The sequence below is a fragment of the Phacochoerus africanus genome, chromosome 2, assembly GCF_016906955.1.
Source record: "Phacochoerus africanus isolate WHEZ1 chromosome 2, ROS_Pafr_v1, whole genome shotgun sequence".
Lineage (NCBI taxonomy): Eukaryota > Metazoa > Chordata > Mammalia > Artiodactyla > Suidae > Phacochoerus > Phacochoerus africanus.
The window spans coordinates 92,091,788-92,163,876 of NC_062545.1; the positions used below are offsets into that span (position 1 = coordinate 92,091,788).

The 72,089-nt window shown below is 42.2% G+C and overlaps 1 protein-coding gene across 1 annotated transcript; it reads left to right on the forward strand.

Moving 5' to 3' along the window:
• Positions 1-491: 491 nt before the first annotated feature.
• SLC17A5 (solute carrier family 17 member 5) lies at positions 492-58,253 on the forward strand. The gene is made up of 11 exons (XM_047763819.1): positions 492-696; positions 10,787-10,983; positions 13,121-13,354; positions 16,234-16,321; positions 19,817-19,903; positions 22,027-22,145; positions 30,104-30,262; positions 34,610-34,742; positions 36,562-36,709; positions 52,536-52,626; positions 56,975-58,253. Exons 1-11 carry the CDS (start codon positions 603-605, stop codon positions 57,110-57,112), a joined length of 1,488 nt encoding a protein of 495 aa, XP_047619775.1. The 5' UTR covers positions 492-602; the 3' UTR covers positions 57,113-58,253.
• Positions 58,254-72,089: the final 13,836 nt, after the last annotated feature.

A 72,089-nucleotide genomic window follows, 5' to 3' on the forward strand; every position in this document is an offset into this window, starting at 1 on the left:
TACAAAATGGGCAACTGCATAGGATTCAACAATGTTTCTCGTCACTGTTTTTCCTCCTCAAAAGCGATCCTCGGGGCAACATGCTACCAGGGTTGCTAATATTCATGGCAATTCACTACTTTAACTGAACACAAACACACCACCCACCCCAGTTTGGTCCAAGCCCTCCCCTTAACAATGCGAGATTTAAGCCCCCGCCACCCGCCTCCGGGTTCCCAGCCACCCCTGCTCCCAGAGGGGCAGCCCCAAGCTTCACAAGGCAGCGCACAGGAGGTGAGCACCATCCTTGAGGGCGCCAGCGACCCGGCCAGCCTAGACCTTGCGGCCAGCGGATGAAAAGGGAGAGCCTGCACCTCGCAAGCTGACGCCCGGCCAGCAGAGCAGCCTGAGCGAAGATGGCGGCGGGGGCGGGGCCTGCGTGCTGCCATGGGCGGGGCCTGTGACAGGACGAGACCGAAGGGCGGGGCCTGTGACTGGACGGGGCTGGTGGGCAGGGCAGGCGAGGGGCGGTGCCAGCGGCCCTGCGCTGCCGGGGGGTTTTGGCAGTACCACCGAAGCTCTCTTCCGCGGGGTGGTTTGCACAGCAGCTCCGCGGAGGCGTCATGAAGTCCCCGGTCCCCGACACGACCCCGAGCGACTGTGAGGAGGGCTCGGACTGCACGCCGCTCCTGCAGCACGCCCCGCGGGCGGAAACCGGTGAGCAGCGGCTCGACCGAGGAAGCTCGGGCGGGCGGTGGTCCCAAGATGGGGGTGTCCAGAGATGCTTAGGCCACAGGGGACTGAGGACCAGGAGCCCACTCAGGGCCGCACGCAGCCCTCCCAGCTCGGGTGCTCAGAAGCCGCTCTGGGGCCCAGGGCGCGGATGGGACTGTGAGGCCAAGCCGGGCCGGGCGGAAGCCCCCGGGCCTCGGCAGGTGCGGCCCCGGGGCCTCGGCAGGTGCAGCCGGCGGACCTAAGGCGGGGCCTAAGGCAGCTGGACGCTGCGGGCTCTGGGCTCCCGGCGATTTTTGGTAGTATTGGGCAGGGAACCCCATGGAAGACGAACTGGGGAAGAATCTGGAAATTAATGGTCAGAGGGCGAAGCGGAGGATCCTGGGGAAGAGTGAACTGGAGGAAACCTGCAATTGAAGGGTAGAGGGTGGGATCGAGCCGCGGCTCTTCCTCCCTGTCGCTGCCAGGTTGCCACAGCTGCTCCTCGGCATGTGATCTGGTAGCGAGCTCCCTAGGCGTGGAAGGGAGACGAAAACGGGCTGAGGCAACATTTGTGAGTAAATAGAGGGAAATTATTGGATAACCGGTGAGCGAATATCTTGAAATTATGCAGTAAGAGAAAAAATGTATTGCATACCTTTTTTTCCCCTCTATAGCTAAGTCGTAGCAGTCTATGATTTAAGTTAGGAGACAGGTTATCCTCAAGATAGGCAAGCTCTCCATAAAGCTCTAAAGTAATTTGCCCAAATCTTGCAACAAATGGAAAAGGAGGAACAAACACATCTTCCCAGAATTTAGGGAAATTAAAATAGATTGCTATTTGATACTTTTTTTAAAGAAATTAAAACTAAAAAATAAATCAGTTTGCAGACATTCTATACCTTCAAGAGGAAACAGAGGAACATGAAAAAGAAACATGAGAAACAGAGTTGACTTAGAAATTTGACCTTTCTCCACCAAGACCTGTATAGTCTGTGCATCTTTTAAATTTGTTTTTAACGTTACCAGATGGTGGCGGTAGAGGTCGCAACACTGTAGCTCCATCTGGCAGCTGGGAGCCTATTTTCCTGGAAGCTTAATGTAAATACTGTATCATAGTGATGTTTTACCTGGAAGTCGGACTTAGTTCCATAAACTGATCATTTTCTGTGCGCTATGAGATTTATATAATTCTCTTCTGTACAGTAATCTAGTGTAGAAATACAGAAACAAATACTGTAATATAGATATTCTCTGGAGACTACTATATTCTGTGGCAATTGGGAAAAAATGTATAATCAAATTTTAGCTCAAATGTTAAACATCATTAATTATCAGGAAAATGCATATTAAAACCATAGTGAGCCATTATACAACTACTAGAATGGCTAAAGTTAAAATACCTCAAGATACCAAATATTGGCAAACATATGGAATAACGAATTCTGATATTTTGTTAGTAAGAATGAAGGAGGGTACAACTACTTTGAAAAACAGTTTGGCCATCTATTTTAAAGTTATACAGACATACCATATGCTACACAATGTCTGTAGCAGCTTCATTCAAAATAGTAAAGAACTGAAAACAGCCCAACATTCCATCGACAGGTGAATAGATAAACAAATTGTAGTATATCCACAGATTCTCAGTAATAAAAAGAAACTACTGATACATATAACAACGTGGACAAATCTCAGATCCAAAAGAAACCACCACGGAGTTCCCATAATGGCTCAGCGCTAACAAACCTGACGAGTATCCATAAGGACAAGGGTTTGATCCCTGGACTTGCTCAGTGGGTTAAGGATCCGGCATTGCTGTGAGCTGTGGTGTAAGCTGGCAGCTCTGATTGGACCCCTAGCCTGGGTACCTCCATATACCACAGGTGCGGCCCTTAAAAAAAAAAAAACCCACCATATTAAAGTCTGATTCCATCAGTATGAAGTTCCAAAGAAGCAAAACTAATCTGTAATAACAGGAAGCGGATCAGTGGTCTCCTGGAAGCTACAGGCAAGAAGGAATTGACTGCAGAGAGGCACTAGGGTACTTTTCGGGGTGATGGAAAAGTTCTGCGTCTTGATTAGGGTGTGGATATGTATACATTTGTCAGGATTCACCAAACTGAACACTTGAAATGGGTGCAGGTTATTGTATGTAAAATATGTCTCATAGAGTAGATTGAAAAAGAAAAAAAATTAACTCATTGCTTTGCAAAATAATCCCTGCTTGATTTATTTTTTATTTTTTATTTTAAATTATTTTTATTTTTTTTCCATTATAGCTGGTTTACGGTGTTCTGTCAGTTTTCTCTACTGTTCAGCAAAGTGACCCAGTCACACAAATATATACATTGTTTTTCTCACATTATCCTCCATCATGCTCCATCATAAGTAACAAGATATAGTTCCCAGTGCTATACAGCAGCTGGCTTGATTTCTGGGTTGAGTGTATAGATCTTGAGGTGGCTGTCTTCATTATAACCCTTTCTCTTATTTTCACTCTTTACATACCCACTGGAGAGCAAATGTGAAGTAAAAATAACAGCAATACTTCTTTTTTTTGCTGTTTAAAATATAGGAATTTTAGAGAAGAGAAGCCTACAGTTACAGAGTATTGCATTAGTCAACAATATCTTTTTTTTTTTTAAGGCCCACACCTGCAGCATATGGAAGTTCCAAGGCTAGGGATGGAATTGAAGCTGCAGCTGCCGACCTATGCCACAGCCACAGCCATGCAGGATCCAAGCCACATCTGTGATTTGTGCCGTAGCTTGGGGCAATGCCAGATTCTTAACCCACTGAGCAAGGCCAGGGATCGAACCCACATCCTCATGGATCGTGGTTGGGTTCTCAATGATATTTTAAATTAAGCTCTGTGTCTGGGGTGATTTAAGCAGGAGGACAAGAGAGGAGCACCAGAAGAAGAGATGGAAGAGACAAAGACAGTATAGCAGTTTTATAAGAGGCACTAGACGTTACTTCATTTACTCACAGTAGTGCCACCTGTTCTTGCTTCAGTAATAGTATCTACTGTGTACATCTAATAGGAGAAACAAGATGACCCTTAGTTAAATTTCTTATTTAAATTACGTTCTATGTGTTTACTTTCCACATTTCAGAAAGTGTAAGTGTATTAAAACAAAACAAAACAAAATCTTTCCATCCAGAGTTAAGTTTTTTAAAGTTTCTGGTACCTGGAAGGAATAAATCTTTAGCACTTCTTAAAACTTCTCTTTCTGTATGTGTATATGTGTTATTTACATTTTATGTTTGTTTTTGGAACAAACCTCTATGAAATTAGCTAATGTGTATAGTTTTGTTTTTCAGAAGAGAAATGCTGATAAAATGTCAGTCATAAATTTTATAGCAGATGAAAGACCTTGGAGACTAACTACCATCTAGTGGGCAATTTTTTTTTTTTTTTTTAATGTCCGCATCTGGGGCATAGGAATGTTCCAGACCAGGATTGAATCCAAGCTGCAGCAACACCAGATTCTTTAACCCAGTGCTCGGGGCCAGGATCAAACCCACACCTCCTATGCAGCAGCCTGAGCTGCTGGAGACGGATTCTTAACCCACAGCACCATAGTGGGAACTCCTGGTGGGCATCATCTTATATGTAAATCAATTGAAGGCCAAAGAGGTTAAGTTCCCAAAGATCACTGCAGCCATGCTAAGAACGAACCAGAGTTCTTTTGGATTTTAGTCCCATCCTCCTTCCTCATCACAGAACTGCCACATTTGCGTTACATTTGGGAAATTCCTATTTGCAAAGTGCTTACTCATTTTCGTTGAATCCTTCACAAATTTGAAAGTTCTCCCACTCTGTCGTGAATAAGAGGACATGATTTTATGCTATGCGTAGTGCTGCTTTATTAAAATTAGGATATGTTTCCGTAATGTTAAAAATTAATAACTTTCAGGTTGACAGAATGTGTCAGAGTTCTCAGTAACTCATCTATGTTTGTCTTTCAAGCAATTGCTTTTATCTAGCAGGGTAAATTTCAGAGATGCATGCTAAAGTGATAGGGGAAGGGCGGCTCAATACTGATAAACATCAATAAAAATTCCTCACACTTTCCACTAGTTGGAGGGGTTTTTTTGGTATGAATGAGATGTGCCTTTTATTCAGTTAAACGGATTTTCAAAATACCATTGCACCAAAAAAATATGCTCATGCATATTAGGAGAATTCAGTTTTGTAAATCTGGAGGCAGGGTGACGAATTGCCAATCCTAGTTCCACTCACTAGCGAGGTGAGGTTTAGCAATTACCTAAACTAACCTAACCTCTCTGTGCCTATAAATCAGGGGAAATAATGCACCTAATTCATAGGGTTATTGTGAGGATTAAATAAGCTAATAGAAAGTGCTTGGACTAGAGTTTGGCACATAGTGTTAATTACTGTTATTATCATTTCATCATCACCAGTGAAGACTGTTTGGATTTGCATTTCTCGGAGAAACTGGCACTGCAAAATAAGGGCATCATCATTCTTCATGCTCTGTGGGAGCTTGTGATTTTCTAGCTTCAATGGCACATCCTGAGATTTATTTCATTTTGTTGTTGTGTTTTGCCTCTGCTCTCCTTTTGGGATGGAAGGCAGGTGGTTACATTCAAGGTTCAGTTACACAAACTTTGTGTTTTGCAAATTAATTTGTTTGTAAATATAGTCTTCAGTATAAGGTTCAAAGTGCTGGTAGGCAGCAGGCACGTTACAGAATGAAGGGGAACAGCCTTGGGTCATGTTGTGAGCATCAGTGTTAATATTAAAGTAACTGAGTCCATTTTAATGGAATTTGGTGTTTTTCATGTAAATAGATATTGGGAGCTAGAAATCCATAAGAATTTATCAGGAATGAATTACTCATAATGCAGGCTGAGCCCAGTTAGATATTACCTATTTTATTTTATTTTATTTCTGCTTTTCCCTGGCTGCACCCGAGGCATATGGAAGTTTCCAGGCTAGGGGTTTAATTGGAGATACAGCTGCCCCTCGCCTGCCCCTTCCACAATGAATCTTTGCTCCAACTGAAACCTGCCTTCTGAGCACACCACTCTCTGCTCACTGCTGTCCCATCTTGGAGTACTTGGTGGGATCGACTCCCCCCACTCCATGTTGAACCCTCCACTCTTGACGCCATTAGGCTAGACCGCTTTCCCCTATGAGGTTTCCTCCTCTGCCCCCTTCCCAGCACTTGGCTCCATTCATCATAGGCTTTACCACCTGGCACGCCTCCATCTCCTCACTCTGATCCCTGCCATCGTCTTGAGTGACTTCGCATCCAGCACCATGTCCCCTCAGTTCTCTAATGACTTCCTTCCCTCCTCAGTTGCCCCAGGACCTTGTCATCGCCCGTCACTGCCTTAACCACAGCTGGGATCCCTTCCTATGTAACTGCTCCTCCTTGACTGCTCACTTGTTTCACTTGGACCTTCCACCCACTGACTCCGCATCTTTTATGGAAGAGTTCACGCTTCTACAAAAGCTTTGTCTGCTTCATCTATTGTTAGGAGAACTTCATAGGTAGAATTGTGAACTGCCATCAAGAAACACTTCTGTACTTTTAAGCCCCTCCCAATATTTGTATACCAAGCCTCCCAGACACTGAGGCACTAGAGGTTTACAGCAGTGAACAAAATAGCTCTTGCCCTCACTGAGCTTTTATATTCTAATGTGCATTTCCCTAAACCAGTAGCCCTCTCCCTTTTGCTTGCTTCTGAGGTCAGAATCAGAGTCCAGTATTTTCTTGCCAGTACTCTAAATTCTCTTGCCCTCAACTATGTCTCCACATCCAATGTGGTGCTCTCTGCTTACCTGGTGCTCTCCTCTGTATACAGCCAGGCAGTGCTTCAGAGTCACAAACAAGGGCAGGCTGTTCCCACCAGCTCTGCAGGGATGTCTGCCTACTCCTGTATGTTCCCCTGGGAACCTCACACCCTTGCTCTCTTCAATGCCACCTTCTTTTTTCAAGTCCTAAGTTCCCCAACCCACTGAGCAGGCCAGGGATCGAACCCACATCCTCATAGTTACTAGTCAGGTTTGTTTCCACTGCACCGCAATGAGAACTTCTGCAAGTCCTGATTTCTCACAAATGAGAAATAACTTTGATCCCTAACAAATTACTTCAGGTCCTAATATCCAGAAAAGGCAATACTAATAACAATTAGCAGTTATTGCAGGTGTATTATGTGCTAAGCACTGTTCCAAGTATTTCCTTGTCCCACTTCAGTTAATCTTTATAACCCAAATACAGGCAAAATGCTCAAGCACATAGTGCTCACAATTATTACCTCTTGTTTTTGTTACTGAACTCAGGGCTGCTGTCCCACTGAGAGTCACCACAGCATCATAGGCCTGCCATCGGCCCATTTGCTACCTCCTGCTCCTTCTGTGCTTGCTCTTCTCGTTTCCACACTTCATACCTGCCTCTGCTTCTGGTTGCACTGCTGTCACTGCCTAACCTGCCTGGTGGCTTCCTGTTCATCCATGAAGGTTCTGTACAAGTGCTCTTCCTCCCAGAAGCCTCTTTGACCCCTCACACAGAACATTCATGTGGCTCCTTTGTCCCACCTTACACATAAGTACCAATGTTTGCAAATTATCCATCTTGTGGATAGAACTTTCTTTACAGTGAGCAGGAAAGAAACTCACCTTTACTGAGGGCCCGTCACTCTTTCCTCTGATCCAAACCTGACCCAGGGAGGTAGGTGGTGGTTGTATCATTTGGGGGCTGAGAAACCTAATAATGAAAACTATGAACTAACTTCCCCAAAGACACAGTGGTGAAAATCAGAGATGAGATCCATGGCCAGGTCTGCTCCAATCTCAGTCAGCCTGTGTTCTTTCTACTGCACCCACTTCACATTCCTAAGTTTTAACCATGTTTTAGAAGCTGATGATTGTTTTGATGGGTGCTTTGTTCGTTCTGCAAGCATGGTTTTGCTTTGAACTTGATTTCGGTGTGGCATGGGTGTTCTCTCTCCTCGTCATGCAGGCCTGCTCCTTTTGGACCAATTTCAAACATTGGCCCAATTCACTGGCACATTTTGCTCTATCATCTTACTTTCTCGAAATGAAAATTTTCCAACTGATTTGTAATCAACCATTTTTATAAAGCTAGTTGCCATTTATTTTTAATGTTTCTTAAAACCTCATAGTCGTATACTTTGTGACATCTGTGCTGGCTTTTTCTTTTCTGACTATTGACTGTGCCTCTGAAAGTTAAAGTTGCCTGATCCAAAACTTCTAGGTCAGATTTTCCAATTAATAATCACTTTCCTTCACTTCCCAAGGTTCTAGCCCCATGTCTTATTCACATGATGAGGTATATATATATCATAGTCCAAATCAGTTATCATCTGGGGAGAAGCTGATAACTTACAGTAAAATAAGTTAACTTGAATACAGATAGAATGGAGTAATAACATTGCAAGTCTGAGTAGCATAAAATAAATTTATTTAGAGTAAGGGTAACTTTACTCCTCCCTTTCACTAACCTCCCCCCCATCCAATATGTAGGCAAGATCTGTCAATTCTGCCTTTAAAGTGATCTCAGAACCACTCATTTGTCTCCGTTGCCTGTGCTTTCCTTTAAGCACTGCCATCTCTTTCCTGGAAGATTATATAGTCCCTTAAGGGATCGCCTTGAGTCTACATCCCTTACCCCTCTTCACACGTCTTCCCCTTTGTAATCTCCAGCAACCAGAGAAGCTCTTTAAACCACAAATCACATCTTATCATTCCTCCGCTGAAGCATGTATATAATATCTGGGCAAAGCAGGCAGTACATAAATCTGAATTTTTCTTCCTCCAAATTAGTCAGAGTCATACTTTTTAATTGCCCAAATATGGCAAGGTTGTGAGTCTCCCATCCAGACATCTCAGTATATTCTTATCTAACACAGAGCAATGATAAAGAAAATGTGCTCTCCTCTAAAACATGCTTTGCAGCTTATGAACTGTCCATGACTAGACAGCTCCCCGTTTGTTTGAGGCAGAGAGCAGCAGTATCTAGAGTCAGGTAGCAGAGGCAGTGTGAATAGAGCTTTATAAATAGAGTTCCCGGAGTTCCCATTGTGGCTCAGCGGAAATGAATCTGACTAGCATTCATGAGGACACAGGTCTGAATCCTGGCCTCGCTCAGTGGGTTAAGGATCTGATGTTGCCATGAGCTGCAGTGTAGGTCACAGACATGGCTTGGATCTGGCGTTGCTATGGGTGTGTCATAGGCTGGCAGCTGTAGCTCCAATTCAACCCCTAGCTCCTGAGAACTTCCCTAGCGCATGAGAAAGAAAAAGAAAAGAAAAAGAGAAAGAAAGAAAAAGAAGGAAAGAAGGAAAGAAAAAGAAAAGAAAAAGAAAGAAAGAGAAAGAAAGAAAGAAAGAAAGAAAGAAAGAAAGAAAGAAAGAAAGAAAGAAAGAAAGAAAGAAAGAAAGAAAGAAAGAGTTCCCTTAGGAGTTCCTGCCACATGGTGCAGCGGGATCAGTGGCAGTGTCTCTGGAGAGCCAGGTCACAGGTTCAATCCCCACCCCGCGGCACAGCGGATTGGTGTTGCCACAGCACAACTGCAGCTCCAATCTGATCCCTGTCCCAGGAACACCATATGCATGGGACAGCCAAAAAAGAAAAAAAAGGAAAAAAAAAAGATGCCAGAAATAGAGTTCCCACCAGTCTGGATCTGACTGTGGCAGTGGTGCCATAGTTCTAATACTAGCTGTACCCGTGAAAACAGAGCCAAGAATGCCAGATGGACAGTTCTGTGTTCAAAGATGAAAATCATGCACAGAGGAAAAATTGATAGCACTTGTTACATGTGGGGGCACTTACAGGAAAGTGAGTTCAATCACAGTATATGAATATCCACCTAAATATAGCTGTGCTGTGCTCATTAATGCTTAGTACCAAGACACTTGTACTCTGAAAATTGTATTCTTGTGTGAGGTTAGGTCATGAAAACACCAGGATTCCTGAGTAGGGGAAAGTGCTCGTGCAAACACACACACACACACAATGCTACTATGTCATTACCAAATACAAGTATGTGTTATAGTCATATGTATATATATATTTAACTTGTCATTAGCTCTTTCAACATCTATTATCAAACACTTACTGCTGACCAAACTTAAGGTGTAAAACCCTGGCTTGACCACTTTCCCATTGTCACTCAGGGCTCAGTCACCCTTAAGTCAGTTTCCTGAATTCTTATCCCCTATCTAGTTATGCAACTCAGTAAAAGAAGCAAAAAGAGAAAATATGTGCATACACATATAATTAGAGTAGAAAATAGGTCAAACTCCTCCTCTCACATGATCCTCCTTTTATTGGTTCCTCCAACCCACTGTGCCTTCCTTTTTTTTTTTTAAATCACAGTGCTTTTTACTGTTGGCCCTTTAAGTGCGATCAACTGAGCAACTGTCAGAGGGGCTGCAACTGTCATAGACTCTGAAGTGTGCTTCTGGATTCTTAAATGTATTTAGTGTAGGAGGAGAGCCTCAAGTATTAACCATGGCTTCTGACTTAAACCCAGCCTTGGGGGGTGCTTTTCGAGGTAAGACATCAGTCAGGAGAGCTTCATGCCCTGACTTTGGCAGTGACTTTTTTGTGCTGAGATAGGTATGGAATGAGATTGCTGCTAATCCGTGGTCAGTAGTGTCTGTGGCATGCTGGAGACTCAAGTACTTAGGGGCCATTTTCGAGGTAGTTTTTCAGAAACAGGCATGCCATTAAATTCTCTTACCAATTTTTTCTTTTATCTTGCCAGCAAACAGGGATTAGGGATTCATTTTTGACTCTGAAATGTAGATTTTTTTAAGCAGAGTTGACAAAGATGTTGCCTCCACATTTTAAGAAATTGTCTTACAGTTCAGGCTCTCATGTGTTAAAGGTTTATCAAAACTACGAATACTGGGAACAAGTTCTCTTTGATGTCTGTTTTTAGATATGCTTCATCTGAGAATATTCTAAGGAAAATATTCATGATTTATTAATTTGTGTACTTCCAAGAAATGACCTTTCTAGTAATTTAGATAATATCAGCTAAATTATTCTTTTAATGACAGCCCCCCCACACACACCCAATCTTTATTTCAGCTCCAGTGTGCTGCTCTGCTCGTTACAACCTAGCGTTTTTGGCCTTTTTTGGGTTCTTCGTTCTCTATTCCTTACGGGTGAATCTGAGCGTTGCGTTAGTGGACATGGTAGATTCAAACACAACTGCAGCAGAGAATAGAACGTCCAGCGAGTGTGCAGAGCACTCTGCGCCCATAAAAGTTCTCCATAACCAAACGGTAAGTGCTATTGTTCAAGCAAACAGTCTTAATCCTGAAATACTTCCAAGTAAAAATATTAAAAAATGTTGAATTTATTCACCCTACAGAGCCCACCAACACTTTCTTCATGTAAACTCTGAATCTCTTTATTTCATGTTTTCCCAGTAACTGGTTGGATAGTAACTTATAACTCTGTAGCTGCTGCTGCTGTGTCCTGATCTGTTTAAAAAATCCTTTTTCAGTTTCCTCTGTAAACGTACTGTCTTTGAAGAGAATTTAGAAAAACCTGTCTGGCACACTGGAAAATTAGATCATTTTAGATGTTGTGAAATAGTTTTTATGGGACCATCATTGACGTCATTTTGCCAGCCTCATGTTGTGGTGAAATTGATAAGCGCATGTTCATTTGTTGACTGTTGAATTTTACACACTTTAAATATTTTATTTTGCATATCACATGAGGAGAGAATACAGGGGGGAGGGGAGTTGGTGTCCTTTTTTTTTTTCTTTTTCTTTTTCTGCTGCCCTGTGATATATGGAGTTCCCTGGCCAGAGATCAGATCTGAGCCACAGTTGTGACCTGCCCAGAAGCTGCTGCAACCCCAGATCCTTTCACACTCTGTGCTGGGCTGGGGATCGAACCTGCGCCCTAGCACTGCAAAGACACCACCAGTCCCTTTGCGCCACAGCAGGAACTCCTGGTGTCCTTTTTTTATGATTGTATTTTCGCCCATCTTCAGTGCTCACAAAGGAGCCAGATCCCACATGGGTGCAGCTCCTCTCCCATTGACAGACAAGAGCAGTAGCAGTCAACTATGGAAGAGGGCTTCTGCCCAAATAAGCGCATGTATGAAATAATGATTTATCAAAAATCTTCCCACTGGACTTCAGTGATGTTTTTGAGTACATATTTGGGTACATTTCACTCACTTTCCCCACCTCATCCTATAACTTCTGGGCACTTCAGGAAGCCCTGGAATTCCCACAGAAAAGCTACAAGTTGGTACCCTAACCATGGATAATTAGGGGTTTGTTTTTTATCTTTACTTTTGAGAAATGCCTTCTATGGCCTAGCTACTCACCTGCCCTTTATCAACAGTAAAAAGAAATCCTGAATGGTTCTCTGACACGTGGGCTAGGTTACATGTCAGGTGCTCAGTTACCAGATCTTCATTGTCACCTTGATGTGTGCTGCTACTAATTAAAACACATTTCCTACTCACATGAAGTCTTTGGCTTGGTTTAATTTTTTTTTTTCTTTTGGCCACAGCATGCAGTGGCTTAATGTGGGATCTCAGTTCCCAGACCAGGGATTGAATTCAGGCTACAGAGTGAAATCGAGTCCTAATCACTAGACCACCAGAGAACTCCCTTGGTTCAAATTCTTGCTTTTTTGTATTGCTTTATGTGGTTGGTCTGAAATGGGGAGGTATTAATTATCTGTATCTACACATACTAGTAGCCAACGTTAGGTGAATACTAAGTGTGTGTCAGTCCTTATTGTATGAGCCTTTTTCTTTCAATCTTTCCAGATTTCGAATCTAATAAATAACAGCTGGGCTTGAACCCAAGCCTGGCTCCAAAGCCTGGCTGAGCCATTGCAGTATCCTCTCAGTAGCTTTCTGGGTTAGGCTCTTGCCTTTTTTGAGGCTTTTTTGTCATGGTCATTACAGGACATCCATAATTCATCCCATAGTCTAGTTTCATTAAATAGCAAGTCTCCCTGAACATTATGACTTTCCACGATTTTTCTATTCACTTCTAGAAACTGCATGTCTGTATCACCATTACTCACCTAGTCAGTCGAAAGTCTGCATGTTCTTTGATGTAAAACATTGGTTCAAATTATATGTATAGGAATTCCTGTCATGGCTCAGGGGAAACAAATCTGACTAACATCCACGAGGACACAGGTTAGATCCCTGGCCTCAATCAGTGGGTTGGGGATCTGGCATTACCATGAGCTGTGGTGTAGGCTGGCAGCTACAGCTCAGATTTGACCCCTAGCCTGGAAACCTCTAGGGTGCAGCCCTAAAAAGACAAAAAAAAAACCCACAAAAATTACATGTATATGTACTTACATGCCAGTAAGAAAAAGGAGCAATTTCATCAAGGTCTTAAAAGGTTTTTTTTTTTTTTCTCCTACTCTTTATAGGGTAAAAAGTACCAATGGAATGCAGAAACCCAAGGATGGATCCTTGGGTCTTTTTTTTATGGCTATATCATCACACAGATTCCTGGAGGATATATTGCCAGCAGGAGTGGGGGGAAACTGCTGCTGGGGTTTGGGATCCTTGGCACCTCTGTCTTCACCCTGTTAACTCCCCTGGCTGCAGATTTCGGAGTTGGAGCCCTCATTGCACTCAGGGCACTAGAAGGACTAGGAGAGGTAATTTTTTTCTCTTTGGTTTTTCTTCTTACCCCCTATTGTTTTATTGTCTACTTAAAGATATTTTTCTTTGACATGAGTATGAACCAAAATATGACAAGATAATAAGGATTTATTTTTTAATTAGGAAAATGATTAACTAGAAAATAACCTGAGAGATTTCATTTGTGAGAGATTTCGTTTGTGATCAATGAGGTCTCGAGTGGGAACACTCCAAAATTAGGAACTTTAGTCAGAGGCTAGAGAAAACATTTTCTAGCTAACACTTCATAGCACCCCCTACTTAGGAGATAAGAAACCACCACTAAAGCATGAAAATAGAACATCCTACCTCTTGAATTTTTGCCACAGTTTACCTCTTCATTGATTGACCAGATCTAAAACACATTTTCCATGATAGAGTGTCAAATTCCTTGTTTTACTTTAAATTTGTTGTTTTTCATAAAAGTTCTTCTTTATCATTTGTTCTTTTTTTCTGGTCCTCTAACTTAAAGACAAGTAATTTATCATTTTTATAACTTTTTTGGGGGGGGGCCCACATTCTTGGCATATGGAAGTTCCCAGGCCAGGGATTGAATCTGAGCCCCAGCTTTGACCTAAAACAGCTGTGACCTACATCACAGCTGCAGTAACACCAGATCCTTAACCTGCTGTACCAGGCTGGGGATTGAACCCATATATTAGCAGCCACGTGAGCTGCCACAGAGACAACAGCAGACCCTTAACCTCTTGCACCACTGCACGAACTCCATAACTATGTTTTTTTCAGTTATGTGATTTTTCTGGACTTTCTTCTTCTTTTAAAATTGTCATTATTGGGGGAGTTCCCGTCATGGCGCAGTGGTTAACGAATCCAACTGGGAACCATGAGGTTGCGGGTTCGATCCCTGCCCTTGCTCAGTGGGTTAACGATCCGGCGTTGCCATGAGCTGTGGTATAGGTTGCAGACTCGGCTCGGATCCTGCGTTGCTGTGGCTGTGGCATAGGCTGGCGGCTACAGCTCCGATTCTACCCCTAGCCTGGGAACCTCCCATATGCCGCAGGAGCGGCCCAAGAAATGGCAGAAAGACCAAAAAAAAAAAATTGTCATTATTAATATTTAATCTTTTTTTCTTTCCTAAGATTTGTCTTTTTTTAATTTCAATTTTAAACATTTCACTCCTTTTATTTTCCCTTCCACTTCTCTTTTGTGTTTCATCGTATGTCTCTCCATCTTTAAATAATGATCTCTTTTATTTTCTAGCTTTAAACTAAACTGTAAAACTAAGGCATGGGTTTATTTTACTCTCTCTTAACATTTCTTTAACCCAAACAAGATAGTGGCCTCCTGGTTTGGTATAAAGGTTGTTTTAGGTAGCATTATATCATGCTGTATAGGAGAAACACTGACTGGAGTCATAAAATCAGAGTTTGAGTAATAACTCCACTGTATCTAATAGTTTATAAATATTATACAAATACAGTACATGCGTATGTAATATAAATGTAGTTATGAAATACCTATCACGTCCTCAGTCACAGCTCAGATGTGATAGTAATGACTAGAAAACTTTGGACGTTTCCAAGTGCTATTTAAATTTAAGCTTTGATCACTCTTCTGGATGCTCTTATTTTTTACCTTATTGGGTATACTAAAAAATGCTTCTTAACCATAAAATAAAAGTACCCTCTATTACCAGGTTCCTCTTCTCCTTACCTAAGGAAAGTATGTTTTAGAGATAAACTGAAGCTGTAAGAGGGTAACTAATTTTTCCGGGGTTGCACAGCTGGTACATGGCCATGGAGAGCTATAAGCCCATGGTCTATTCCTCCCCTCCCTGTGGCATTTCCTCTTCTCCCAAGCCTGTGAACCTCCCCTCCTCCACTGTTCCGTTGCTTCTCCACAGCAGTAATTGGTTGGTGGTTTTCGTTTTTTGTGGGTTTTTTTGTTTTTTGTTTTTTTTTTTGTTTTTTTTTTTTTTTTTTGGCTTTTTAGGGCCTCACACCTGTGGCGTATGGAAGTTCCTAGGCTAGGAGTTGAATCGGAGCTACAGCTACCAGCCTACACCACAGCCACAGCAACGCCAGATCCTTAACCCACTGAGCAAAGCCGGGGAGTCCTCCTGGATACTAGTCGTGTTTGTTACTACTGAGCCACAACAGGAACTCCCAGTAATTTTTTTAAATTGAGGTATAGTTGATGTACAAAATTATGTAAATTTCAGATGTACAACATAGTGATTCAAAATTTTTTATTATAGTCCATTTATAGTTATTATAAAATACTGGTTATATTCCCTGTGATGTGCAATACATCCTTATAGCTTATTTAGGATAGTTTGCACCTTTTAATCTCCTACCCCTACCTTGCCCCTCCATTTATCAGCATTTACTAGGCTAATTATAACAGAAAAAGAAAAAAAACCCATAAAAACTCTAATTGAATTCATCTGTTTTTCGTAGGTAGGACCATTTTTCCTCTAGATTAAATGTCAATTTGAATTTTCTTCTCATAGCCCATAGTATTATCTCAGTATTTTTAAAAGTAATGTACTGGTAACACTCATTTCATTCAGGTCGTAAAATGAAGTAGGTGAGTAAAATGAACCTTGAGAAGGATCCCCTTATGTCAGCATTCATTGCATTCTTTTATTTTTATTGTCACCCTTACCTTGCAGTCTTCAAACCAGTTGACAGAGTCCACAGATCTTTGTTTAGATTTTGAAAGTACTTCATTATGAAATATTTTCACTCAACACTATAAAGGTATCTCACTTCATGAAACCCAATTCTAGTTTGTCTTATCCAAACATTTCTCTTGCAAGAAAATACCCAACCAAATTTAAAACATTAACATAGCTACCTTGTGTTTCATCAGAAATATTTTTTTCCCTCCCCAGGGTGTCACATTTCCAGCCATGCATGCCATGTGGTCTTCTTGGGCTCCCCCTCTTGAAAGAAGCAAGCTTCTTAGTATTTCATATGCAGGTGAGGTAACTATTCTTATAGAGGTTTTTGCTACAATCTGTTATCTGTATATTAACCTTGGGGAAAATCTGCACAGCAGAATCATTCAGTGTCAGGTGCTTCCTTTGGGGGAAAATAACGTTTGGAGGGTATAACTTTATTATTAATTTTTCCCTTGGGATCAACAACATGTAGCAATGTGGCTTAACTGACTACTGTCATTTTTGCCATCTGCCATCTTTTATTTCAAAACCTGTTGCCTTTTCAGATGTAGGTATAGGAAATGCTTTAACAAAACAAAACCCAAAAAAGGACAATAGCTGGAAAATGGAACCCTTTTGTCCTTTAACTGTGGTATCTAACTTGATCATCTGAATGACTATGTCATGATTCTTAAGTCCTCCCTTCAGACACTTTTTTCTTTTTTGGCTTTTTTAGGGCCACACTTGTGGCATACGGAAGTTCCCAGGCTAGGGGTCGAATTGGAGCTGTAACTGCTGGCCTACACTACAGCCACACCAGATCCAAGCGTCATCTGTGACCTACACACAGCTCAGGGCAACGCTAGATACGCAACCCACTGAGTGAGACCAGGGATTGAATACTCATGGATACTAGTCAGATTTGTTTCTGCTGTACCACAACGAGAACTCCCAGACACCTTTTTTTTTTTTCTATGCATTTAGTTGCTATCATTTTGATCTACATGAGCTTTATATGTGAATTATAATTTTACCAGCTCATATACTACATGAAAACTTTTTGACCTAACTGCTTTTAAATACAGTGGTTGAGAAAGTCTTCTGTGGTGGCTTTTAAGACAAAATCTGAGGATGAGAACAAACCAGTCAGGCAAAGAGCAAAAAGGAGAGCATTCCACCCAGTCAGAACAGCGTGTAGACGGTCTCTCTGGCAGGAGGTAGCATAAGGATTCAAAGCAATGAGAAACCACTGTAGGTATCTAGAAAACACTGAATAAAATGGGAAATACAAAAGATGGGGTTAGAAAAAGAGACAAGACACAGATTTCAAATCCAGGCTTATAGGCCACAGGAAGGAATGTAGATTTTTTTCCTTCCAAAATACAGTGGGGAAACATCATAGGTTTTTATTTATTTATTTTTTTTGTCTTTTTGTCTTTTTGTTGTTGTTGTTGTTGTTGTTGCTATTTCTTGGGCCGCACCCACGGCATATGGAGGTTCCCAGGCTAGGGGTAGAATCGGAGCTGTAGCCACCGGCCTACGCCAGAGCCACAGCAACTCGGGATCCGAGCCGCATCTGCAACCTACACCACAGCTCATGGCAATGCCGGATCGTTAACCCACTGAGCAAGGGCAGGGACCGAACCCGCAACCTCATGGTTCCTAGTCGGATTCGTTAACCACTGCGCCACGACGGGAACTCCCATCATAGGTTTTTAATCAAAAGAGAAACATGATCCCATGCATGGTTTTTGTTTGTTTTGTTTTTGTTTTTTGCTTTTTAGGGCTTCACCTGCAGCATATGAAAGTTCCCAGGCTAGGGATTGAATCAGAGCTATAGCTGCCAGCCTACGCCACAGACACAGCAACACAGGATCTGGGCCTCTTCTGCCACCTACACCACAGCTCAGGGAATGCCAGATCCCCGATCCACTGATTGAGGCCAGGGATTGAACCCGCATCCTCATGGATACTAGTCAGATTCATTTCCGCTATGCCACAATGGGAACTCCCCATGTATGTTTTTTAAGAAGATTCTTGCAGCTATGTGGAGACCGATGTAAGAAATCTGATGAGAAGTTCAAGGACAGACACTATCTATGACTCTTCTTTCCCTATTGAATAAAGTCTAAGCTCCCACCAGGGGTTAAGATTCTTTAGGGTCTGCACCACTTCATTGCAGGCCACCTAGTCCCTGGCACTTAGTTCCTGTCAATAACTATTCAAGCTGTCTTTCTAGTCTCTATCTTCTGTTCCTTTCCTTTACCCAATTGAAGTTCCCAAACCCACGTTCTGCTTTCCTATGTCCATTCCTTTGCTCACCCTGTTACACCTGCCTCTGTATCTTCCTTCCTTTTTTTTTTAAGTTATAATTAGTGATTATGTTTAATTTTTATTACTCAATGAATTTTATTACATTTATAGTTGTACAATGATCATCACAACCTAATTTTATAGCATTTCCATCCCAACCCCCCAGCACATCCCCCCACCCCCAACCTATCTCATTTGGAAACCATAAGTTTTTCAAAGTCTGTGAGTCAGTGGAGAAAAGACAGTCCCTTCAATAAGTAGTGCTGGGAAAACTGGACAACTACATGTAAAAGAATGAAATTAGAACACTCCCTAACACCGTACATAAAAATAAACTCAAAACGGATTAAAGACCTAAATATAAGACCAGACACTATAAAGCTCTTAGAAGAAAACATAGGCCAAACACTCTCCGACATAAACCACAGCAATATCTTCTCCTAGAATAATGACAATATATCTTCTTTCTTATGGGGCCAGATCTTGCTCATCTTTTCAAAGTCCACTGCTCTTACATCTTTTGCTGACCTCTAGAGGTCAGAGGTAATCTGTCCTGTATTTGAACTTCCATATTGTTCTAGGACACACAACACTTTCTACATGTAATAATTATTTGTTTATATTACCTCCTGTATAAGGCTAAAACTTGAGACCAGAAACAATGTCTGATTATTTTAGCTCCCACTGGATCTACTAAGATGTTTTCTGTTTGATGGTTAAAATTAATTTTATTACTTATTTATCTGAAACAATTGTTGTATATTTGAAGCAAATTAGATTACTGAAAGCATCATTCTTTTTTCATCAGGCATGCTGCAATAGATTATGTTTAGAGACCACCTTTGAGCCTCTCCACCAATACCTATCTTTTTTTTTTTTTTTGTCTTTTGTTGTTGTTGTTGCTATTTCTTGGGCCGCTCCCACGGCATATGGAGGTTCCCAGGCTAGGGGTTGAATCGGAGCTGTAGCCACCACCGGCCCACGCCAGAGCCACAGCGACGCGGGATCTGAGCCGCGTCTGCAACATACACCACAGCTCATGGCAACGCCGGATTGTTAACCCACTGAGCAAGGGCAGGGACCGAACCCGCAACCTCATGGTTCCTAGTCGGATTCATTAACCACTGCGCCACGACGGGAACTCCTCCACCAATACCTATCTTTCTAACACATTTGCTAGTGATGCAGCATTTAGTAGAGCTCATATTAGGTCATACTAGATCTACCAATTGACGCCTTCTAGTTCATCAATAGCTACATAGTTGTAACTAATGCAACTACATCTTAATGTCTACATTTTACATATTGTGGGTTTCTGGCATAAATGATTGGTTCAGAGAATGGATGGCTTATACTTACCTATGACTAATTCAATTCCTACAGGATTCACATGGCTCTTTCTTTTCACCCACCTCTATTACCCATCTTCTTTAGGCGATAGACTTGTCCCCTCTTTGTTCATTTCTCTCCCACGTTTACAAAGCCTTTATTGTTGTTCTAGGGGCACAGCTTGGGACAGTAGTTTCTCTTCCTCTTTCTGGAATAATTTGCTTCTATTTGAATTGGACTTATGTCTTCTACCTCTTTGGTAAGTTTATTCAAAAATGTAACCTAAATTACAATGCGATAGATCCAAAATGTAGTAGTGATCTAATAACTGGTTTAAAATGTATATTCAAATTCACTGAAGCAACCATCTCCTAAACTGCAAAGCTCTCAAACTCTTACTGATAACCTGTTTTTCAAGTTTATGTGGTTAAAATGACCTGAGTTGGGACCTAATAATTTATTTTGAAATATTTGTTCCATAGAAACTGCTATTGTGTCCAGGACTTAAATGCTATACTTACTATCAAAAATTGCTATGTTGTTTATTATAAAAATGTATATTTTTTTTGTCTTTTTTACCATTTCTTGGGCCGCTCTCTCAGCATATGGAGGTTCCCAGGCTAGGGGTCGAATCGGAGCTGCAGCCACCAGCCTACACCAGAGCCACAGCAATGTAGGATCCAAGCCATGTCTGTGACCTACACTACAGCTCATGGCAACAGCGGATCCTTAACCCACCCGAGCAAGGCCAGGGATCGAACCTGCAACCTCATGGTTCCTAGTCGGATTCATTAACCACTGCACCGCCATGGGAACTCCATTAAAATGTATCTTTTGAAACTATTTCTTCTCACTGGGTAGTTTTTTGTTTTGTTTTTATGGCCACACTCCCAGCATATGGAATTCCTGGGCCAGAGGTTGAATCCAAGCTGCAGCTGCAACCTACACCACAGCTGCAGCAATGCCAGATCCTTTAACCCACTGTACCAGGCTGGGAGTCGAACCCATGCCTCCACTGCAATTCAGGCCACTTCAGTCAGATTCTTAACCCACTGCACCACAGTGGGAACTCCTCACTGGGTAGTTTTAATATCTTGTTTGTTTGTTTATGCCCAGGTCTTTCATGTCTCAATCTCAATAGCAGGATGAATTGCATATTTGATAAATTGGATTGCCACATAAGCATTTATGCAGGAGATGTGGCTGCAATCAAAACAAAAAACAAATCAATAAACAAAAGCAGATGCCTGCAGAAATAATAGATTGTATACATTTATTTTTTTTTAAAGATTTATCTGGCAGACCCTGATAGGCAGAATCATGTGCTTAAAAGTGTTCTCTTCAGGCAGAAATTTCCAATTATGAAATAAGTCATGGGGTTGTAATGTACAGCACAGTGACCATAGTCAATAATGATGTACCTACTTAAAAGTTGCCAAAAGAGAGGAGTTCCCGTCGTGGCACAGTGGTTAACGAATCCGACTAGGAACCATGAGGTTGCGGGTTCGGTCCCTGCCCTGCTCAGTGGGTTAACGATCCGGCGTTGCCGTGAGCTGTGGTGTAGGTTGCAGACGCGGCTCGGATCCCGAGTTGCTGTGGCTCTGGCGTAAGCCAGGGGCTACAGCTCCAATTTGACCCCCTAGCCTGGGAACCTCCATATGCCACAGGAGCGACCCAAAGAAATAGCAAAAAGACAAAAAAAAAAAAAAAGTTGCCAAGAGAATATATCCTAAAAGTTCTCATCACAAGAAAAAAAAATTTGTAATTTTGTATGGTGACAAATGGTAACTAGACATTGTTTTTTGTTTTTTTGGTTTTTTTGTTTGTTTGTTTGTTTTTTGCTTTTTTATGGCCAAACCCGTGACATATGGAAGTTCCCAGGCTAGGGGGAATAATTAGAGCTACAGGTGCCGACCTGCACCATAGGTACAGCAACGTGGGATCCGAGCCGAGTCTGTGACCTACATCACAGCTCATGGCAATGCCAGATCCTTAACCCATTGAGCAAGGCCAGAGATTAAACCCACATCCTCATGGATACTAGTCAGATTCGTTTCTGCTGTGCCACAACCGGAACTCCCAAATAACTAGACATTATGGTGATCATTTCACAGTGTGTATAAATATCGAATCGTTACGTTGTACACGTGAAGCTAATGTAATGTTATATGCCAACTTTGTTTAAGTTGTTCTCTTCAAAACTTATAGGAAATAATACAAATAGCAATTATCCCATTAAAGTGTTATGAGAAGAACTTGAAATAAAAACTAAGCTGAAACCAATTTTACACTGAGTTTATAATGACATAATCTTTTCAAGACATATAAAAATCACTGTTGGTGCACCCTAATTGTATTTAATTATTATTTTTCTATTTTAAGGTCTAGTTGGAATCATTTGGTTTATTTTATGGACCTGGTTAGTTAGTGACACACCAGATACTCACAGGACAATCTCCCCTTATGAAAAGGAGTACATTCTTTCATCGTTAAGAAATCAGGTAAGAAAAAAAAAAAAAGAAAAGAAATCAGGTAAGGATTTGGGCACATTTTTTTTAAGTAATTTCAGAACTTTTTTTCTTCAGAAGTAAGATACCATGAGTTTCCATTGTGGCTCAGGGGAAATGAATCTAATTAGCATCCATGAGGACTCAGGTTCAATCCCTGTTAGGTTCAATCCCTGGCCTCGCTCAGTGGGTTCAGGATCCAGCATTGCCGTGAGCTATGCTGTATGTTGCAGATGCGACTCAGATCCTGAGTTGCTGTGGCTGTGGTATAGGCCAGCAGCTGTAGCTCTGATTCGACCCCTATCCTGAGAACTTCCATATGCTATGGGTGTGACCCTAAAAAGACCAAATAAATAAACAAATAGTTAGTTGTTAGAAAACTAACTGGTATATTTTTATCTGTATTTTTTTTTAAATGGCTGCACTCTCGGCATATTGGAAGTTCCAGGGATTGAATCCGAACCACAGCTGTGACCAAGCCTCAGCTGCAGCAGTGCTGGATCCTTTAATTCATTGCCCCAGGTCAGGGATGGAACCTGCACCTTTGCAGCGTCCCAAGCCACTGCAGTTGAGTTCTTAACCCACTGCGCCACAGCAGGAACTTCTCATCTGTATTTTATATTTATTGTGATATATCATAATATCATATGATATACACTTGTTTGCTCCTCTAGACTAGGTCTTTAGAAAAAAAAATTATAGTGACTGAAGAGATTTGTTTCCTTTAATTGAGCAAAGTAAAGCAATTCAGAAATAAAAGTCTATAATTAATACAGTAAATTCTCAAGACATGACAAAATATTTGCTTTTTGGTGGGAATAAAAAAACATGAAAACATTAGGAAAAATTAAAATGTATATGAGTTCCCATCGTGGTGCAGCAGAAACGAATCCAACTAGGAACCATGAGGTCTGATCCCTGGCCTCGATCAGTGGGTTAAGGATCCGGTGCTGCCATGAGCTGTGGTGTAGGTTGCAGTCTTGGCTCAGATCTGGCATGGCTGCGGCTGTGGTGTAGGCTGGCAGCTGTAGCTCGGTTTAGACTCCTAGCCTGGGAACCTCCATATGCCACAGGTGCAGCCCTAAAAAGCAAAGAATAATAAAATAAAATTAAATATATATAGTCTTTAGCATTATTGATGCCTTCATATCACTTTATTAAAGAACATAAAATATTGCCCGTAAAACTTTTCTTGCCCATTAAGTTAATATGATTGATAGTTTCAATTTTTATATATGGTCAACCAGGCAGCAAATTCAACATTTACTCATTCACATTTCTTTTTACATTTTTAAATTTTGCTACGAATATGTTTATAAGCTGCTGAACTTTAAGAAATATCACATCCTTTGGTCCTTGCCAAAGTTTGGTAAAGACTTAGAAGATATCACCAGTGTAATAAAGTTACTTTGAGATCTCAGTGTCTCTGCAATGTTAATCAAATGAACCACCCACTTTTTCCCCCTGAGTAACAGATATAGAAAGATTTAGTGCATTTTAATGGGTCTTGCCACATAAAATCGACTATGTCTTGTATATATAATGGAATGTTACTCAGCCATAAAAAAGAAACAAATCTTGTCATTTGCAACAACTTGGAGGGTATTATGCTTAGTGAAATAAGTCAAATTGAAAAAGACAAATACTGTGTGTTTTCACTTATATGTGGAATATAAAAAATAAATGAACAAATTACACATAGAAACCAACTCATAGGTACAGAGAACAAACCAGTGGTTACCAGAGGGAGAAATATGAGGGGAGGGGCACAATAGGAGAAGGAGATTAAAAGGTACAAACTACTATGTGTAAAGTAAATTAATTATAATGATGAAATGTACACTACAGGAATATAGTCTGTGTGTGTTTATGTGTGCGTGTGTGTATATATATAGATAGATAGATAGATATAGATATATTTTTCTTTTTTTTTTGGCCATCCTGTGGCATATGGAGTTCTTGCACTGGGCATCAGATCCAAGCCACAGCTGTGCCAACGCCAAATCCTTAACCCATTGTCCTGGGCCAGGCATTGAACTTGTGTCCCAGCACTCCAGAGACACCACCAGTCCCATTGCACCACAGCAAGAACTCCATAGTTGATATTTTATAATAATTTTGTATGCACCATAACTATAAAAATATTGCGTTACTGTTTTGTACACCTGTAACTAATATAATATTATGAGTCAACTATATACTTCAATTAAAAAAAAAAACTTAGGAGTTCCCATTGTGGCTAGGTGGGTTAAGAATCCGACTAGTATCCATGAGGATGTGGTTTGATTCCTGGCCTCACTCAGTGGGTTTAGGATCTGGTGTTGTCCCAAGCTGTGGCATAGGTTGCAGATGCAGCTCGGATCTGGCATTGCTGTGGCTGTGGTGTAGGCCGACAACTACAGCTCCAATTCAACCCCTAGCCTGGGAATTTCCATCTGCCTCAGGTACGGCCCTAAAAAGACAAAGGAAGGAAGGAAACGTTTGCTTCCTCCAAAACTTCATTTTTATCATTATTTTCATGGACTTATGAGACCTTTCAGTTTATTTACATTTTTCTAAAAGATAGATTAATATCTTCCTAAATTTGTCCATTGTCCAAACCTAAAGTTAATCTGTTTTTCTATATGCTTCAGAAAATGGAATATTCAAGAAGTTCCCTAGTGGTCTAGTGGTTAGGACTTGGTGCTTTCACCACTGTGGCCTGGGTTCAAACCCTGGTCTGGGAGCTGAGATTCCACATCAAGCTGCTACATGCTGTGGCAAAGAGAGAGAGAGGGGGGAAGGAAGGAAGGAAGGAAGGAAGGAAGGAAGGAAGGAAGGAAGGAAGGGAGGGAGGGAGGGAGGGAGGAAGGGAAGGAAAGGAAAGGAAAGGAAAGGAAAGGAAAGGAAAGGAAAGGAAAGGAAAGGAAGAAAAGAAAAGAAAGAGAAAAAGAGAATGGAATATTCAGAAGCAAGAGGAACTAGGGGCATTAGGTTTCATAGAACCCCAAACTACATTCTTAAACCAGATGACCTTGTAGTTGAAAATGTCATAAAGTACTGTGTTACACGAAGCTCTGCTTTTAAATCTTGGATCCAAGAAATGTGTAGCATCTACTATACCTAATCATTCCTTAAGCATTTTTTTGAGAGCTTACTGTATGTTAGGTTCTCTGTCAGGTACTGAGGGTTTAAAAATTAATCAGAGAAAAGGAATGAACAAGACATGTGGGACCTGTTATCTCCAGAGGAAGACAAACATGGGTGAACAAGATCTCAGTGTAATTGTGTAATTAATACAGGCTACTGATGAGTGCTCTGAGTTACACAGTGCATCTTTGGTACAGAGAAGGCAGGGTCCTCAGCCGCCTGAGGATTCATAGGAAGAGCTCTGTGGCCAGGGACATCAGGAACATACTGGCAGTGAAACAGAGTTGGATTCCTGGCTTTGTTGCAGTGAAGGAGAAGCACATCCTGAGAAATCAAAGGGCATCTCAGAGAGAGTTGAGAGCAGCTTGTTATAGTTTATTTAGACTTGAGTTAGTTGACTTTGGGGAGGGTTTAAAAAACCAAAGTTTTTGATGGACGATAATGTGAAAACAAATAATGTATATGGATATGTATGGCTGGGTCACTTTGCTGTACAGCAGAAATTGACAGAACACTGTAAAGCAACTTTAATTAAAAAAAAAAAGTAAAAAAAAAAAGGGGGGGGAAGTGTTTTGCCCTGGAATTGGTACTGTGAGAAAGCAGTAACAATTCTGTGGCTGAGTATCTTAATTTTTATTGCGAAGATAGGCTGGGCTATAATTGGCAAAGAAACAGCAGTCATTCGAATTAGCTGAGAGAGAATGGTTTGCTCCTTTGCGTGGTTCATACATTCTTGGTTTTGTCTGCTCAGGCGTGACTGAGGGGTGGCCTGTTTTTCCCCTCCCAGCATGCTTCCAGAGAGGCCATGTTCATGGCCAGTGGGAGTTACAGGTGTACAATATAGTGATTCACAATTTTTAAAGGTTATACTCCAGTATAATATTATAAAATGTTGGCTGTATTCCCCGTCTTGTACAATATATCCTTGTAGCTTATTTTATACTTAATAATCTGTACCTCTTAATCTCCTACACTGGTGTTGCCCCTCCCCCCTTCCCATTCCCCACTGGTAACCACTCGTTTGTTCTCTATATCTGTGAGTCTGCTGCTTTTCTGTTATCTTTACTACTTTGTTGTATGTTTTACATTGCACAAGTAAGTGATATCATGCAATATTTGACTTTTTCTATTTGACTGATTTCACTCAGGATAATGCCCTCCAAGTCCATCCATGATGCTGCAAATGACAAAATTTCATTATTTTTAATGGCTGAGTAGTACTCCATTGTGTGTATATGTTTGTGTGTAATATCTTCTTTATCCATTAATCTGTTGATGGACACTTAGGTTGCTTCCATATCTTGGCAATTATAAATAATGCTGCTATGAACATTGGGATACATGTATCTTTTCCAAATAGTGTTTTTATTTTTATTTTTTCAGATATATACCCAGGAGTAGAATTGCTGGGTCATATGTTAGTTCTATTTTTAGTTTTTTGAGAAGCTTTCATGTGTTTTCCAGTGGTGGCTGCACCAGTTTACATTCTCACCAGTAGTGCATAAGGGTTCCATTTTTTCCACATCCTCACCAATACTTGTTATTTATGTTCTTTTTGATGGCAGCCGTTCTGACAGGTGTGAAGTCATATCTCATTGTGGTTTTGATTTGCATTTCCCTGATGATTTCTGATGTTGAGCATCCTTTCATGTGCCTATTTGCCATCTGCACCTCGTCTTTGGAAAAAAAATGCCTATTTGTTTCTTCTGCATGTTTTTTTAATTGAGTTGTTTGGGTTTGGGCTTTTTTTTTTTTTTCTGTCTTTTTGCCTTTTCTAGGGCTGCTCCTGAGGAATATGGAGATTCCCAGGCTAGGGGTCTATCGGTGCCATAGCTGCCAGCCTATGCCAGAGCCACAGCAACTCGGGATCCAAGCCGCATCTGCGATCTGCACTACAGCTCACGGAAACACTGGACCCTTAACCCACTGAGCGAGGCCAGGTATCAAACCCGCAATTCCCTGGTTCCCAGTCAGATTCGTTAATAACCGCTGAGCCACGACGAGAACCCCAAGGGGTTCTTTTTTTTTTTTTTATGTTGAGTTGTATAAGCTGTTTAGGTATGTTGGATATTAACCCCCTATCAGTCACATCATTCGCAAATATCTTCTCCAATTCAGTAGGTTGTCCGTTTTGTTGGTGGTTTCTTTTGCTGTACAGTTTAATTAGATCCCATTTGTTTAATTTTGCTTTTATTTATTTTGCTATTTTGCTTTGGGGGTAAGATTATAAAAAACATTGCTAGACAAAAAAAAAAAAAAGGAGTTCCTGTCATGGTGCAGTGGAAACGAATCCAACTAGGAACCAGGGGGTTGCAGGTTTGATACCTGGCCTCGCTCAGTGGGTTAAGGGTCTGGCATTGCCGTGAGCTGTGGTGTAGGTCACAGACGCTGCTCAGATCTGGCATTGCTGTGGCTCTGGCGTAGGCCAGCGGCTACACTTCCGATTCAAACCCCTAGCCTGGGAACCTCCATCTGCTGTGGGTGTGGCCCTAAAAAGACAAAGGACAAAAATATAAATATATCTATATAGCTATGACTTATGTCAAAGAGTTTTCTGATTATGTTTTCCTCTAATAGATTTATGCTGTCCAGTATTATATTTAGGTGTTTAACGCATTTTGAGTTTATTTTTATATATGATGTTAGAGGGTGTTCTAATTTCATTCTGTCCAGTTTTCCCAGCCCTGCTTATTGAAGAGACTGTCTTTTCTCCATCATACATCCTTGCCTCCTTTTTCATAGATTAATTGGCCATAAGTGCATGAGTTTATTTCTGGGCTATCTATTCTGTCTCATTGATATATATATTTCTGGTTTTTGTGCTAGTACCATACTGTTTTGATGACTGACACTTTGTAGTGTAGTCTGAAGCCAGGGAGCCTGATTCCTCCAGCTCCATTTTTCTTTCTTAGGATTGCTTTGGCTATTTTGGGTCTTTTGTGTTTCCATACAAATTTTAAAATTATTTGCAGTAGTTCTCTGAAAAATGCCATGGGTATATTGATAGGGATTGCTTTGAATCTGTAGATTGCCTTGAGTAATATAGTCATTTTAATAGTATCATTTCTTCCAATCCAAGAATATGGTATATGAAGGTCTCTTTTAAATAAATTGTCCAGGCATTACCACTTCACCCACTGAAGTTTTCTTTCCCTCATAGGTCTGATATTGGTTTTTTCCTTTTCTTTTCTTAATTCTTAAGGGCAGCATATTTTATAACTTTTTTGCTTCTCTTTTATACCTTTAGAAAGACTATCCAATTTTACAACATTGTGAAGCAAATAGAAGCTTTTGTTTGAATATTTAGTTGCACTAACTTAAAAGTATTGCATGAAACTTTTTCTAAACCCATTTGCTGTTACTTACATTTGACAGGAAGATTTTTTTGGTATGTGAAGTTGCACATAGAAGATACTCAGATATTTGTTGAATGAGGCAAGGATATATGATGGAGAAACACTACTTTCTTAGTGTTTAGTCGTGCTTACCTTATGAGAATTCTCTTTACTTTCTTTTTAAGAATCTTTTGACAGCATTGTCAGTTTTGTAGATTTGTTTTCATTAAAACTGGCTAATAGGAGTTTTCTTTCTTTGTGGCTCCCTGGATTAAGAACCTGATCAGTAACCATGAGGATGCAGGTTTGATCCTTGGCCTCCATCAATGGATCAAGGGTCCAGTGCGGCCTCAAGCTGTGGCGTAGGTCACAGATATGGCTTGGATCTGACATTGCTGTGGTCATGGCATAGGCTGAAGGCTAGGCTCCCATTCCACCTCCCACCTGGGAACTTCCATGTGTCTCAGGTGCAGCCTTGAAAAAAAAACTGGCTAATAGAACCCATAAATCCATTTTAAAAAGGCAGGTATAGAGGAAAATAACTAAAAAGGCAGATATAAACTGTACTCTGCTGTCATTCTGCCCTGAGGACCACCCAACCCATGAGGTGCCATTAACCCCCTGGGTTGGGAGATGAAACAATCTGTGATTGTCTGGCATATTCCAGGCCAACTTATTGTTAAATATCAATAGATCCTAATCTCCTTTTTTAGAATAAAAGTGATTATAGATCGAAGGTCTGTTGCATCTTTGCACAACCACAGCAGTTACCTTGTACACCCTGCACTGCTGACACCTGCTTTGAAGAGCAGGCCTCCAGATGGCTCATAAGACACCATATCTTACACAGTTCTTACAAATCATTGGACAATGAGATATGAATTCTTTTTTTTTTTTTTTTTTCAGTGTCGCACCCTTGGCATATGGAAGTTTCTAGGCTAGGGGTTGAATCGGAGCTGCAGCTGCCAGCCTACACCACAGCCACAGCAATGCCAGATCTGAGCCGTGTCTGTGACCTACACCACAGCTCATGGCAATGCTAGATTCTTAACCCACTGAGCAAGGTCAGGAATCGAACCTGCATTCCCATGGATACTAGTCAAGTTTGTTACCACTGAACCACCACAGGAACCCCGAGATATGAATTTTTAGAGGACTTCCAGTCTCTGTTCTTCACCCTTATGTCAGTCTCTGATTTGATTATTAGACTGTCCTCTATTTTTTAGGTGGAGAAATTAATACTGCAGGTGATTTTTGACATTCATAACAAGTATTTGGTGTCCTAACATTATAGCTCTAAGATTACATTTCTATTTTTTCTTCTTATCTGAATCATGAACTCTTGATGGCTTTTTAATCTGAGATATACTAATCAAGGGTGATAATATGTTCCAGACGGAATTTTAGCTGATGAGGTACTGCTCTAAACACAGCATAAAGATAGCTGTAGTTTGTCCTAATTATGTCTGTTTTTGTTTTGTTTTTTAGCTCTCTTCACAGAAGTCAGTGCCATGGATACCCATGCTAAAATCACTGCCACTTTGGGCTATTGTAGTTGCACATTTTTCTTACAATTGGACTTTTTATACCTTATTGACTTTATTGCCTACTTATATGAAGGAGGTCCTAAGGTTCAATATTCAAGAGGTAAGGAAAAAATAAACATCTTCTTCTTATAGAGAGCATACAGAATTTGCTTTTATCCATAGGAAACTCAGTTATTTTACACCTTCCATTTTCCTCTGATACACTAAATTGTAGAGATTGCTCTTTTGACCTCACTTGTCCCTTTCCTTGGTGTGTGTTAACTCTCGATTCAAGGTATCCCCTTTATACCAGCCCCCCTTTAACCATAAAGGTCTTGCTAGTCTTACTAGGTCTCAGATCTCAGATGATAAATGCAGATGGGATCATATTCCCTTCTAAATGGGTGGTAGCTGGATGCTGCTGGGAGCCAAGAGGGGTGCTGAAAGGCACAGGGCTCTTGTATAGAGGTGAATCTGCAGTGTCATTCAGGCCCTGGCAGATCTAGAGCCATGCAGCTGTGCGAGACGGGCCTTCCTGAAACTGCCAGTTCCCTTTCTAACTCCTCAAATCGAGGCAGTTCTGTTTTCTCTGTGTTGACAGATTTTGATCTTTCCAGACATTAAAGAAAAGCCTAAAGAGGAAGTTCCCATTGTGGCTCAAGAGTAACAAGCCTAACTAGTATCCATAAGGATGAGGGTTCGATCCCTGACCTCACTCATTGGGTTAAGGATCCGGCATTGCCGTGAGCTACAGTGTAGGTTGCAGACACGGCTTAGATCCTCAGTTGCCGTGGCTATGGTGTAGTCTGTCAACTGCAGCTCCGATACGACCCCTGGCCTGGGAACTTGCATATGCTGTGGGTACAGCCCTACATAAAGGGAAAAAAAAAATTAAACCCTGATAAGGGTCTCGTATTCAGAATATATAACAAATTTATATAACTCAGTAATACAAATATAAATAACCCAATAAATTGTTTCAATAGGCAAAGGATTTGAATAGACAGTAATCCAGGGAAGGTATACAAATGATCAATTAACCCATGTAAAGAAGCTCAACATTAAGGAAATGCAAATCAAAACCATAATGAGGAGTTCCTGGTGGCCTAGCAGTTAAGGTTCTGATGTTGTCATTTCTGTGGCAGAGGTTCAGTCACTGGCCTAGGAATTTCCACAAGCCACTGGTGTGGCCAAAAAATTTTTTAAAACCATAAGGAGATACCATTTCACTCCTATTAGAATCAGAAAACCAGAAACTGAAGTTCCTGTTGTGGATCAGCAGTAATAATCCCGACTAGGATCCATGAAAGGGTTTGATCCCTGGCCTCACTCAGTGACTTAAGGACCTGGTGTTGCTGTGGCTGTGACATAGGCTGGTAGCTGCAATGGGAAATTCCATATGCCTTGGGTGTGCCCCCCCACCACCCAAAAAAAGAAGAGGCAAAAAAATCAGAAACCAACAAGTGTTGGTAAGGATATGATAGAAACAGAACCCTTGGGGTTCCCGTCGTGGTTCAGTGGTTAACGAATCCAACTATGAACCATGAGGTTGCTGGTTCGATCCCTGGCCTTGCTCAGTGGGTTAAGGATCTGGCATTGCCATGAGCTGTGGTGTGGGTTGCAGACACGGCTCGGATCCCGTGTTGCTGTGGCTCTGGCGTAGGCCAGCAGCTACAGCTCTGATTAGACCCCTAGCCTGGGAACCTCCATATGCCGAGGGAGCAGCCCTAGAAATGGCAAAAAGACAAAAAAAGAGAAAAAAAAAAGAAAGAAAGAAATGGAACCCTTATACATCTGCTGGTGGGAATGTAAAAATTTGTAGCCAGTGTGGAAAACAAATTGGAAATTCCTCAAAAAGTTAACCATAACGTTATAATGACCATGGAGTTCCCACTGTGGCATAGCAGAAACGAATCCAGCTGGTAACCATGAGGTTGCAGGTTCGATCCCTGGCCTTGCTCAGCAGGTTAAGGATCCAGTGTTGCCCTGAGCTGTGGTGTAAGTCCCAGATGCAGCTTGGGTCCCGAGTTGCTATGGCTGTGGTATAGGCCAGCGACTATAGCTCCAATTCAACCCCTAGCCTGGGAACCTTTATATGCTGTGGGTGTGGCCCTAAAAAAAAAAAGAAAAAAAAGTTATTATTACCAGTAATAATATTCCTGAGTTTATACCCAAGGGAAGTGAACACATGTCCACATAAAAACATCAAAAACAAGTATATGGAAGTTCAAAACATCATGACTCATAATAACTGAAAGGTGGAAACAACCTAAATGTGTATCAGCTAATGAATAGATAAACAAACTGTGTATATTCCACAGTCATGAAGTGGAAGCCCTGGAGGTGAAGAGCGGCCTGGATGAGGATGTAGACAGCAGAGCTGATGCACAGCTGCACAGATTACATGGACTTAGCTCTGTCAACAACGGTTAAATGACGGGCACCTTTGGTCACCTCGCTTCCAAAGCAAGCCAGAAACATTGGTCACATGGCCCAAACCTTAAACTTCACCCAAGCAACTAAGCTGTGAAGAACTCCTCTGGCTACTTTTGGAAGACAAGATCATTTTCACTGAACTACCTCTGTCAACTGTGTTGACAGATGTTAAACTGCACTGAGGCTTTAGCAATAGGATGGTATGGACTTATGAGCAAGCCTGTTTTCTCTAAGCTCTTTGTTAACAGAGCCTTAATGCAGGCCCTTCTGTATTGAAGCCTTGAATGCAAACACAAATATCTCTCCACTGATGCTTCTATTTGAAATTTTCCCAGGAGAACTAGAGAAAGAATGAACTATCAATAGCTGACTGGTAATTAGTGATATGTACTTAATTGGCTTCAATTACTTTTCATTACTTTCTTTTTTTAGTTCTATAATGACTTTAAAACTAGAATCTTTTGGGAGTGCCCATTCTGGCTCAGTGGTAACAAACCTGACTAGGATCCACGAGGATGTGGGTTTGATCCCTGGCCTCACTCAGTGGGTTAAGGATCCCTCATTGCTGTGGCTGTGGTGTAGGCCAGCAGCTGCAGCTCCAATTCGACCTCTAGCCTGGGAACTTCCATATGCCTTGAGTGTGGCCTTAGAAGAAAAAATATATGTATTAAAAATGTTGCTGGTCTGTACCATTGATGATGCTTATATAGAATTATTACCAAATTTAAATATCAGTGGTAAAATATCTTTCTACCTTTTGTGTTTATAAAACCCTAACAGGTGTACCCATCTTTCTCAGACTATAAAAACTTTTGTTTCTGTCAGAACTGGGCCTTTTTTTTCTTTTGTCTTTTTAGAGCTGCACCCACAGCATATGGAGATTCCCAGGTTAGAGGTCAAATAGGAGCTAAGGCTGCTGGCCTATACCACAGCCAGAGCAATGCAGGATCCGAGCCACGTCTGCACCCTACACCACAGCTCACAGCAATGCCAGATCCTTAAGCCACTGACTGAGGCCAGGGATCGAACCCATGTCCTCATGGAGACTAGTCAGGTTCATTACCACTGAGCCACAACTGAACTCCCAGAACTAGGCCATTTAGTCTTGGCACGTCAGGTTTGTGCTAACCTGATTATGTTTTCTCCATTATGAAACTGGTGATTTCCTAAAAAGCTGACTGTCAAATTATTACCTACAAAGCAAATAACACACTTCCATAATAAATCCTGTTTCATATCTTGTGATGTATTCATTTTGCTCAGGTGGTGACATAAAGGGAAAGAAGAGGGAAAAATAGAGCTGTGTGTGTCGCTGCCTTTGTCCTCTCTTCAGAGGCTGTGTCACTACCCCAGCACTGACCCAGATGGTGTTCCTTTTAGAAGTCACTAAGCTGTGCATTTGATGCATGTGCTTTTCTGTATCTGAATTTTATTTTATAATAAAAAATATTTTTAGAATAAATAAATATGTGAAAAGTGATGTGTGGGTATAATCCATAGGCTAAGAGGAGGACATCTCTCATTGTAGCCTAGGTCCCAAAATAACATTGAGGATTTTCCTGAGACTCTGGGGAGCTCTGCTTCCCTCTGAGGCGGGCTCTGCAGACTGCACAGAACTGAATCTCATGATCCTTCTAAAAACCAAACTTACTCCCTATAGTTATATAAAGTTTAGAGAATATTGCTCTGTATTTCCTTTGCTTTCAAATAGGGTGTGTGTGGGAGTTCCCATTGTGGCACAAAGGAAATGAAACCAACTAGTATCCATGAGAATGGGGATTCAATCCCTGGTCTAATTCAGGGGGTTAAGGATCTGGCGTTGCCCTGAGCTGTGGTGTAGGTCACAGATGTGGCTCAGATCCTGTGTTGGCTGTGGTGTAGGCCAGCAGCTGTAGCTCCCATTCAACAGCTAGCCTGGAAACTTCCATATGCCTCAGGCTTGGCCCTAGAAAGCAAAAAAAAAAGGTGTATGTGTGTGCGTGTTGGTTCTCCTCCCTCTGTAATTAATCCTGGATCTTCTTATTCCTTCCAGAATGGGTTTTTATCTGCAGTCCCTTATTTCGGCTGCTGGGTATGTATGATTCTGTCTGGTCAAGCTGCTGACAATTTAAGAGCAAAATGGAATTTTTCAACTCTGTGTGTCCGAAGAGTTTTTAGCCTTATAGGTAGGTAAAAATCTGGTTTTGGTTTACACTTGTTTAATGTGTTTACAATGCAAGGCAAAATGAAATTGATATTAGTCATTTGTTTACATGGTAAAACAATATCTTTTAATGCATGTAGTGCATGTCTGTACAAAATGGTTCTTTTTGAATGATGCATTTTGAGGATTAAGATTTATAATATCCTGTTATCTCTACCATACTCTTATAACTACAAAAAAATGGCTTACTTTGCTGAATATCTCCTCCAGAATTTTATAACTCTTTGTTTTCAGCTCTAAGTTTGCAATGAAAATAAGATTTTTTAAGCCTCCCTCCCTTTTCTGTTTTAAATTTCAATTGAAAATATATGCCAATATTATTATGTCAAAAGAGTAGCTAGCTATAAATCAAAGAATTCAAAGGAACCTTAAATAATCATGTGCTGCAGACTCTGGTTTCAGAAAAGTAACTTGTCAGGAGTTCCCATTGTGGCTAAGTGGTTAACAAACCCAACTAGGGTCTGTGAGATTGCGGGTTCGATCTCTGGCCTCGCTCAGTGGGTTAAGGATCCGGCATTGCCATGAGCTGTGGTATAGCATGCACATGTGGCTCGGATCCCACGTTGCTGTGGCTGTGGTGTGGGCCGGCAGCTATAGCTCTGACTGGACCCCTAGCCTGGGAACTTCCATGTGCTGCAGATGTGGCCCTTAAAAAAAAGAAAGAAAGAAAAGAAAAGTTTTTGGACTATCTAGGATAATTATACAAGTACTTAGGGACCCTGGAGGTCACTGAAGGTAATTACATTGTAAAAGGACCCTCTGAAGTATAATTACGAAAGCACTTTCTGAGCACCTACGACTAGAATGCACTGTCCTGTCTCACTGCCTATTGACCTCAACTCTTAAGAGATTTTTCCACACCTACAAGTGAAATAAATTCATTTAGATTTAATTCAGTTTTCTCTTTTTTGGCTTTCTGTGGGCCTCCTCTATCTAGTACTGTAGCCACTAGTCATATGTGGCATTAAATGGAATTGAAATTTAAGAATAAGTTCCTCAGTTGCTGTATGTGCAAATACAGCAGTTCCATCATCTCAGAGAGCTGTTGGATGGCACAGAAAAACCAGCATCTCACCCATTAAGTCTCTTCCTATATTATTTGTATGTTGTGCTTAACTGCCTGTAATAAACTGTGCATGTTGTTTTCAGTTGTCAAAACCTATGTGGAATGTTTTTCTAACTTTATCCAACAAAGTTCATTATTTAGTTTATCAACTATTCAACTATTGCTCCTCTCTAAACCATATCTTGCTCTTTTTTTTTTTTTTTTTAGGGCCACACCCACGGCATATGAAATTTCCTAGGCTAGGGGTGGAATCGGAGCTGCATCCTCCACCCTATATCACAGCCACAGCAGCACCAGATCTGAGTTGAATCTGTGACCTACACCATAGCTCACAGCAACTCTGGATCCTTAACCCACTGAGCAGGGCCAGGGATCGAACCCAGGTCCTCTTGGATTCTCATCTCATTCGTTACCACCGAGCCACAACAGGAACTCCTCTTGCTCTTTTCTTAAACATTGTAGCTGAGTCCTGAACACATACAGATGTAATAATATTGCATAATGAGGTTTTTTTCAACTTTTGTAATAGTTGCATTAATCTTTTTCATGATGCTATGATACTATGTAATTGAAATTGAGTCTTCTAGGCAGTAGAATATCTCTACAGTAGGTGGCAGTAACATCAAATCTCAGATTTATACTGTATTAAGGTAGAGCAAGCAAATGCTGATACTGGGGCTTCCTTTGTTTTCTTTCTATAACTTTTTAACTCCAGGAATGTTTGGACCTGCGGTATTCCTGGTAGCTGCTGGCTTTATAGGCTGTGACTATTCCCTGGCTGTTGCATTCCTAACCATCTCAACAACCCTAGGAGGCTTTTGCTCTTCTGGATTTAGCATCAGCCATCTGGACATTGCTCCTTCGTGAGTACTTATATAAAGATTGGTTCTGACTTACATGTGGAATCTAAAATACGGCATAAATGAACCTGTCTACAGAACAGAAACAGACTCACAGAGAGAGAGAACAGACTGAGGTTGTAGAGGGGGAGGGAGTGGGATGGACTGGGAGTCTGAGGTTGGTAGATGCAAACTATGACATTTAGAATGGATAAGCAATGAGGTCCTACTTTATAGCACACAGAACTATATCCTGGGATAGAATATTATGGAAAAGAATATTTTAAAAGAATGTGTGTATACATATATATATATATATACACACACACACACATATATATATATATATATATATATATGTTTAGGAAAAAAAAGATTGTCTCTGACTTTATTTTCTTTAATCGTAGTAAAAAATATCTACCAAGACTTACCATTTTAACCATTTTTAAGTGTACAGTTCTATGGCATTAAGTGTATTCATTCACATTATCATGCAGCCATCACCATAATTCATTCCAGAACTTTTGCCTGCCCACACCTAAACTCTGGACCCATTAAACATTAACTCCCCATCCACCCCACTCCACCCCAGTCCCCTGGCAATCACCCTTTCATCTTCTGTCTCTATGTATTTGACTGTCTGCCTTTAAATTCTTAAACAAGGTTTCAGTTTACACAATAATTAAAGCTTGAAGTTGGTTTTATTTTTTTATTTTTTAATTTATTTTATTTTTGTCTTTTTAGGGCTGCACCCGCAGCATATGTAGGTTCCCAGGCTAGGGGTAGAATCGGAGCCGTGGCTGCCAGCCTATGCCACACCAACTATGTCATGTCTTCGACCTACACTACAGCTCACGGCAACAAAGGATCCTTAACACACTGAGTAAAGCCAGGGATCAAACCTGCATCCTCATGGATACTAGTCAGGTTCGTTAACCACTGACCCATGATGGGAACTTCATGAAGTTGTTTTTAAATTTAAACTTTTAACTGTCATCACCTCTGTCCCCATGTCCCCTTAAAAACATTACGCACGACACCCATCTAGGACAGGAACTCCATGAGGGCATGGGCTCTTTCTTACCTCCTCGGGGCTCACTATGGGGCTTGGCACAGAGCTGGTATTTAGTTGGATGGATGGATCTCCAAGACCAGACCAAGTTATTTGTCCAATTATGAACTTTACTTTGTGCAAATCTATTTGTTTAGCACTTGATAGCTTACAAATCACCTTCCCAAATGTAATCTTATTGATCCTTAAAGCATTCCTATGAGATGGGTATTCTTAACCTATTTTATGACTGAGAAAACTCAGATTCAGAGAAGTCAAGTAACTTGTCTTATACCACATAGCTATTAAATGATAAGAGCGAAACCTTCCCCCTAAATTCTTACTTTTAAACCCAGGATTCTTCCTACAGCTAATTTCTCTGGAAATATTCTCTGGGCCTCATACTTCTAGAATTCTTTTGGGCCAGCTGACAAGGTAGAGGAGAGGACTATGTAAATATATTAACCGAGAGGATTTGGTGCACTTAATTTTTTAAAATAATGAACACAAATTTATTTCTGGAGAAAAGTCTCCTGCCCCAAATTCTTCTCACCTTGACTACCACAGAATCTTCAGATTCCCGTTAATCCTCAGTGTCCCATCGCTCCAATAGATATATCTAGATAAGCTCCAATAAATGGATGCTCCTAGAACCGGAGTGGCCCTTTAAATCATTCTAAGCAGTCTCTTGTTTTGTATGGGAGCCGAAAAATCGGAGGGTCACAGAATCGGGGTCCTTGTGTGCCCATTGCGGGCCCAGTCCTGTCCATGGCTCAAAGTTGCCTTCTTCCAGGGCTCATTCTCGGCCCCTGGGCCAGTGCCTTCCCTCTCCATCCATCCGAATCCTTCCCAGGTCATATCCCACTTCTTGACCAACATTTCCAGACTTTGTGCTTTTCTCTTTTCCTTTTCTCATTTTCTCATTTTATGCTGAACATCAGACCTTAATTTATTGCAATTATTTCTAAGTGTAACTCTTCTCTTTCTTATGTCCCCAGTTTGTACGCTCCCTCAGACTGAGGCCTTTTGTATATCCATACCACAGCTTCTTCACTAGGACAGGCAGCCCCGGTCCGTACTGGTTGAGTGGTTGATATGTAAGATCGTACTAAGAAAGTGGGCACTTCAGTGCTATAGACTCATAACAGTGGGGAACACTCAGGCACTGGGCCAAGAAACCATTTGAAGCAACAGGTAACCTAAGCAAAAGCTCTGGGGCTGTGAGCTCTGAGAGTTCAGGGCCAAAGTCTGTCCTTTTAACCCCAGCAGCTCCAGCCTCTGGTCCTGTGCTGGACCAACAGTCAGTGCCAGTCAGTCAGCTGCATGGAGGAAGAATGAAAATAGACTTTTATATTCAGTACCATGCCAAAATTCTTTCTAAAAAACTTTTCCTGTACTGGTTTTATTGTTTGTCAATCAACACTTTTCTTTAACACTCTTCCTTATGAGAAAGAAGAAATAAGGAAAGAATTCGCAAACTTTACAAGCTAGAAAATATCTGTCAAGTATATGTATTGGTACATTAAGAGCTGAAGGAGTTTAGCATAATGAAGAAAGAGAAGAAATTTACAAAGTGGAGACTAAGCCCCATTACCCAGAAGAGGATTTAAGGAATAGCAAATAATTTTTTTTAATTTTTACTTTTTTTTTTTGCTTGTTAGGGCTGTACCTGCGACATATGGAGGTTCCCAGGCTAGGTGTCAAATCAGAGCTGCAGCTGCCAGTCTATACCACAGCCACAGCAACTTGAGATCTGAGCTACATCTGTGACCTATACCACAGCTCATGGCAACACTGGATCCTTAACTCACTGAACAAGGCCAGGGATTGAACCCGCATTCTCATGGACACTAGTAAGATTCATTTCCACTGAGCCACAATGTAGCAAATAATTATAGGATTGAAATATGTTCCTTTAGCTACTGATTAGGAAAGGAATCTGGAGAGGATTTCCCATAAACAGTGTGTAGTTTATAGAGTCATCAAAAGTTAGAACTAGGAAGGATTTCAAATATTCTTTTTTTTTGTTTGTTTGCTTTTTAGGGCCACTCGTGTCACATATGAAAGTTCCCAGGCAGTAAGGGTCATTATCACTGAGTCATGATGGGAACTCCAGGATTTAGAATATTCTTGTCTCAGAGTTCCCATCACGGCTCAGCAGTAATGAACCTGACTAGCATCCATGAGGATGTAGGTTCAACTCTGGCCTCACTCAGTGGGTTAAGGATCCAGCATTGGCACAAGCTGTGGTGTAGGTCACAGGTACGGCTCAGATCCCGTGTTGCTGTGGCTGTGGTGTAGGCCGCCAGCTGTAGCTCTGAGTCGACCCCTAGCTTGGAAACTTCCATATGCCATAGATGCGGCCCTAAAAAGACCAAAAAATAAATAAATAAATAGAATATTCTTGTCTCTCACTATGTAAAGTGTGGTCCATGGACCAGTGGTGTCAGCATTACATGTAGGCCTGTGTGAAATGCAGATTCACGGGCATCTCGCCAGACTTACTGAACTAGCATCTCACTTTAAGATCCTCAGGGCTTCCCTTGCATGTCTGAGCACGCAGCCCTGTTTGGTCCAGTTTCTCATGCACATAGCAATGTTTACAGAATCCCTACCATGCATAGCCCTCAGCCTGGCACTGAAGGATGTAAAACCCAACTCCTGCTCGCAAGGAGATCAATCTAGTTCAGAAAGAAACAATTAAAAATGAGCACACAGAGTTCCCGTCGTGGCGCAGTGGTTAACGAATCCGACTAGGAACCATGAGGTTGCGGGTTCGGTCCCTGCCCTTGCTCAGTGGGTTAACGATCCGGCGTTGCCGTGAGCTGTGGTGTAGGTTGCAGACGCAGTTCGGATCCCGCGTTGCTGTGGCTCTGGCGTAAGCTGGTGGCTACAGCTCTGATTCGACCCCTAGCCTGGGAACCTCCATGTGCCACGGGAGCGGCCCAAGAAATAGCAACAAACAACAACAACAACAACAACAACAACAAAAGACAAAAGACAAAAAAAAATGAGCACTGTACAGCAGGGATTCACACAACACTGTAAACCAACTACAATACATTTTTAAATGAACAGTTGTCATATGTTAGGATAATTCATCCTTTAGACAAATACTAATCAAATGTCTACCAATCGCCAGCCGTGAAGGCACAGCCTGCCTGTGGATCTTTCAGTCCGTGACAGCGGACACAGAAGAATCACACAAGTAGAAACCAAATTTTGAAGAGAAAGCGGGAGGACATAATAGTGAGATATAACGCAGGTCGAGAGAGCAAGGGAAGGCCTCTGAGGAAGTGCTATTTAAGTTAGAGCCTGAAGAGTTGAGTAAGAAATTAGGCAAAAGGAAGGAATATTCCTGACAGAAGAATTTACATGAGAGGAGAAGGAAATTGGTGTGTGTCTTAGTCTTCTTGGGCTTCCAGAACAAAATACTATAGACTGGGTGCCTTAGACCACAGAAGCGTATTTTTTCTCATAGCTCTAGAGGCTTGGAGTCCAAGATCAAGGTGCCAGTGCAGTTGGTTTCTTGTGAGGGCTCTCTTCCTGCTTTACAGAGGACTGGCTGGTTGCTGTGCGCCTCTGTGGCCTTCCTCAGTGTGCTCGCCTGTGCTATCTCCTCCTCTTCTCATGAGGGTACTGGCTCTGTCAGAGTAGGGCCCTCCCACTATGACCTCTGACCTTTATCACCTCCTCAAGTAATCACACTGTAGGTTAGGGCTTCAACATACAGATTTCCGAAGCATACAACTTCTGTGGGATTCCCGTTGTGGCTCAGCGGGTTAAGAACCCTACTAGTGCCCATGAGGATGCAGGTTCAATCCCTGGCGTCACTCAGTGGGTTAAAGCTCTTTCATTGCTGCAAGCATGCAGCATAAGTGACAGGCTCGGATCTAGTGTGGCTGTGGCTGTGGTGTAGGCCAGCAGCTGCAGCTCCAATTCGTTCCCTAACCCAGGAACTTCCATATGCCACAAATGCGGCCCTCCATTTTTTCCAATCCAGGAAAAAACAAATCAGTCCATAAGAATGTACTTCATTTACCTGAGAGAAGGTCATTTATACCTGAGAGAAGGTCATTTGTGGCTGAGAAGCAGAGAAGAAAGTCACTGGGGAGAAAACAGATTAGTATTTTATATTGTATCCTAAACAGATAGGAATGACATTCTCTGTATATTAAGGTCACTCGTGTATGGATAAGAATTCAAGTAGAGGAAGCCAGTTGCAGTGACCCAGATAGAGGCGATGACATCTTAGAACAGGGATATGAGATGTAAAGAAGTAGAGCCACTTGCGATTTTTATAAATACAGTAGATGAGACTTGACAATAGATTAGACCTGAAGAGTAAGGAAGTGATTAAGGATGATGATTTCCATGTATTTTTGCCTGAGCAATTGGGTGGATAGTTGTACCAGTTACTGAAACTGGGGTGTCTGAAGGAAGAAGAGTCTTTGGGGGAGATAAAAATTTCACATGTTAAATTTTAGCGATTTGTGAAAAACATCTAGAAAGTAATAGTTGTAAGTAGTTTGACCTTTGGATCTAGAACTCATAAAATTGACCAGAAATGAAAATTCTAGTAGTAATCCAACCTTTCAAAGTTTCTCAAGACAAGGATTGCCTGGGGAGAAAGGTAGAATTGCAAGGTAAGTGTCCCAGGACTGGATCTTGGAAAACAAGTGAGACCAGCAAGAGGGGAAATAACCAGAAAAGGAGACCAAAAGGGAACAACCAGGAAGATGGAAGGAAAGTTGAGGATGTAGCCTGTTGTCAAGTAGATGGAGACCATCCAGTCCTCAATTCAGGAATGCAACCTGGACTCGAGATAAAGATGTAGGAGCATTTGATATTGGAGCATGAATGAAGCTGTGGAGTTGGATAAAACTATGCAGTAAACTGTGAGAACTTCGGGAATCCATGGGAAGGAAGAGCATGATGCAAAGATAACTGAGAAGAAGCAACAGGAGAAGGATAAGGAAAGTGAGAGAGATTAGTACCCCAAAGGGACAGCTTGATCGGCAGTGTCAGGTGCCCCATGGAAGTTAAGTAAAGGAATAATGAACGTGTTCTGTGCATCAGACAGCCAGGTGGAGAAGTTCGTCATTGATCGTGGTGACAGGGCTTCCATGGAGCTCGGAGGCAGAAGCTGGGCTGCAGTGACCTGAGGTATGAGGGGGAGGATGAAGAAATGAAGACAGCATAGCAGCGGTTTCAAAGTGTGATCCTGAGGAGTTCCCACTGTGGCACAGCAGGTTATTGTCTCCATGGCAGAATCACCAGAGTGTCTATTCAAAACAATGCAGAATCACTGGTCACAGAGCCAGGAAATCTCCATCCTGTTCCCCTCTGTGTTGTTCTCAAGGAATTAAGATTTGCAAACCACTGCCAAGAAACAGGTCTTTCAAAGCTGTTAACTGTGAGGGAAGGAAAAAAGCCAAAGATGGACACTGATGAAGAATTTTTTTTTTAGGGCTACACCATGGCATATGGAAGTTCCCAGGCTAGGGGTCAAATCGGAGCTACAGTTGCCAGCCTACACCACAGCCATAGCAACATAGGATCCAACTGCGTCTGCAACCTACACCACAGTTCACAGTAACACCAAATCCCCAATGCACTTGAGCAAAGCCAAGGATCGAGCCCACATCCTCATGGATACTCATCAGATTCGTTCCCAGTGCACCAGGACAGGAACTCCAAGGATTTTTTTTTAAGACTAAAGAGACCCAGGTGTGTTAATATGCTGAGATTAAAAGGCCAATGAAGAACAAGAGATGAAATGGTAAAGAAGTAAAACTAACAGGGTAGTAAAAGACAGGAAGGATGAGCTTTCAATGGAGAAGAGAAGGAAAGCAGGAACTTTTCAGTTGAAGAAAGTTTTCAGGTGAGCTGAGAAATTGAGGCCTGTGATTTTAAAATACAGCCAGAATTCTTCCACACTCCTCCCTTCAAGGAGGTGGAGCCTAGTTCCCCTCCTCTTGAGTGTGGGCTGACTTAGTGACTAGTTTCTGAGGAGTAGAGGGAAGTGATGGTCACTGACAGGCCCTAGAATGCAGCCCAGAATCTTCCTTGCTCTTTCTCTCTCAGATGACCCATTCTGGGGATGCCCACTGCCACGTGGTAAGCATATGCAAGGGCCAGTGGGGCGGAACTGAGGCCTCCAGCCAGCAGCCACACGAGTAATCCTGGAAGCTGATCCAGACAGGCCTTCCGATGACCACAGCCCCAGCCAGCAACTTCACTGAAACCTCTTGAGATTGAGCCAGAATCACCCAGCCAAGCACCTTCCACATTCCTGACCCACAGAAACTGAGATGCTAAATACTTGTTATCTGAAGCAGCTACCTTTTAAGGTAATTTATTATGTGGCAGTAGATTAACAGATTGAAAAATCTTAACTGGTAGTCTTTGATTTTCTCTGTGACGTGGGAGTCAGGTTCATTGCTAAGACTGAGGTTTTTAAAATACAGAGTAAAGGACTTGAGAATGGTAAAAACTGGAAAGAGCGCCTGAGAAAAATAGTCACTGAGAACTCCTAGCAGAGCTTTGGAGCATGGATGCGGATCAGCTAAATTTGAGATTAATAGTGTACTCTCACTGGTTTATAGAGTTGTTATTTCTTTGAGTGGCGATCTTTAGCAGCCCAAGCATAGTCCTGAAAAACGTGCTGTTGAATTGGTCTAGGTTTGCAATTTTAACAAGCTTATGCTTGAGTCGAAGAAATACGGGAATTGAGAGTTTGGGCACAAAAGAAGACTAGGCGTGTTATCTCTTGATGCTGTTAGGTGAAGGAACAGGAATCCTAATTCAAGCTGGCTAAGAAGCATAATCTACTAAAGCCCAGAAGCTTTGGGCAGGAGTTGATACCCAGCTATCCATCAGGTGCCCCCCAAGACCTGTTTCTTCTCCATTCTCTACTCTGCCTCCATGATACCATAAATGACTTCTAGTAACAACAGGATTACATGCTTCTTCATTTATCCCAAGCAAGAAAGAAAAGGGTCTTCTCCTCTCTTCAACGTGGCAATAAGTCCTAGACTTCATATTGAACCAGACTGAGTCACATACCCACCCCTGAAGCAGCCTCATGGCCACAGGAATACTGTGAGACTTCATTGCAGTCAGCACATGCCTCTCAAGTTCAAGAGGAAGGAGGCAGTGCCCTTAAACCTCATGGGAGCAGGTGCCGAGGAGGCCATTGGTAACATGCACACAGCAGATGAAGATACCAACACAGAGAACTTGTTTGCAAGATGAAGAAACTCAGGCACAAGGGAGACATATGACTTGGAAAGTCATAGCAAATGGCAGACCTGAATCCAGGTCTTCCAGCTCCTTGGTCCAGGGACCACTCAAGGTGCTCCTCAAAGACTTAATTAAATATCTTAAAAAGTGGGGAGTTCCCGTCATGGCTCAGCGGTTAACGAGCCTGAGTAGCATCCGTGAGAACACAGGTTTGATCCCTGGCCTTGATCAGTCGGTTAAGGATCCGATGTTGCCATGAGTTGTGGTGTAGGTTGCAGATGCAGCTCAGATCCTGAGCTGCTGAGCTGCTGTGGGTGTTGTGTAGGCCACCAGCTGCAGCTCTGATTTGACCCCTAGCCTTGGAACTTCCATGTGCCTCGGCTGTGGCCCTAAAAAGCAAAAGGCCAAAAAAAGAAAAGGAAAGAAAGAAACCCAGTCCCTGCTTGCATCTGGGTAAGCTTCTGCTGGCTGGGAAGGTACCCGGGTCTCACCCTGAAACAGGTACTGGACAATCTGTAGGCAGGATCCTGGAACTGGACTTCCAGAATCAGCAGGGTGGTTAACTACGTCTTAGAGACCCTGCTCCAGCCCTGATATTTTGGGAGTCCTATAAATAAAAAAATATATTTACCTAGATATGGTATGAAGCTAAACAGTTTAATAATATAAATGATGCCAGCAAATAGTTGTAGAAGCAGGAGAATGGAGTAACTGTATGCCTCAGGTAATGAACAGTGCTGTGCTTGCTGTAAGCTGACCAAAATACCAGGTTTATGGCTGTGATCACGTCTGTATGTATGTGGACAATATGTGTTGACTTGTAAAATTATAGGGGAGTTCCCTGGTGGTCTAGTGTTTAGGACTTTTCACCACTGCAGCTTAGGTTCAATCCCTGGTCTGGGAACTGAGATCTCTTATCAAGCTGCTGCATGCCCTGGCCAAAAAATAAATAAAATTATACAGCTGTGCAAATGTAAGGTGATCTCATTGAAGTCAAATCATTTATGCCCCTTGAGTTTTAATTCAACCCTTTAGATGAGCTTTCAGTTTTTATTTTCCAACTAAAATTTCTTGGTTAAAAGTATACTAGTTGTTTCCAGCCCCCTGTGTCTTGGCTAACTGGAAGGTTATATACCTTTTTGTTATATACTCATACCTAATTATGAGTATTCTGGTAATACTCAGAATACTGAGACCACAGACCTTTAAGCAGTCATCTCTGGGGCTTGTGATAAAAATTAAGCATGAGAAAACTGATCTTTCCTACAGATTGAATTCAGTGATGACTGTGTTTTCATAACACAGCATTATAAATTATAACATTCCAATGCAAGTCCTGATTTGGAAGTAGGCAAAGTAGGTAATATTTCATAGTCTTCCTTATCTACAGAATAAACATAATAATCCCTACCTCTTGGGGTTCATTTTGCTATAAAATGGAATAAGATACATAAAATACATGGAACCCTGTCTGACAAAGTTTTTCAATAAGCAGTCAGTATTCCTATTAGCATGTAAATACTATAAATATATGTCCACCTGGTATTTTCTAAGCCTTCTCTTCTATAGACTAGGTATTTTCTATGGATAATTTTGTTGCTAAGATTCAAGGGACTTGGATAGATTTTTAATTTAATTCCACAGAATTCCAGGACTCAAGACTGACTCTACATGACATGTTTTTTTTTTCCAGGCACTCATCAATTTTTCATGGCCCTTCCTGGCCAAGTGTAATATAAATACTTGAATGAGCTTCTTGGTGCTGACGTTACGAATTTCACAACACTTAATATCTGTCCCTGAAAAAGGCCTGGCAACATTGCAGCAGGGTTCCTCCCACTACCAAGGTGTTAATGGTTTAAAAAAAAAAAAAAAAAGCATAGGTTCTGCCAAGCTTGGTTAATTTAAGATCCACTCCTAAAGGTCATAAGCCAAAAAGATCTGAGCCACATGGTTTTTGTTATTGTACCCTCTATGCACACGTTTTCAACATAAAAATTGGTGATGTTTGTAGATAACTGAATTAGGTTCAGCAGGATTTTTTATTTGGGCCCTGTCTTAGTCAACTCAGGGTGCCATACAAAATACCACGTGGCTGAGCACCTTGAAAAAAGAGTTGATTTTCTTGTAGTTTTGGAAGTTAGAAGTCCAAGGTCAGGGGCCAGCCCAGTCAGGTTCTTTCATTTTTTAAAAAAAATTTTTGGAGTATAATTGATTTACAATATTAGTTTCAGGTGTACAGCAAAGTGAATGAGTTATATAGATATCTATTCTTTTTCAAACTCCTTTCCCTTACACGTTATTGTGAAATATTGAATAGAGTTCTCTGTGTTACACAGTAGGTCCTTTTTTGGTTATCTGTTATATGTATAGCAGTACATATGTGTTAACCCACATTTATCCCTCCCCTGTGTTTCCCATTTAGTAACCATAGTTTGTTTTTGAAATCTGTGAGTCTGTTTCTGTTTTGTAAATAAGTTCATTTGTATCTTTTTTTTTTCTTTTTTTTTTCTTTTTAGGGCTGCACCCAAGGCATATGGAGGTTCCCAGGCTAGGGGTCTAATCAGAGCTGCAGCTGCCAGCCTACACCATAGCCACAGTTACAGCAACGGGGAAATCCAAGCTGAGTCTGCAACCTATGCCACAGCTCACGGCAGTGCTAGATCCTTAACCCACTCAGTGAGGCCGGGGATACTCATGGATACCAGTTGTATTCATTACCACTGAGCCACAGCAGAAACTCCTGTATCATTTTTTTTTATTAGGCTCCATATATAAATGATATAATGTGATATTTGTCTCTCTCTGACTTCACTTAGTATGATAACCTCTAGGTCCATCCATATTGCTGCAAATAGCATTATTTCATGCTTTTTATAGCTGAGTAATATTCCATTGTACATATGCACCATATGTTCTTTGTCTGTTCCTCTGTTGATGGACATTTAGTTTGCTTCCATGTCTTGGTTATTGTAAATAGTGCTGCAGTGAACATTGGGGAGCATGCATCTTCTTGAAGTATGGTTTTCTCCTGATAGATGTCCAGAAGTGGGATTGCTGGATCATATCGTAGTTCTACTTTTAGTTTTTTAAGGAACCTCCATATTGCTTTTCATAATTGCTGCACCAACAGCAATTTACATTACTACCAACAATGGGTTGGTTCCTTTTTCTCCAGACCCTCTCCAGCATTTATTTTGTGTAGACTTTTCTATTTTTTCCACACCCATGGCATATAGAAATTCCCAGGCCAAGGAACAAATTTGAGCCACAGCTGTGACCTAACCACAGCTGCAGCAGCACTGGATCCTTAACCCACTATGCTGGGCCAGGGGTCAAACCCTTGCCACTGTCACAGAGACAACACTGGATCCTTAACCTGTTGTGCCACAGCAGGCACTCCTGTAGACTATTTGATGGTGGCCATTCTGACATGTGTAAGGTTATACCTCATTATAGTTTTATAGTTTTGTTTTATTTCTCTAATAGCGACAAGCTTTTTTTTTTTTTTTTTTGCTTTTTTGGGCCTTACCCCTGGCATATGGAAGTTCCCAGGCTAGGAGTTGAAATGGAGCTGCAGCTGCTGACCTAACTACAGCCACAGCCACAGCAATGTGGGATCCGAGCCATGTCTGCAGCCTACACTGCAGCTCACAGCAACAGTGGATCCCTGACCCACTAAGCGAGGCCAGGGATCAAACCCACATCTTCGTGGATACTAGTCAGATTCGTTTCCACTGCTCCACAACAGGAACTCCAGTATTGAGCATCTTTTCATGTGTTTTTTAGCCATCTGTAAGTCTTCTTTACGGAAATGTCTGTTAGATCTTATGCCATTTTTTGACTGGGCTGTTTTATGTTGGTTTTTTTTTTTTTTAGGACCGCACCCACAACATATGGAAGTTCCCAGGCTAAGGGTTAAATCAGAGCTACAGTTGCTGGCCTACACCACAGCCACAGCAATGTGGTATATGAGCCTCATCTGTACCTACACCACAGCTCACAGCAGTGCTGGATCCACAACCCACTGAGCAAGGCCAGGGATCAAACCCGCATCCACATGGATACTAGTCAGATTCGTTCCCACTGCACCACAATGGGAACTGCCCAGGCTGTTTGTTTTTTGCTCTACAGCTGCATGAGCTAATTATATGAAGATGAGAGCTCTCTTCCTGGTTTGTAGACTTTCTCACTGTGTCTCATGTGGCCATTCTTTCTGTGTGCACAGACACAGAGCTCTCCTTCTTATGAGGCCACTAGTCCTATTAGGTTGGAACCCTACCTTTGTGATCTCATTTAACCTTAATTACCTCCTAAAAACTCTGACTCCAGATACAGTCACACTGAGGGTATGGATTTGGGGGACACCGTTCAACCCATAAGTGGCACTTGTCCTTGTCTAAAATGGGGAGGAGAACTTCAAATCAGTCATCTGAAACCAAGGTATTGAGGATCCTAAGCCCTAATAAAAATAGCATTATCCCAAAATAAAACTATATGGTGTAATTAAGCTTCTTTAATTTTGACCACAATTTTATTTTATAACACTGATTGTCTGGAGTTCCCATCATGGCCCAGTGGAAATGAATCTGACTAGGAACCATGAGGTTGCGGGTTCGATCCCTCAGATCTGGAGTTGCTGTAGCCTCCGTAGGCCAGCAGCTATATCTCCGACTGGACCCCTAGCCTGGGAACCTCCATATGCTGCGGGTGTAGCCCTAAAAAGAAAAAAACAAAACAAAACAAAAACCCACTAATTATCTCATTAAAAATTAGGAACTCCTGTTGTGACTTAGTGGGTTACAAACCCCACTAGTATCCATGAGAATGTGGGTTTGATCCCTGGCCTCACTCAGTGGGTTAAGGATCTGGTGTTGCTGTGACCTGCGGCATAGGTATCAGATACAAACTTGACGGAGTTCCCTGATGGCGCAGCAGGTTAAGGATCCACAAAGTCGTTGCCATGGCACAGGTTCAGTCCCTGGCCCAGGAACTAACATATACCACAGGTGCGGCCAAAAAAAACCATAAAGTGCCAACTTTGAAGACAATAAGGATGCTGAAAAGACAGCTCAGAGAAATCTTCGTGAAAGTGGTTTGGATGGAAAGAGTGTGGATTTCAGAAAGTGATACAAGTTAAGAAAAGCAACAGGAGTGAGCACACAGATGTGAGCAGCTGGAGCGAGAGCTGTGCAGATCTGAAGTTGTATGTTGTGCAGCAGTAGGAAGCAAGGCAGGATTGGTAGACCAGGGCTAGGCCACAGCAAGCCAGGCAGGATATTGCAGGCTTGTTGGGGTGAACAGTAGACCATCATGTGAGCATTTGAGGAGATGGTGACCTGACAAAATTGTGATTATTCAAGTTAAAGCTTTTACAGTCTGAGAAGCAGTTCAGCATAGGTAAAATGTCCTCATAATTTTTACACCAGTAGATTGTGTTTCTTGTCTGAGTGCTAATGACATGGTTGTGTTCACTTGTTAAAGTTCATAGAACTGTACACTTAAGGTCTATATGCATTTCCAGGCATGAGTTACACTCAGTAAATATTTTCAGTATACTTGGTGGGATGTAGGGAAGCTCAGTGGGGACCAGCAGACAACGTTACACCCATGAGTGACGTGAGAAACAAAAATCTCTCACTGACTTGCCCAAGGTCGCACTGATGGTTTAATGGTAGAACTATGTCAGGAATCTTTAGGTCTCCTTGTTACCAGTCCAATATGACTTCTTTAGAGAAAATCATAAGCATTTCATTCTTTTTAAGCTGGTACCTAAGATCTTGGCTGTCATAGCTTTCCAGAGTCTATAGTGGAGGCATCAACAGATCATTTGCATTTCCCAGAAATAGGCAGGAACTCTTTAAAGATTTGCATCTAAATGTATATAAGAATATCCCACTCCCCTAAGATCTATCCTTAAAATAAATCAGAACTTTTTCTTAGCATATTAAAATTGCATTTTTGTCATACCCACACCCAGTATATAAACCCAACTTGTCAGGAATTCCCGTAGTGGCTCAACAGAAAGGAATCCAACTAGTAACCATGAGGTTTCAGATTCAATCCCTGGCCTCGCTCAGTGGGTTAAGGATCCATTCTGTGGGTTAAGGATCCAGCGTTCCCATGAGCTCTGGTGTAGGTCGAAGATGTGGCTTGGATCCTTGGATTGCTGTGACTGTGGTATAAGCTGGTGGCTATAGCTCCGATTCGATTCGACCCGTAGCCTGGGAACTTCCATGTGCTGTGGGTGCGGCCCTAAAAAGAAAAAAAAAAAAAAAAACTTGTCTATCTCTGGGGAAGTGTGCACAAGGATTTAGCTACAAGAAGATATGCAATAAGTTGAGGAGTTCCCATCGTGGCGCAGTGGAAACAAATCTAACTAGGAACCATGAAGTTTCAGGTTCCATCCCTGACCTCACTCAGTAGGTTATGGATCCAGCGGGTTAAGGATCCGGCATTGCCATAAGCTGTGGTGTAGGTTGCAGACGAGGCTCGGATCCTGAGTGGCTATGGCTGCGGTGTAGGTCGGCAGCTGCAGCTCAGATCGGACCCCTAGCTTGGGATCCTCTATATGCTGCAGGTGCGGCCCTAAAAAACAAAACAAAACAAAAAAGAAGATATGTAATAAGTTGAACAAGCTAGTTGTGAAATTGTGTATCCAATATGATCTCATTTCTCTAATAATATATTAGTAATATATACAGGAAAATAATAATTAGGATATTTACCAAAATGTTAATAATGTTCATTATCTCCATATAGAAGGATTATAAGTAATTTTACTTTATAGTTTTTCAATTTTTTTAATCAGGAAATAAAGTATTTAACTTGAAAAAATTGAAGACATCAAGCTTCCTTTATAGATACAATCATGTATGAAAATCCTATCTCAACACTTTTATTTTTTCTTTTTTGTCTTTTTTGGCTGCACCTGTGGCATACAGAAGTTCCCTAGCCAGAGGTCATACCTGCAACACAGCAGCCACCCAAGCTGCTGCAGTGACAATACCGAGTCCTTAACCCACTGAGCCACAAGGGAACTCCCTCAGCACTTTTCTGTTTCATGATAAAAGGGCTCATTTCAATGGCTGTGTTCCTCTATATGATGCTGGAGTTAACTGAAATGTAAGTTTTCACTGGCTAAATATTTAGTCAGTAAGACATTTCATTTACATGTAGAATCTCTCAAGAATAGAGCCTGAGAACAGTGTAGCTATCTATGGATGGAAGGCATTTAAATGTGTAACACAGGAAGTACCCGTTACAGTGAAACAGAAATGAATCCAACTAGTATCCATGAGGACATGGGTTTGATCCCTGGCCTCGCTCAGTGGGTTAAGGATCTCGAGTTGCCCTGAGCTGTGGTGTAAGTCTCAGATGCAGCTTGGATCCTGCATTGCTGTTGCTGTGGTGTAGGCCTGCAGCTGTAGCTCCAATTTGACCCCTAGCCTGGGAACTTCCGTATGTCACATGTGCCGCCCTTAAAAAAAAAAAAGAAAAATAAGTAAATAAATGTGTAACACAGTGATACACCTCTGTGAAAATGTTTTGCAGGTATGCTGGTATCCTTCTGGGCATCACAAATACATTTGCCACTATTCCTGGAATGATTGGGCCTGTCATTGCCAGAAGTCTGACCCCTGAGGTAAGTAGATTATTTGCTTATAAACTGAAATGGTCTAAATAGTTCCCTTGAAGCTGCACATCTGTGTTAAAGTTGAGTATGTTTTAATTTAGGGTAAAATTCTGAATCCTTATTCTTATGCAGTTATTCATAGCAACAAAAACGAAATACCTTAATAGATAGGAAAATATATTTTCAATGAATACTCTCTGGAGTTTAGACAGGAAAATAGAATTAATTTAAATGAAGATCTCATAATCACATAAGTACTTAAAGTTGTGATATTATACCAAATAAGTAACTTGTATCTTTGATTTGAATCAATAAAAATTGGCCATGTAAGAATTATTCAAGAAGTGGAACCACAAATGAGTCAGAAAATCATGTGCGAATGAATAGGAAGAATTGAAGTAGTGAAGAACGTTAAGGAGCAGAGTTGGGAAGACATGTAGGTGTCTTCACATATTTGAAGTTCGGCAAAGACACACAAGAGAAGTTAGGAGGAGACCATAGGCAATTTTTCTATTTCAAGCTGTTTCTATGTAGCATGGGCTGCCTTGAGTTATTGAGCCCTGAAATAGTCAAATATGTATCCACATGGCATTTCTTATTCACATACCAGATTCAAAGGCAAAATTACAAGGCTCTGCATTTGAGAAACTCATCATTTGGAGATTATCTGCAATAAAAGTACAGTGTGACAGAAGCTGAAGAAGAAATGTATGCAGAGTGCCATGGGCCCAGAGGAGGGCACAACCAGTTTATGGGGAAGGAGCTTGGAGGAGTGGCCAGGGGTGAGGGCAGGGCAGGCAGTGGGCCTGCATTGTGGCACTGAGGCCCCAGGAACACGCTGGGCCCAAGCAACTGGTCCAGCCTGAGGCTGTAAGGCAGCGTGGGGCCAGATCACTAAGCAGAAGCACTGAGTTTGTGTAAAAAATCAAATTCACTGACCTCACAGGCCCTTTTCTACTGTTTAAGAAACTGGAGAGTTCCCATGGTGGCTCAGCAGAAATGAATCCAACCAGTATCCATGAGGACTTGGGTTTGATCCCTGGCCTCACTCACTGGGTTAAGGATCCAGCATTGCAGTGAGCTGTGGTGTAGGTTGAAGACGAGGTTCAGATCCAAGTTGCCGTGGCTGTGGCTATGGCATAGGCCAGCAGCTGTAGCTCTGATTCAGCCCCTAGCCTGGGAAATTTCATATGCTGTGGTTGTGGCCCTTAAAGAAAAGACCCCCCAAAAAAGAAAATTGGAGTTCCCTCTGTGACATGCAGGTTAAGGACCTGGTGTTGCTGCAGCTGTGGTTCTAGTTACAGCTGTAGTGTGGGCTCGATTCCTGGCCAAGAACTTCCACATGCACTTCTTTTGGGTGCAGCCAAAAGAAAAAGAAAAAAAAAGAAGAAAATCTAAAGAACCAGTGAAATGTATTCTTCAAGAGGCTGATCTAAACCTCTAAAAGAGACTTAATTATCTCTGTTTTGTCTCTGTGATGAAATTAACACTGTCTAGTCCTTGGAATTTCAAGATATACCTACAGGTTGTCTTATTACCAAACACTGATTGCACAGGTGGTGCTCTTCCATTTCTAATTCCTCCCTCAAATGAATTCATGCCCTTCACTGCTATTTTCTCTCACTTAAGAGGAAAGGATACTGGGAAGTCTCAGGATGTTTAATGTTCTCTTCAGGGAGCATGGTGGCAACCTAAGAACCTAAGTCAGCACATTTCCATGAGGGATTGAGCTTGTTACCCACAGTCTTGGCGCTTCTGCTGGAAAGGTGCAGACTCCCGAACTTAAGCCTGCAAGGCTTATCAAGTGGGAACTGAACTGGGTTTCAGATATGTTGTTAGAACATTTTTTTAATCTTATTAAAAGACCATTATTTTTTTAAAGGAAAAACGCACTTGCCTTTGTAATTTCTTACAATGCAAGTTTACTGCACAGTCTCAGATACTTTGTGGAATGAGTCAGAGCATAAATAAATAATGATATAAAAGTCAAAGTGTGTCTGAAGTTCAATTTTTTTGTGGGGTAGGGGGTGCAACCGTGGCATATGAAGGTTCCCAGGCTAGGGGTCAAATCGGAGCTACAGCTGCCAGCCTACACCACGGCCACAGCAACGTGGGATCCAAGCCACATCTGCAACCTACACCACAGCTCATGGTGACACCAGATCCTTAACCCACTGAATGAGGCCAGGGATCGAACCCATGTACATATAGTTACTAGTCAGGTTCGTTTCCACTGAGCCATGATGGGAACTCCTAAAGTTCAGTTTTGTTATAGACAAAATAGCATTCTCTAAAAATGGGTGGAATTTTTGTTAAAAAAAAGAAAATCGCTGTGTGGAGATTTCTGGTACAGTTGATTGATTTTAAGTCACCTATTGTCTCCAGATAACAGTGAGGCATGGCCTGGAGCAGCTTTGTCTTAGAGTCCTAAGAATCTTAAGCCTGTCTCTCTGGTGTATGATGTACTTAGTAATTGCTGACCCGACTCCTCCTCTAGGATGGTAACACATTGTTAGCGTATCTACATAGTCACTAAATTTTTTTGTTTGTTTTTTAGGGCCGCACCCACAGCCTATGGAGGTTCCCAGGCTAGGGGTCTAATCGGAGCTACAGCTGCCTGCCACTGCTACAGGAGCTCCATCTACGACCTATACCACAAATCACAGCAGCACCAGATCCTTAACCCACTGAGCAAGGCCAGGGATCAAACCACATCCGCATGGATACTAGTAGGATCTTAACCCACTAAGCCACAGTGGGAACTCCTTAGATAGTCCCTAAAATTTAAGATGGATTTCTAAGATTTTTTTTTCACCACAATACGTTTATCTCAGACAAGTATAATTAACCACAGAGTCCTTCTTTCTCCATGTTTTTCCTTTTTTCCTAAATAATGACCTCTTCCTCATCCTTTCCTTTTTCTTCCTCATTGCCAATTCTAATACTTATTTTTTTCTTTTTCTAAATGCTACAGTGTAGCACTCTGGTTATGTTGAAATTACAAAAATCCCCCAAAAAATGGTTGTTGAAGTTTATCACATGACCCAGAGATTTAGATAACTACCAAATATTTTTATGCTGCTGGATTATATGCTGTGTCTTTTTGATCTCTTACTGACAAATCCCAGCCATGTCCTGTGTTGTGTGCCATTCAAGAGCCCTGTGGGATCTTTGAGGTGAGGTCTCAAGTCCATAGTTTTTTGGGGTTTTTTTTTTTTTTTTTTTTGGCTGTGGCCAAGCCAGGGATTGATACCCCAGCCACAGCAATGATAACACTGGAACCTTCACCCACTGAGCCACACAGGGACCCCTGAACTCATCCTGACTTGACCTGCTCCTGACACTTCCCACCTGAGAACTTGGGAAACAACATGCAGGCATCATACTAGTTCTTTCCTAGAAGCACACAATTGAAGGACATGCCAGAAGGTTTTTTATTTTTTATTTTTTTCCCTTTTTTGGCTGCATCCAAGGCATATGGAAGTTCCCAGGCTAGGGATCGAGAATCCAAGCCATAGCTGCAACGCTGGATCCTTAACCCACTGAGCCACAGTGGGAACTCCCCTAGCATTTTATTTTTAGTAAACTTTTTTACTGAAATGTAACATACCTTTTTTTTTCTTTTTGGGGCTGCACCCTCAGCATATGCAAGTTCCCAGACTAGGGGTTGAATCGGAGCTACACCTGCCAGCCTACACCACAGCCACAGTAACTTAGGATCCGAGCCACATCTGCAACCTATACCACAGCTCATGGCAACACCGGATCCTTAACCCACTGAACGAAAGGCCAGGATTCATATCCGCGTCCTCATGGATACTAGTCAGATTTGTTTCTGCCGCACCACAACAGGAACTCCCTGTAACAAACATTTTTAAAATGCACACATCTTAACTATACAGCTGGACAAATTTTTACAAAGTTAATATATCTGTGTAACCAGGACCCAGTCAAAAAATAGAATGTTACCTTCCTCTCGAAGCCCCCAGCACCCCTTCCTTTTTCTTTTACCCCCAACAAGTGGAACCACTGCCCTGAGCTTAACTCCGAAAATGAGTTTTGTTTGATTAGGGGCTCTCTCTAGATGGAATCGTTCAGTATGTGCTCTTTTGTGTCTGGCTTCTTTTCTTTGTGAGCTGTATCTGCTGTTGTGGGTTGTTTGCCCTCATTGCTATGTAACACTCCACGGACCAAAGATGCTACTGCTGTTGGACATTCAGGTTGTTTCCATCACGAGGCATTTATGAATGATGCTACTGCTGTAGAACAATCTTGTGACACCACCTTTTTTGTAAAGTGGACTACAGACAAAATCTTTTTTCACTTGCATTTTTCTTCTTTCTTTCTTTCTCTGCAGAACACGATCAGAGAATGGCAAACTGTCTTCTGCATTGCTGCTGCTCTTAATGTATTTGGTGCCATTTTCTTCACACTGTTTGGCAAAGGTGAAGTGCAAGGCTGGGCTGTCAGTGATCACCATGGACACAAAAACTGAAGGAAACAATAAATAATCCTGTCTCTATTAATGTATTTTTATCATGTAACCTAAAAGTGCCTTGGATATTTTATTGTGTAAGCAATCTCTATACAGGAAAATTATACTGTATTAAATTTGGAAGGTTTGTAATCATGAAATGTCACCAATTGCCAGATTAGTAAAATTATCTGTTTTTAATTATTAATAACACATTTGCTGGAACTTACATTTTAGAGTCATATATCTGCTGCAAGTCAGGCATCCTGAAGTAGGGGAGTTCTATTTATTTTGAAGAACTATATTTAAAAGGATGAGCTGAAAGGGACCCTTCTCTTTGCTTAATTAAACTGGATAATAATTTTCAGGTCTTGGTAAACACCTATTTTTGTACACTTTCCTCAAAAAGTTATTTGTCATTAGCAGTCCCTGACACTTCACCCTCAATCTCCAGTATCTCCGTGGAGCTGCCAGCGACTGTACTATTTGGCCTGGCAGCTACACTGAGGAAAGCAGGCCCAGGCAGCTGCCAAGCATCCCCTTCCTGGCTTCAGGGACCGTGCCCAGCACGTATTGGAGGCAGCATCCAAGACCAAGGTCAGCGGCCAGGCTTTGGCTGGTGCCCTTCTCCCGGTGGCTATGGATGAAGCCCTGAGCCAGCAGGAGTGGTACAGCCACAGCCACCGTCTCCATGTGCTCAACACACCCGAGTATTGCCAGGTAGATAACATGCAAAAGAAATTGTGATGCCCAGTTAGCCACAGATAATGCCATCCTTGATTAAAACTACCCTCACCTGGATAAGAGTATTAATTTTCAAATCCTATGTTCTATAAGCCACACAATATGTAAAATTTTTTTTAAAATTCCCATTTTCTTCTGCCTGTCTTACATGTAAGTGTCTGGTTGCAGCTCAAGGTTAAAGTGGCTTTTACTTCCATCACCTGTGACTGCTGGTTTCTGAAATTTCTAGTTTTTTTCCTGGACCATCTTCCAGTGGTTTTTGAGCAGGCTCCAAGGACATCTATATGATTTAAAACTTGATTTCTGTTTTGTTGTGTTTGTTCAACACTGCTTGTAACATTTTAACTAAAGCTGTTTAATGTAATATGATGTGTATACATTTTTGTAAATTTATTTTTAAATCTGTAAATAAGTTACTATGGTGATTTTTTAAAATAAATAATCAAAATTAACTTTTTTGGATTTGTTTTTTCAGTCTGACAGTTCTATGATCCTCTGGAGTCCACAGTGGCTATTTTACATCTTTTCTGTCATCCTCCTTAAACCGCCAGCCTACCTCTGGTGCTTCTCTGCCCCTTCTCAGCTGGGAGACAGGTTGTCTAAGTGATCAGAAACCTTGACTGGGAGTTCCCATTGTAACAAACCCAACTAACATCCATTAGGATGCAGGTTTGATCCCTGGCCTCACTCAGTAGGTTAAGGATCTGGTGTTTCCATGAACTGTGGTGTAGGTCGAAGATGTGGCTCAGATCCTGCATTGCTGTGGCGTAGGCTGGCAGCTGCAGCTCCCGCAATTGGACCCCTAGCCAGGGAACCTCCATATGCTGCGGATACAGCCCTAAAAAGACCAAAAAAAGACAAAGGAAAAGCAAAAACACATGTATATGAGATAGTTGTAGAATGACACTTAAGAAACCCGGAACAGTGGTACCTTCTGGAAAGATAAAATTGGCACCCGGAGTGGCAAGGAAAATTCATTTTCACCTTACCAGATGTGGCAGTATAGCCTATTCAAAGAAAAACATTTTAAAAATATAACACCTGTTGCTCAAGCTACTGTGTAATCACCACTAGGCTTTGCACTCCCTGCCAGGCATCCCCAGTGAGCTGTCTTCACAGCCTCCCTCCCCCAGTAAGGTCAGCTATGCCTGCCACTCCCCTTCTCCTCATTGAGGCTGGGGCTTGGCATCACTTTTATTCCTCCTCTTCCCTCATCTCCCACCCCACCCTCAACCCTGTATGTCATTAACCACCTGTCTTTTCCATTCCAATTTTAAGTTTCCGGAAATAAAATCCTTTTCCCCCCTGTGCTGCGTTATTGGTCCCAGAACATCCCATCTCTGGGATCAGGATACTCCCCCAAGGTGAAAACACCACCCCCCAACCCCCACCCCATCCCACAGGCACGCCTGGCCTCCCTTTGCCTCTGCAACAAGCCCTCTACCCGCCACCTGCCTGCCCTCCTTGCTCCCACACAGCTGCCTCTGCTGCATCCGGGCACCGCCCCCTCCCCTCTGAACCTTTACTAACCTTGTTCCTTTCACCCCACCTTCTTCACGATTTCTTTTTATCTTTTTAGTGTGGCACTTGAGGCATATGGATATTCCCAGGCTAGGGGTCAAATTGGAGCTACAGCTGCCAGCCTACACCACAGCCATAGCAACACCAGATCCGAGCCACATCTGCAACCTACACCACAGCTTATAGCAATGCCAGATCCTTAATCCACTGAGCAAGGCCAGGGATCAAACCTGCATCCTCATGGATGCTAGTCAGATTCGTTTCCGCTGAGCCGCAACTCCTCTTCACAATTTCTCACACCCTCCCTGATCTAGACGTGGGCTCATTCTTTGAGCTCCTGACAAACCATATTGTTTATTAATTTTGAGGTTTTTCTTTGTTTTAAATTGAGGCCTCAGGCTAAGTTTCCAGGAAGAGACCATTCATTCAACAACTAGGAATATCTACTCTTTGCTCCGTGGGAAGGATACAGATGGTGTTTGACAGTCTTTTCCCTCTTGGAGGCCTCCTGGGAGCTGAGCTAGGCTCCTCGACCCCCGGCTCCTCTGTGGCCTCTCTGTATGACACACAGGAGCATGTGACTCTGTCGGTCCCCATTAGATTCACCGCAAGCATCTTGAGGGTAGGTCTGATTGAGCTCTGCATGGTCTCCCTCATGACAATACATGTTGTCTTAACATATTAATTGCTTGAGAGTTCCCGTCATGCCTCAGCGGAAACGAATCTGACTAACATCCATGAAGACGCAGGTTCAACCCCTGGGCTGGCTCAGTGGGTTAAGGATCCGGTATTGCCATGAGCTGTGGTGTAGGTCACAGATGCAGCTCAAATCTGGATCTGGTGGTGCTGTGGCTGTGGTGTACGCCGGCAGCTGTGGCTCCGATTAGAGCCCTAGCCTGGGAACCTCCATATGCTGCAGGTGGAGCCCTAAAAAAAAAAAAAAAAATTAGTTGCTTAAAAATATTTAGTAAATAACCCTTTGTTAAATGAACTGAATTTTTTTTATCTTGTATATTGTTTTTTTAACAGGTTGTTTTCTTTTCAAAAAAGGAGTTAAATGTGTGACAGTTAAATGTGTGACATCTTTTAATAAAGAAATGATATGTCAACCTCCAAATAACTTATGTGGCAGTTATTAGTAAATGGTTTTGAAAGTATTTTAGGAGAGCTCAGTTCAACATAGGCAAAGGACTTCTCTCAGTTATACAACAAATATTTACCGAGCATTCATCACAGGCCGGGCTTAGTTCTTTGTACCCAGGAGAAAGCAGTGAAAAAGGCCAACCCTTTTCTCACAGAGCTCTGATTTAGCAAACAGTTTCCTTCACAGAGTCCAGTCTTTGGAACCTTCCGTGGCACTGTCCATCAGACAATCAAATCCAGGGGAAATAAGCATATACCAACTGACCTTGGGAGCCAGAGTTATGAAAGAAACAAGAGGAGCGCTGAAGTCAGCAGTTTGTATTAACTATTGTAATGTCCTTCTTACTTTAGCCTTTGTTTCATTTTCAAGTCAGAAATGGAGATTTTTTGAATTAAGATCCTGTTGCAAAGTAAATAATTTCTCTGAGGGCTGTTTACCACTATTCAAAATAAAATTTCCCGAATGGAAAAACATTGATAGAGTATTTAAGCAGGAAGAGCTCTATAGGAACCAGCCTGGTTCCTCTTCCTTTCAGGAAATCATGCTACTGCCTGGGATGATTAGACTTGGGGTAAATGTCTAATTTCAGTTAAAGAATAAATTATCTTTCTCATAGGAATGTAAATTAAGGTGGATCACAAAGCCTTTTCAGATGCCTCTGTCTTTTAGAGCAACCACAAGCAGAAAAGCCTTTTACATAAAAGGGCTTCACTTTAAGAGGTTAACATAGAAACTACTTTTTAGGAGCTCTGCTGTGGCAAGCTTTGAGTACAGGCAATAATGAAAGCACATGAAATGTAACCAGTTTTCTGACACCACCTTCCCTGTGGTTTGAGGAGGAAGAACACTAGTAATTTTCCAAGTGCCTGTTTACTTTCACTTTATCTTGGTGTTGGGGGAGGAGGCGGACGTTCCAGTCGCTGCCAGTTCCGTGCTTGTGAGAAGCCGTTATTGCACAACTGAGCTGGCAAGTATTGAAGAGACATAGCCTTCCTGCAGTGGTAGGCTGCCCGTCTTCTGACAGGGTGAGCCCCACTTCCATCCTAAACTTTGTATTCTTTGCCAGACCTGCTCTCTCCACAGAACCTCTGAAACATGCTAGTGCTTCACACAGCCTCTGGGGATCCAGGGTGCATGCAGGCCCCACCTTGCATTCCAGCCACAAACAGCCTAGGTTCTGAGCATCTCACAACTTCACCGTCACTCCACAGCCTGAAACTTGAGCTTCCCACAGAAGATTGGTCAAGATTGAAAGCAATTGGGGTGGGACATATAGTCCATTCTTTTTAATGCTCAAGAACTATTTTGTGTGAAGTATTTGGATGCTGTGAGAGGAAATTCCAATGTGTATACTGTATCAATTACCTATACAAGGTCTATGATTATGCACCTTTTTCTTTTCACACCAAAGTGTCTGCTCTGCTGAGTTGTTCTGTCATCAGTGCAGGAAGTCCGTACTGGGGCATTTGCAGGAGTCTCGCTCTCTCTCTTTTTGGCCACATCCACAGTAGGTGGAAATTCCCAGGACAGGGATCAAACCCACACGACAGCAGCAACCCAGGCCACTGTAGTGATACCATGGGATCCTTAACCTGCTGAGCCACATGAGAACTCCAACAGGGGTCTCTTTCTGACCATCATCAGCTACAGAGAAGCACAGGACAGGTGACAGCATGTGTCCACTCCCACATAGATGACCTCACTGCATACAAACACTCTTGGAGATGCAGGCAACAAGACCTCGTTATACCTGGGCTCAGAGGTACAGTCTCTGACTGTTAATAGAGAAGTCTTGGCCCTTACAGGGACTCTGCCAGCAACCTTGGCTCACAGGGCCCACATCGATCAAATAAGACTACTGTCTCAAACTATTACATTGAGGTGGGGAGTTCCTGTTGTGCCTCAGCAGATTATGAACCTGACTAGTATCCATGAGGACAAGGGTTCGGTCCCTGGCCTAGCTCAGTGGGTCAGGTATCCGTCATTCCCATGAGCTGTGGTGTAGGTCATAGATGTGACTCAAAGCCCACATTGAGGTAGCTACAGTGCGGGCCAGTAGCTACAGCTCCAATTCAACCCCTAGCCTGGAATCTCCATATGCCACAGGTGTGGCCCAAAAAAGCAATAAAAACAAACATATATTGCATTGGAATTTGTTGTATTACCATCTTAGCTCCATGTGTGATATTAGGGAATGTTTAGTTATTCTATGTTTATGCTACAGTACAGTGAATCTTTTTAATGTTTTCTATAAAACTAAACATGGTGATACAATTCAGTTGTTCCTACAAAAAAGAATTTAACTCATTATTTCTATTGCTGTACCAGTTTGAAATTTTCAACAATTTTGGACACTTTGGTGTGGGGGAAAAGACCAGCCCTCCCACTCCGTGCTATTCCTGAAAAATAAACTCCTTCTAGGCGAGCTGCTGATATTCTGTTCTTGGCCCATAAACGTTATTTCAAATCATGGGCTGGCTGGGAAGCACATTTTTGGGCGGAGGGGGAGAAACTCAGTTCCCAATGGAAAATAAGAGTTCAAAATGCAGGAGAGGAGTTCGTGGCTTGGCTGTAATGAACCCGACTAGTATCCAAGAGGTTGCAGGTTTGATCCCTGGCCTCACTCAGTGGGTTAAGGATCTCGAGTTGCCATGAGCTGTGGTGTAGGTCACAGACTTGGCTTGGATCCTGCATTGCTATGGCTCTGGCATAGGTCGGAGGGTACAGCTCCGATTTGACCCCTAACCTGGGAACCTCCATGTGCAGGGGGTGCGGCCCTAGAAGACAAAATAAATAAATAAATTAATTAATTAATTAATTAAGAATATATCCTACTCAGGCATACTGCCCTACACCTGGGTACCTGCCACAGAGTGATTCTTGCTCAAGTCCCTAAGGGAACATGTGCATCATACTGTTTACTGGGACACATTGGAGGCCAGCCAAGTAAGGTAAACGTGGTGGACTTTGCTCTTGAATAATATCATCACCCAGGAACATGCAGAAAATGTTAAGTAAAAAGAAGACTTAGAGGCAGTTCCTGTCGTGGCTCAGTGGTAATGAACCTGACTAGTATCCGTGAGGATGCGGGTTTGATCCCTGGCCTCTCAGTGGGTTAAGGATCTGGTGTTACCATGCACTGTGGTGAAGGTCACAGATGCAGCTCAGATCCTGTGTTGCTGTGGCTGTGGTGTAGGCTGGAAGATACAGCTCCAATTCACCCTAGCCTGGGAAATGCCATATGCCAAGGGAGCGGCTCTAAAACGACAAAAAAAAAGACAATTTATAGCACAATAGCCCTTCAGAAAATTCAAAACCTATACAAAAATGTGATTTTTCCAGGGATACTTGCAAGAACAAAACAACAAAATATTGAGTGTAGTTTCCTGTGCTATACAATACATCCTTGTTTGTTATCTATTTTATACACAGGAGTGTGTATGTGTTAATCCCAAACTCCTAATTTATCCCTCACTTCCCCCTTTCCCCTTTGATAACCACAAATTTGTTTTCAAAATCTGAGAGCCTTTTTGTTTTATATGTTCACATGTATCAGTTTTATTAGATTCCACATATAAGTGGTATCATATGATATTTGTCTGTCTAACTTCACTTATCATATCACTTAGTATGATAATCTCTAGGTCCATCCATATTGCTACAAATGGTATTATTCTTTTTATAGCTGAGTAATATTCCATTGTATATATGTACCATGTCTTTATCCATTCCTTTGTCAATGGACACTTAGGTTGCTACCATGTTTTGCCTATTGTAAACAGTGTTTCAATGAACATTGGGGTGCATGCATCTTTTTGAATTTTGATTTTCTTCTTACATGCCCAGGAACACCTGCGGCAGATGGAAGCTACCAAGCTAGGGGTTCAATTGAAGCTGCAGCTGCTGGCCTATGCCATGGTCACAGCAATGCCAGATCTGCAATCTACACCACAGCTAAAGGCAACACCACATCCTTAACCCACTGAGCAAGGCCAGGGATTGAACCTATGTCCTCATGGATAATAGTCGGATTCATTTCCACTGAACCACAATGAGAACTCCATACTTGAATTTTTTTAAGGAACTTGCATACTATGCTCCATAATGACTGCAGCAATTTACATTCCCACCAAGAGTGTAGGAGGGTTCCTTTTTCTCAACACTGTCTCCAGCATTTATTATTTGTAGGCTTTTTGACGAATTGTATACTTTTAAGAAGATAAATTTTAACCATAAAATGTGAATTATATCTCAAAGAAGCCGTTTTAAACAAAAGCAAATGTAATCATGGTATACCTAGTAATATATTACGAACACTTCCCTAATATTCCTAATACCGCTCTTCTGCAACATTTCTATTTTTAAAGTAATGCACATTCAAATAATGCAGGAAAGTGAATGTTATTGTCCTTTTTTTTTTTTTTTTTTGTCTTTTTAGGGCCGAGCCCAAGACACATGGAAGTTTCAGGCTGGGGGTCAAACTGGAGTTGCAGCTGCCCACCTAGACCACAGCCACAGCAACTCGGGATCCTAGCCAATTCTGAGACCTACACCACAGCTCATGGCAATACTGGACCCCCAGCCCACTGAGTAAGGCCAGGGATTGAACCCGAATCCTCATAGATACTGGTTGGGTTCATTACCCCTGAGCCACAATGGGAACTCCAGAAGAATGAATATTAGACAGTGAAATATTTCTTCCCCTTGCCCAACTTCAACACCTTCAGGGTATCTGCTTAAAAAATATTTTTATTGGAGTTCCTGTTGTGGCTCAATAGGTTAAGAACCTGACTGGTATCCACGAGGATGTGGGTTTGATCCCCGGCCTTGCTCAGTTGGCTAAAGATCCAGTGTTGCCGAAAGCTGCAGTGGAGGTCACAGATTCGGCCTGGATCCATCTTTGCTGTGGCTGTGGTGTAGGCCAGCAGCTGCAGCTCTGATTCAAACTCTTGCTTCAGGAACTTCCACATGCTGAGGGTGTGGCTGAACAAGGAAAAAAATTTTTAAATAAATGTACAATTCAATAGTTGTTAGTATATTCACAGTTGTACAACTATCACAAACTTTATTCCAGAACATTTCATCACCCCCAAAAGAAACCCTATATACATTAGCAGTCACTCCCCATTTCTCCAGTTCTCAGCTGCAGCCCCTGCCAGCCACTGATCTAGTTACTGTTTCTATAGATAGGCCTATTCCACATATTTCATATAATTGGAATCATGTAATATGCTCCATGTTGTAGTATGTATCAGTACTCCTTTTTATTTATTCATGTATGTATGTATGTATTTTTTGCTTTTTTTTTTTTTTGTCTTTTAGGGTCACACCTGAATATGGAGGTTTCCAGGCTAGGGGTCGAATCGGAGCTACAGCTGCCAGCCCACACCACAGGCACGGCAATGAGGGATCTGAGTCAAGTCTGTGACCTATACCACAGCTCATGACAATACCAGATCCCTGACCCACTGAGTAAAGTCAGGGATCAAACCTGCATCCTCATGGATATTAGTCGGATTTGTTTCCACTGTTCCACAACGGGAAGTCCCTAACTCTTTCTTTTTATTCCCAAATAATAGCCCATTAAAAATAGACTACTTTTTGTTTATTATTTATCACCTGATGGACATATCTGAACTATTTCCACTTTTTGGCAGTTAGGAAAAATGCTGCTATGAACATTTATGCACAGGTGTGTTTACGTGGGCGTACTGGGGCTTGGGGGGGTTGAGGGTTTTTTTTTGGGGGGGGGGCACACTAGGGCATACAGAAGTTCCTGGGCTGGGACCTAACTGAGCCAGAGCAGTGGCAATGCCAAATCCTTAACTGCTAGAGGACCAGGGGACTCTTGGGCATAGGTTTCCAATTCTCTTGAATGTAGCAATTCCACTTTTGTTTAAATGAAATATACTTGGGGAAAAAAAGGTGAATTATTTCTGGGTCATGAGAAATTAATAAGTAATTTAATAGGTAATTAAATAGAACCTATTTATTGCTGTACAGTGGGAAAAAAATCTTAAAACAAAACAAAAAAAAATATAGAACCTATTTAGGAGTTCCAGTCATGGCTCAATGGAAACAAATCTGACTAGCATCCATGAGGACACGGGTTCGATCCCCGACCTCGCTCAGTGGGTTAAGGATCTTGCATTGCCCTGAGCTGTGGTGTAGTTCACAGATGTGGCTCAGATTCAGCATTGCTGTGGCTGTGGTGTAGGCCAACAACTACAGCTCCAATTCAACCCCTAGCCTGGGAACCTCCATATGCTCAAGTGCAACTCTAAAAAGACCAAAAAAAAAAGAACCTATTTAATAGAATGTAATAAATATTTTTTCTCTTTTGAGTTTTTAAATTTATTTTAAATTTTCAAAAATAAAAATCGATTTTTTAAAATAAAAAAGAAAAACCATTGTTTTTAAAAAAAAGAACCCTCACTATCAGCCCCAGAACTGACTTCCTGAAGCTATCCATCAGAAAGTGCCCCCACAGCATTACCACCTTCAAGCTTGACACTTCAGCCTGGGTATAAAGTGGCTTCTGCAGCCTACAAAGTGGCCCTTGTTGATATTCTTGTCAGCCTAGAGGCCATGCCAGGTGACACATATTTACTTGCCAAAAATACAGACATCCTGGAGCACACCAATCAGTTCTGCTACCTTCTCCATTCCCTTATCCCAGTATAGTGTCTATAACTTTCACCAGAACAGTTTTATATTTTTAAAAAACTGATTATTGGAGTGACCATTATGGCTCAGTGGGTTATGAACCTGGACTAGTATCCCTGAGGAAGATGCCTGTCTGATCCCTGGCTTCACTCAGTGGGTTAAGGATCCAGTGCTGCCTGAGCTGTGGTGTAGGTCACAGACACAGCTTGGATCCCGAGTTGCTGTGGCTGTGGTGTAGGCCAGCAGCTGCAGCTCGTATTTGACTCCTAGCCTGGGATCCTCCGTATGCTGCAGGTGCGGCCCTAAAAGCAAAAAAAAAAAAAGAAAAGAAAAAAAAAGTCAAAAACTAAAACCAAAGAAACAGCCGATTACTAAAGCATAGACACACATACACACGCACCCCCACGCGCACTCACTCACTGCCACGCCTCTCTCTTGAGTTTGGGATACACTGCAGTGTCACTGCCCTAAAAACTGCTCACGGAGCGTGGATCATTTTGCCCTGGAAACCAGAGAAATCCTCCAGATTTGAGCCGCTGGGCGGCGTTATGCCAACCTAGACACTTCCTCTAAGGGTGGGGCGGGGCAAATATTTATAGTTCTTAGGAAACTGGAGTTTGACTCATTTGTTAGCTGACTCGTGAATCAGAACTATCAAAGACTAGATTTCTTTTGTCTGAGGAAAGAAGACTATTAGAGCAACCATCTCTGCGCGCTCGCGGACGGAGAAAACACAAAGAGAAGAATTTAGAATGACTCAGCCGGCTCGAACAATGGAAAGTCCCAGCTGGGCCTCAGAGCCCCCGGCGGCATCTACACCCGCCCCGCGGGTTCTACACCCGCCCGCACGAGGGGTGGGGCGCTCGCAGCTCCGAGCAGCAGGATGAGTTAATAATAAAGTGATTACTTCTTAACCCTCTTTTCTTGCTTTTTAGCCTAAAATACACAGTTACTTTTTAAGATTACAGTGTAATGATAGTTACGTAAAACCCTCAGGAGCCTTGGGATCTCGTTGCCAGAGGCTGGGGTCACCGCGGCCTCAAAGAGCGACCTGGAGACCCCAGATCAACTCCCGCTCGGAGGATGGGCAGGACCCAGTGCATTTTCTTCACTCATTCTAAACTTTCCTGAAAACAAGGCACGGGGGTGATCCAGATCCAGCCAGGGGTGGAAGCGTGGGCCTCGCAGGGGACCTCCCTCTTTCTAGGGGACCTCCCCCTTGCCCTTCAGCTGGAACGGAGCTGGGGAAGGAGCTGGCTCCTGGGCCTGGCAGCTGGGACCTCTTTTCTAGAAAAAGCAATCCTCTACTACAAATATATTGAGCTTGGGGTTTCTTGTCTCGGCCTCAGTGACTCTCCAGGAACATGGCAGCTGCAGCCAAGATTCAAAAATCAATAATAGGGAGTTCCCCTGGTGGCTCAGCAAAACCAATGGGATTAGCATCCGTGAGAGCAGAGGTTCCACCCCTGGCCTTGATCAGTGGGTTAAGGATCACAAGTTGGGGTGAGCTGTGGTGTAGGTCCCAGAGGCTGCTCAGATCCCACGTTGCTGTGGCCGTGGTGTAGCTGGCAGCTGTAGCTCCCATTCGACCCCTAGCCTGAGAATCTCCATATGCCCTGGGTGCGGCCCTAAAAAGACCGGAAAAAAAAGAAAGAACGAAAAAAGAAAAGAAAAAATCTGTAACAGACTGTGTTTCATACGGTGGAGATGCCCTGGGCCTGTTTGCAGGTGCACAGGACCAAGGGCCTGGCTGGCAGCTGAGCTTCCCCCGCCACCCATACAGCTCATGCGGCCCCTCCCCGCTGCGCCCCGCTGGGCCACCTGGAGCCTCTAGAGGTTTCACCCCACGTCCCGCTGGCTCGCGCTGGCCTGCACCCTGCCCCCTTCCCAGCACAGCTTCCGGCAAGCCCCAAGGCCAGGATGCCAGCTCAACTCATCCATTGCCCCCCTGAATCTCCCTCCCAGCCTCCAAGAACACACTAACCTGCATACACCACCCAATCTCCGATACACTAGTGCGTGTGCCCCTCTCCTTTCCCTGTGGATGAGACAACCTGTGGTTTACCAGACAAACCAAGACTTCTAAGAGAGTCTGCATCACCTGGACATCCACGGAAAATCCACCTGGGGGAAACCAGAATTCTAGGGTCACCTCGAGGGATTTGAGCAATTTGTCCAAACACAGAAAACACTCCTCACCCCTCACCAACTCCATGAAAAGGAAGGGAGAGGGGAGGGAAGCAAGTGAAGGTGCAGTTTGAAAAGAAAGCCCATTTTGTTGCCCCATTTTTAAAAAGATCCTGTTCCGTTAAGAACTCTGATACTGTTAGTGTATTTTGCACTGCTTTTGTTGTGCAAAATACTTGGAGATTTATTTGTAAACTCTGCAACAATTTCTGTGGACATCAGCAAAGCTGGTTTGGGAAGTGTGCCGGTAAATGTGGAACTAGCCTCTGTCAGAGTGACCTGACAATGCTATTTCTACCCAGAGACTCTTCCTTCTTTATATACATATAATTACTACCTAACATACACAAATTTAGAAAAATATAGGTTTTTTTTTCCCTAGCAGTAGCATCTCAGTTACCTAGCTATGTGTAGTCAACAACACCAACCAATTTTCTTTAAAAAAAAAAAAACCTCAGGAGATTCACGTTGCAACCCAGTGGAAACAAACCTGACTAGTATCCATGAAGACACGGGTTCCATCCCTTTTCCACTCAGTGGGTTAAGGATCCATCGTTGCCTTGAGCTGCAGTGCAGGTGGCAGATGTGGCTTGGATCCTATGTTGCTATGGCTTTGGCTGTGGTGGAGGCTGGCAGCTGCAGCTCTGATTCAACCCCTAGCCTGGGAATTTCCATATGCTGCCGACGCACCCCATAAAAATTTTAAAAAACAAACTTTTAGCACCTACTATGTGCACGCACTGTATACTCTGGGAACATTACACGTATTAATTCATTTACTCCTCACTGTAACTCTTTGAGGTAACTATATTGTTATCATTCACATTTTACAAATAGGGAACTGAGGCAAAGAGAGGTTAAGTAAATTGTCCTAAATCTCCCCTCTAATGAATCGTATGGGTGGGATGAGAACCTAGGCAGTCTGTGCCAGAGTCCATATACCCAAGTACCACGCTGTGCAGACCTGACCTGTGAATGCTTCCTAAGGGGCAGTATGAGATCGTGAACTGGTTTAATTAAGCTCATTTGCTAAAGATGCATTGGCAAAAATATATTCTGCTGCTGCCGATACCTCTTTAACAAATGTTCCCATCAGCCATCCTAAAATAAAACTGCTACTAGGATTCGCACCAGTGGTGAAAGGCCTTCAGCAGTGTGACCCAGGCTTTTCTCTTTAACCCTCAGCTGCAGCTAAACTAAAATTCCAGGTCATACTTTCCTGCCTCAGCATTGTTTCTCTGCTCTTCCCTTCAGCTAGAATGCCCTCAAGGCAACTATCCCCAATTGACTTCTTTTTCTGAAACCCCATCTACCTTCAAGACCCAGATCAAACTGGTATTCCATTGTCACACTGGGCAAAAACTCTGCAAAGTCCGAAATCCTACAGCCTCTATTATCTGCACCACTCACATGCCTACATATCTTATCTCCCCAACACAGTCAGCAAGTTCTTCCCCTACAACACTTAGCACAGCACATTTTCACATAAATAGTTCTCTGAATGTATAGCCCTGCATTGTTTGCCTTTGTCTACCCTCTCTGCTAAGTATCTACAAATATACATATAATTTCAAAAAGAAAAGAATTCCTCCTTCTAAAGGAACCAGTTTTTTTTTTGTTTTTTTCTTTTTGCTCTTTAGGGCCACATATGGAAGTTCCCGTGTGGAATCAGAACCCCAGCTACAGCAACACAGGATCCGAGCAGCATCTGTGGCCTACATCACAGCTCACGTCAATGAAGATTCTTAACCCACTGAGCAAGGCCAGGGATCCAACCCGCATCCTGGTGGATACTAGTCAGATTTGTTTCCGCTGTGCCACAATGGGAACTCCCTGAACCACAGTTTAGTTCAGGTATCTTTCCATCTCCAGTTCTGGAAGTAGACCCTTGTTTTGTCTGAACCAGTACTACCCAATAGAAAGAAAAAGTGAGTCACATGTGTGTAGTATAAAATTTTCTAGTAGTCACATCTAGAAAGTAAAAATAAACAGAAGTTATTTTTAAGAATAAACTTTATTCAACCCAATAAACCCAAAACATGTTAACATTTCAACATGTAATCAATACCAAAAAATTAAATCAAGATATTACGTCTGTATGTGTGAGCAAGAGAAAGGGAGAGGAAAGACAGAAGGTTGAGGAATCTGAAGAGTATTTTATGCTTAGAGGCTATATTAATTCAGACTGGACACATGTAAGTATACATGGCTAGTAGCTCCCATACTGGAGAAAGCAGGTCTGAGCCCATCACCACAGCATTCCCACGGCAACTCTTACTGGTCAAGGAGTCGAGGCTGGAGTCCTAAAGCTGAGCTGATCAGACTGAGGCAGAGAATTTAGAGTGCATGTTTGGGAGAGGTTTCTGCCTGCTGATAGTGACTGAGGAAGCCTCCAGCTTGGATTGCCTGGCAGTTTAGTAGAAATCTTCTCGGAACCATGCTGGGGAACTGACATGAGTGCTGTTACGGTGTCACCAACATTAAAGATGGTGAGGATGCAGAGAAAGAAAGAACTCTGAGTGACATTACTGAACCACTGATCACACAGGGCCTGGAGTCATTTTATTCTCTGGTTATGAGAAATAATATATTTCCTTTTTATTTAAACCAGACTGAGGCAGACAGAGTTTTCTGAAATATCCAAGAACATCCCAACAACAGAGCCAGTCCTTGGATTCACGTCTGCAGCCTTCTCCACGCCCAGGCTTCCGCATCGGGATGCTTCTCAAGAGAGAT

Coding starts and splice junctions, on each gene's coding strand:
- SLC17A5 (XM_047763819.1), top strand. CDS start 603: ATGAAGTCCCCGGTCCCCGACACGACCCCGAGCGACTGTGAGGAGGGC. Junction 10,984..13,120: donor AAGTTCTCCATAACCAAACG/GTAAGTGCTATT, acceptor TACTCTTTATAG/GGTAAAAAGTACCAATGGAA. Junction 34,743..36,561: donor AAGAGTTTTTAGCCTTATAG/GTAGGTAAAAAT, acceptor TTTTAACTCCAG/GAATGTTTGGACCTGCGGTA.